We start from the raw sequence: 56,121 nt of genomic DNA on the forward strand, positions 1-56,121 counted from the left end.
ACACATGGCCACATTCATTATTTATTTATTTTTTTGGATGGGAGCCACATTCATTATTCAATCTATCGTATTCAGATGAAGAAATTTCTGACATAGTTGAAAAAAAAAAAAAAAAATCAATGCTCAAGTTGAACACTAGCAATTTTATTTTTGCTAAGTGGTACAATTGGTTTTTTTTTTTTCTGGGTTGTGAATACTGTCTAAGTTTGATTTCACTGCTTAGATGCCCAGCGAAAAGCACATATTTATAATAAGGTAGGAAGACCAAACTGTCTACAGGGACTTGAGGGATTATAGAAACATCTTCTTTTCTTTTCTTTTTCTTTTTTTTTTTCCTTAATAAGGGACATTTGACAATAAAACAAAAGGGAGGAAACTTCCCCTATGGAACTCATTCAATATTGGACAAATGTTTTTTTATTTTTTATTTTTATAGATTTATTGAAAGTGAATTATGATAAATTTACCATTAGATTGAATGTTCTTATTATATCCTCTATGTTTGCAAATTTTCAAGAAAATCGAATATCCATAGCTATGTCATAAAAAATAAAAAATAAAAATCTAAATTCATATTTTTGTAGTTTTAAACTATGCATAAAAAATAAGTTTATGGATCAAATAGTAAATAATATTAAATTTAAAAGAAATTTGACATACATTTTAAGAATATAAAAATTATTTAATTCAATTATTAGATTTTCAACTTGGGATTAGGGCGTAGTGTTAATCATTGTTTTTGAAAGAATTTATTACTAGTTTATCTTGGACAAATGTTTTATTCAAACTCTTCTTATATATCTTTTTAAATTGAATGTGAATTATGATAAATTTACCATTAAATTGAATTTTCTTATTATATCTTCTATACTTGTAAAATTTAAAGAAAATCAAGGATGATATCTATGTTATCAATCAAATATCCAAATTTCATGTTTTTGTAGTCTTAAATTATGTATAAAAAATAATTTTATAGATCAAATAGTAAATAATATCAAATTTAAACGAAATTTTACATGCGTTTTAAGAATATAAATAACATTTAATCTAATTGTTAGATTTTTAAAATATCTAGACTAGTTGGAAAAGAAACTTTGTCCATCATTATTTTCTAAAGCTTGTAACCCTACTCAATTTTAGAAGTCAAATGTACCAAATACTATGTTTGCACTCGATTTTCTTTTAGCAAGTTCACATTCAATTTTATAATTTGTTGGTGTGGGGGATTATAAATTATAGAAAAAAAGTGGCCATTCATATAAAAAGTGATGGATCACTTATATTAGATCATTTCATCATTTGCTAAAATTGTGTGAAATTGCAACTTGGGTGTCTTAAATTTAATGAAAAATATGGTTACGGAACGTATAATTTCTTTGGTTTTTATATGGAAAAAAGTTTTTTTCTTTTTTCTTTGCTGATTACAAGAAGGTGGAATATCGGGAACAATTAACATTATTTTTTCCATCTCTTTTCTTCCATTCTTTTCATTTTTACATTCAAACACATACATAAATAGTATTTTCTGTCCCTCTTCTTTCTTTCTCTTTTTCGTTTTTTTTTTTTTTCAAATACATCCAAACATTCTATTTTCTGTCCCTTTTCTTTCTTTTTCTTTTTTTGGTCATTTTTTCCTAATCATTTCCCTTATTCTTTTGCTTCTTTTTTTTTCCCTTCCATTATACATATGTAAATTTCAGATTGTAATTGAAATTTTTTTAACCCCTTTACAATATATGTCTTGTGTGGAACTAAACCTCACTTGGCTCCCATCACAGATTCAACGCACAAAATTGTGAGAGAGTAAATGAAATTTTCAGTGAAATTAAATTAATTATTTAGTTTTTTATTGAAAGTGTACTAAAGTATACTTGTGTAACTTGAAAAAATTTGAAAAAGCAAAAAAAAGTAAAAAAATATGAGGCTTTAAAAAACTGAACATAAAAGCTAATAATTTAGATGATAAAATTCAGACCATTAAATCATTAAAAAATTGTTTAGATTTCATAAAATCTATTTGATATAATACCCTAAAAAATTTAGAATGTCTGAATTTAAAAGTAAAAGCTTAGTTTATTTCAAACACATCCTATGTTAAGAATTTTTCTTCAAAGTTTCTAAAAAAAATTTTGAAAGGGAGAGAGAAGGAACAAGCACAACCTTCAAGGTTATTTTTTTTTTTTTCAAATACATTCAAACACTCTATTATTGTGTAGACTACTCTGCCTTTCATATGGGGTAGGCTCACTCATTGAGAAGAAGGGTTGGAAATTTCTTACATGGCGTAAACCTCCAAAGTGGTGCTTGTTCTTTCTTTCCCTCTTTTTCAAAAAAAAATTCTAGTAGACACTTCCTAAATTTCACCGAAAATTTCATATACATGCTCACACAATTTTGTGTTGTGAATCTGTGAAAGGAGCCAAGACGTTTAGTTCCAACGCAATACAAATATTGTGAGGAGGGAGTCAAATTTATAATTACTCACTAAAATTAACACTGTTTTTAAAGGAAGGGAAAAGAAGTGGAAACGATTAAAAAAATTGGAAAAATAAAGATGAAAAGGGAAAAATAATCTTTGTGTGTTGAATGAAAAATAAAAGGTAAATCACTTTTTTGTATTCTAAATTATATCTTATCATATACTTTGTGGTAATTAATCCCCTAATAAATGTATAATTCTATAACACAACCTCTATTGTTTGTTCTAGGCTAAAACTAACAGAGTTTAACATTAAAAAACTCATTTCTCTCTCCTTTTAAAACAAAACAATCAAGAGAGGGTAAATTGATATTTTAATACTACATTCAATTAGATTTAATTAAAAAAGTGGCGGAAGAAATGAAATGTTACACACGTTTTAAGGTTTAATTTTTTTTATATGAAAAGAATGTAAAGAAAAAGATGAAGAAAATAATGCTAAAAAAATTATTTTCTTCTGTTTTTTGTAAATTAGAAATGAATATTTCATTAGGAAGAATTAAAATTTAAAAGTAATTTTACAAAAATATTCAGAACTTTTTCATACTTTTACGAGGGTTTAAGAGTAATTTTCTTTTTTGGGAAACTGTGTAAGAATAATCATGTATGAAAGTTAATCATTTCTTCTTTTTTTTCTTTCAATTCGGACAGGACAAAAAAAAAAAAAGTGTGGAACCCACTCGACCACAGCTTTCATCCAATTTTCCATTTTCTATTTCCTCACGTCCAGTATAATCAGCTAACGGAACAATTATCAATCTACCAAGGATTTTTTTTTTTTTTTTTTGAGATTCTCAAAAAAATCTACCAAGGAAAATATGAGAGAGAGAGAGGAAATTTCCAAGAAAGCTCCATTATTTTGGCGTGGTGTTTATGTGCTCAGGGAATTTGCGTAGTGTTTTTTTTTTACTGAATGGGTAGAATTTATATTATAATAATGAGAAAAGTACAAGTGTAAAGAAATGGGTCCTGAGATGATTCAAGGCTACACAGACTAGCCTGACATCCAAGACAGAGACAGACGCAGGAAAACATCAAATCACCTATCCTCTCAAAGCCAAATTTTGCCCGTTGGTTTCCCACTAAGCCCTCTTGGCTCCCATCATAGATTCAAAGCAGAAAATTGTGAGAGAGTATGGAGGTGTTTAGTTAGGGTTTTTAAATAACAATTTTTAGTTTTTAAATAATATTTTATCTATTTTATATACTTTTTTATTCAAATATATTTTTATAAAAGTTTTTAAATAATAATTTTTAATTTTGAAACATATATATATATATATATATCAAACGAGTCTTTTATTTTTTAGGCATTTGGCTGAATATTGCTAAAATTTTTTATAGTTTATTTGCGTTATAGGTATTGTTCCAACTTATTTAGGAAAAAGAGGAAAGAGAATGAATTTCTATAATGGTGTTATCAAAATTTAACAAAAGTATGAGAGAGAAAGAGAAAAAGTGGGAGAGAGAAAATTTTGAATTTCGATAATGTGATTATCGAAATTCCTGTTGCCTGAACCAGCTGCCTGAGTGTGTGCTGTGTGTTCGAAGTGTGAAGTGCTCAAAAATGAAACCAATTGCCGAAATAGGGGAAGGAAAAAAAAATTGTCGCAATATCATTTCCGAAAATGAGAGGAAAAAAAAATAGTGGTTGCCGAAATTTGGGAAGTAATTAAAAAAAATATTATGTCTACGATATTTTTACAATATTTTCACAACAAATTACAGGTGATTAGTTATTATTAACTTAAATTTGAATTTAACACTGAGATTATTTTTTTAATCCATTAATAATCTGTCAGTTAAATTTTTTTTATAAAAATATTATAAAAATTATGTGAATATATCATTTCAAAAAAAAAAAAAAGTGAAATGGAATTGTGACGATGGTTACCGAACTGTGGCAATGACGTTTTTGGCACGTAGGTCGCGAAGTCGGGGCTAGGTACTTGTCTTGACTCTTGAGTCCTTAAACACTGTTTAATTCTACGGATTACTGACACCTAATAAAGGTCTGAAATGATGTGTTGTCAACTTTTAACTGAAAAACGAGTTGTCATGCACGACGTGCTTCTTCTCATCTGCACTTTGTATTTCTTGCTCACAAAAGGTATGAAAAATAAAAATTATCTCGAAAAATTATCACTTTCTTTGTTGAGTTTAAAATGTTTTTCTAACGTATACTTTTTCAATTGAAAATATTTTTAAACTTTCGGACTGTGACTTTAAAATAAGGGTGAGGTTTGTGTATTAAACTTATGCCGTGTCCTAAAAATTACGAGACAGAAGATGATGAACGGGTGAAAAAATATGTAAAAATATAATAATATTGCTTGAAATGCTCAAAAGTATGTTTGAATTTACCTAACTAACACCCCCTAACTCTAACCACCCATAAATAAAAGAGATATTGGTGCTTTTTTTTATGTGTTAATATATATACTATTTTTTATGTTTCATTTTATGTTTTAATAATCAAGTCTTGTTATGTATTTGTTTAACTCGCCTTATAAAATAATAGTTAAGGTCAAAGGATATTGATTAAAGAAATATTTTTAAAAAAAATTTAAGAAAGAAAAAATCATCTAATTTTTAAATAATTATTTATATTTTTTTAAAAGTGAAATTAAAATTTTTTTAAAATAATTTATTAAAAAAATGTCAAATGCCTTAAAAGTATCTCTTAACCAAACTCTATACTTTATTTCATCTTATTTGACTTAGGGCCGGATCAAACAATTTTAGAGAGCAAAAACTTTAAATAGTGTATTTTTTTTATATTTAAATATTAATTAATTAAATAATATTTATTTAATTTTTAATATTTTCTATCTATTTTATTTTTATTTTTATTTTTTGCCTTTTGAAATGAAAATTTATTAATTAAGTGTTTACTTTTTATATTCAAGAATCAAGTTCCACTTATATTTTATTTTATATTGATTAGTTTATATTCTCAACTTTACTAGGTGATGTGGTTAGTTTATATTCTAAACTTGCACAATTGAAATTTATTTATCTTTAACCAAACAAAAAATATATTTATCACATAATTCAATAAATTTGTACTAACAAAAAATAAATTATTCTAAATTCATATTTTTTATTATAATAATTTTTATTTGGATATTTAGATTTGGTTAAAATTATTATTATTAAATAAAGAGTAAATAATGAAAATATATCAGACTAATATAAAACAAATAAACTGGTTGAAATATAAAAAATTGAAAATCGGTACAAACCGAAGAGTCATACAACTATATAAAAAAAATTATAACTTTTTGGATAATAAAAATTATAACATAATAATAAAAGTAGAGGCTGATGTGATATCACATCAACCCACATGGTTGCAGGCTATATTGGAATAAAAAGAAGCTATGGACCCTATTATTGTTAACAACACAACAAAATAGGTACAGGCTGGGTAAACTGTAAAGTGTAAACGTTGAATACTATATTGGAATCAAAAAAAGATGTGGACCCTGTTGTTGATAACACGACAAAATAGGTACTGACTTTGTATTGTAAATTGTAAATGCATATCAGTGTGTGGACGGTGATGAAGTTTATTCATGATTTCAAAAGGAGGTGATATGAATATATGAAACTATCTTCGTGATAGAAATTTAAAAAATAATAATAATAAATTGTATGATAGGCAAATAGGTCGGATCGGATTTAAATCGATCAATAATAATAATAAATATAATATGTAAATAATGGAGTAAATTTATAAGCTTGTTATAGTTTTAATCATGTAAATTTATATTAAAATTATTTATTTTGTATTTAATTATTTATTTTATTTTACCTATCTCAAGGATGAAGTAAAAGAGTTGATGATAATTGTTTTTTTTTTTTTTACATGATGATGATTGTTGTGTCTGAAGAAAGATATATAATTAAAAAAATCAAAAAAAAATTAATATTTCAATAAAATGTTGTGTAAAATAAATAATGTGACATGAGTTGTTTTGAAAAATTGGATATTTTGACTTAGGCCGGATCAACAATTTTGGGGGGCAAAAACTTTAAAATACTGTATTTTCTTATATCTAAACATTAAATAATTAAATAATATTGATTTAATTTTTAATATTTTCTATCTATTTTATTTTTTATTTTTGCCTTTTGGAATAAAAATTTATTAATTAAGCTTTTGTATTCAAGTTTCATTAATATTTTATTTTTTATTGATTAAAAAAATGATTTATAATATAAAATTATAATTTGAGTAAAAAAAATTTTAAGTATAAAACAATCTCAACTTTACAAGATGTTGTGGTTAGTTTATATTCTAAACTTGCACCATCGAAATTTATTTTAACTCAATAAATTAGTATTAACACATAATAAATTATTCTAAATTCATATTTTTTTGTTATGATAATTTTTATATGGACATTTAGATTTGCTTAAAATTATTATTACTAAATAAATGATAATTAATGAAAATATATCAGACAAATATAATTTAAATAAACTGTTTCAAATATAAAAAATTGGAAATCGGTACAAATTGAAAAGTCATACAACAAATTAAAATATACAAAAAAAAGTTATAACATTTTTTGATAATAAAAATTATAACATAATGACAAAAGTGGGGATTGACGTGATATCACATCAACCCATGTGATGGTTGCAGACTACATTAGAATCCAAAAAAGCTATGGACCAATAACACAACAAAATAGGTTGTAAAATGTGCAGTGTAAACGCTGCAAACTGCATAGTGATATCACATCAATCCACGTGATAGTTGCAAACTATATTGGAATCAAAAAATGCTATGGGCCCTATTGTTGATAACACAACAAAATAGTTACAGGCTGGATAAACTGTAAAGTGTAATAAATGCATGTAAGTGTGTTGAAGGTGGAGAAGTTTATTCAAAATTTCGAAAGGAAATGATATGAATATATGGTACTATCTTCTCCATAGAAATTTAAAAATAAATAAATAAATGATGCGATATGCAAACAAGTCGGATCGGATTTAAGTCGGTCAATGACAGAAAGAGAGATATTATACCTGTAATATTTTTATAATATTTTTATAATAAATTACAGGAAGTTAATTGTTATTGGTTCAAATTTTACACTAATGCTAAAATTATTTTTTTGTCCTAATAATAACAACTAGTAATAACTTACCACTTAAAATTTGTTGTAAAAATATTGAAAAAATGTTATAGACATATCATTTCTCTAATAATAATAATAATAATAATAAACTTGTATGTTGTTATGGTTCCATTATACCATTTATTTTTGTTACTATTTATGAATTTCATTGTACTATTTTATTTAATTTTTACTTTTATTTATAGGACTTTTAGCAATTTTTTTTTTTTAAATTTTAGTAAAATAAAGGGATCTCAAACAGACAGATCTATGATTGTGTAAATTTACCAGTTTATTATAGCTTTAATCATGTAAATTTATATTGACACTATTTATTTTGTATTTTATTTTTTATTACTTCTTTTCATATTTGGAGAATGAAGGAAAAGATTAGACAATGATTGTTGTGTGTGAAGAAATATATACAATAAAAAAATAAAAAAAAGATACTTTAATGAAATATTTTGTAAAATAAATAATCTGAAATGAGATGTTTTGAAAATCGAGTATGTAAAATAGAAAATATAGTTCTTATGTTAAAATATATAAAAAAAATTTGCATGAGCTAATACAAATGCTATTAGAGATAGGGGTCAATCAAGTTAGGATTGAGTTGGGATTGACTCATATTTTTCCACGAAATTTTTTGTGTAGAAAATATGTATTTGTCCCTTGCTAAGAGCACTTATATCTCTTTTTTTTTTTTTTTGAAAAGAAGAGCACTTATATCTCAACGTATAATAACATAAATGGTAAATTTTGTATATTGAATTCCAAAAAACAACCATGTTAGTTCATGTAAATTTTAATTGTTGTTACAATAATCGTGTAAATATACATAATTATTATAATGCTATTTACATGTAAATATATTTTTTAATACTTCTTTACTCATACACAGAAAAATTAGTAAAACACGAATAATGATATAATATTTTAATAAAATGTATTGTAAAATAAATAATCTTATATATAAGTGTTTTTGAAAAGTGATAGTATAAAATAGGAAAAATATAGCAAATTACTTGAATTCATTATGTCAAGAAAAAATTGTGAGTGGGTAACAACATTTCTAAATTCCAAAAGCGCAATTGTAGTTAAAACCCTTTTTTTTTTTTTTTTTTAATTTCTTTTTATGAGAAGTTAAAGATCCATTTGATATAAGAGTTTAAGAAATATTATTTGAATTTTTTAAAATACATGTAAGGAAAAAAATATATAAAATATTATTTAAAAACCTAAAATAAGTTTTTTAACAACTCTTTTTAACAACTCTACCTGCGTGGATTGAGCTTATTGTTGCTGAAACTGAAAACTGAAAACTGAAAACTGAAAACACTGTAGCAAAATAATTTTTAAATGTGTAAATAGTATCGTGGGACCCATGAATAGTATACGAACAGTACGTAAACAGTGTGTGAATAGTATTTTTTGTCCCCTGCACAGTGTTTTTACTGTTCACGTGCAGAGAGAAAAAAAAAAAAAAAAAAAAGGTAGGAAAACGTAGAGCTGAAACGCAAGTTTCAGCTCTACCCAAACGGGCACTGGATATTTATAGATGGGTTTGTGGAGCAGTGAAAGTGACAAGAGATACAGCTAGCCTCAATAATTATGCCTAGAGGAAAAGTTGTTTTTTATTGGAAAACTTTAGACTGCTTTTTCACTTTTCCTCTTGCTGGGGTCGTTTTACAGTGTTAATAATTTACAAAGGGGGAGTGGAAACCGATGTATGTGATTAGTGTGAATGCAGTTAGCTGCTGTAGCAATGGGGTCCACTGGGGTTAAGATTTTTTTACAAATAATAATATAAGACGGGTACATGTCATGTCACATCTATATATATTTTTTGATAGTGTTACATCTATATATTTCATAGACTAGCTTTATTTTGGACCATTTTTTGTTTTTTTTTGAGAGGCAGCTTTATTTTGGACTTAATCGTCCCTTGCTCTATATAATTTATCGTCACTCTAGAACCGTGACTAACAGCCCAGTCTCTTAACTGAAAAAGGTCCAGCCCACTCTTCAGCAATGGGGGCCCACTGGGATTGGTGTTTTTCCTCCATATGTCGTTTTTTGTGGGCTTGGAAAGAGTGGTGATTTGATGAGAACAACTGCACTGATTTGCTGTAAACTTCATTGCCGTTTAAGTAAACAAGTGTTATTCTCTCTTTCTGTTCCTTTTTATTTGCAACTTTAGCATGCTAGGAATTTTTCTAAATAAATTTAAGAAGCTCTTTGAAATATTATATAATTTGTGTTATGAGTGATCTTCAACCAAAAAAAAAGTAATGATTTATAAGTCATCCGTCGGTTTTTATTTTATTTTATTTTATTTTTTTTTTCATTTTTTGTTGAGAAAACCCTAGGTTTTAATTAGCTCAACGATTTAAAGTCTATTATCATTGATAATTTGTTACCATTGAAGGAACTTCATAAATTTAAATCTATCATATCTAACCAAAAACAATTACAAGTGATAAATTTTGATTAAAATTTTATTTCATTTAAAAAAAAATAATCATGGGTAACATAAGGAATTAAATTTTATACTGCAGTCCATTTCGGTTCATAAGATCTATATATAAAAAGATGGGTTACACCAGAGTCAGGAGGGTATTCAGAATCAAGACACCCCACAGACCAGGGAAAATTTACTATTGGCGTTGACAATTTGCCGAAAATGGATTGTGTAGTGTGCAAGACAATGAGATAGACCTTCCCACCTTTTGACAATGTCATTCATCAAGGGGAGCATGGGCAGTTGGCCCAATAAGTATACAGAAGATGCCAAAATACCCAGAAATATTTTTTAATGGTGTTTGAAATCGAGGTTGGGAACTGCAGCCTAGAAGAGTTGGATAAGTTTGTTGTTCTTGCAAGGCAGCTTTGGTAGTTGATACCATTGAAACACACATACACATGGGGTTAGTGAAGTGCCAACATCTACCATTCTATAGGATTCAACCAGATTCTGTGAGAATTACAAAGCTCATTCCTCCAAGACAACCTAGATACATAGTGATTCTCAAGAAAATGGGTTCCAGTGCAACCTAACTGGTACAAGATTAATTTTGACAAAACTCTGTTCATTAGAAGGATCGTTACTCCAAATTTTGCTTTCTATTGTGTCAAATGTCCAATAATTTTATGGGATAAAAAACAATTAAGCAATTTTTCAAACATAATTTAGATAGATGGATTGCAAGGAACATCATTGGCAAGATGTTTCACTAGATGGAACAGGTAAGACTCATAGAATTTGAAAAACAAATACCAAAAACAGAATAAAAATGATTGTTTTGCTTAAATTTCTTAGACTTGTAGACATGTAGAATTTCTTTCCAATGTTTCCATCCCCACAAGAAAAAAAAAAATTCAAAACATTAATTGGCAATGGCATACAAGTACAAAGAGCACCCTAGTCTTATATATAAAAGTGCAAATGCGCAAAAACACTGTAGCTATAGTGCTTTGGTTTAGTGAGCCTTTTTTTTTTAATAAAAAATATTTATGTAAGCTGGTATATATATTGTTATACTTACATAACAAATTTCACAATATTTTCATAATTATTGACGTGGGCGAATGCGCTAAAGCACTATAGCTACAGTTCTTTGGTTTGACGAGCCAATTTTTTCCCAAGTTTTGAACAATAACTATAGTGCCAAGTTTGTTTTTTTTTTTTTTTTCCTTTAAATATTTATGTAAGTTGGTATATATATATATATATATTGTTATATTGACACAACAAATTTCACAATAATTGACGTGTCAATTTCTTACAAATCGAAATAAAATAGTAAAATATAAGACTGTGACCAATCACAACTAAAAATAAATGTTTTGAGAAAATGTTACAACATTTATTGTGCAGTGCTTTTGGTTTATTCAACTGGCACGGTAGCTACAATGCCTACATATATATATATATATATATTTTTTTTTTAGTAATCGGTTTTTTTTTTTTTTTTTTTTTTTTTTTTTTTTTTATATAAATATTCATGTAAGCTGGTATATATAGTATTATACTGACACAACAAATTTCACAATGATTGACATATCAATTTCTTACAAGTCGAAATAAAATAATAAAATATGAGACTTTGACCAATCATAACTAAAAATAAATGTTTTGAGAAAATATTACAATACTTATTGTTATCACAATATTTTCACAATTGTTGAGATCTCAGTTTTTTATAGATAAAATAAAAATGTTAAGTCCACAACATTTTCAATTTTAAATATTTATGTAAGCTGGCATATCTATTAACTATATAAAAAGAGCCAAAGGCTCATGAATAGTATTTTTTTGGTTTATTTAATTAGTGAGGTGCACTTTTTTTTTTTTTCCCCTTCAAGTATGCCAGTTGGTTTGAGCTTTGTTTTTGTTTTTGTTTTTTAATTTTTTGGTTTTTTAAAGATCTTTGTAGGTTTACTTTGTACTTACGATGCAAGTTTACATGGTAAATACACAAAAATGGTTAATATTATACACATTTGCACAAAAAATGGTAAATATTGTACAAATTTTGTAAATGTGTACAAAATTTGCCAATTTTTTTGTGTTTACAATATAAATTTACATTGCAATTAAGTACAATATATACATAGAAATATTATGAAAATGTTGTGATGCATGTGTCAATTCCTTATGGATCAAAATAAAATAAAAATATATTATACCGAGATCTAGCATAACTAAAAATATTGTGACATTTTGTTGTTATTACAATATATTGACAACTATTGAGGTGTAAGTTATAGGTCAAAATAAAATAATAAAATATTGGACTCGGATTTGTCATGGTTTTATACGAATGAGATTAACTTTTTATAACATAATTATCAAAATTCTTAAAATTAATGTCTCTTTTGATTAATGTAAATCTCTATGTATTTTAAAAATTAAATGATTTATATTTTTATTTTGTGGTACAAATAAAATCTAAAATTGATCCTAATCACTACTTTTTTTTCCCATGGCTAGCACGTGCCTTGCACGTGCTGCCCTGACTAGTCTCTACAAAATTATGTGGCATTGTCGATAATATGTAGCATTGTCATATTTATGTTGACAAAAGCCTCCTCGATTCTTGAAGGTTACCTTTTTTTTTTTTTTTTTTGAGAAATCTTGAAGGTTCAAACATGCATTACAATCATTTGCTTTCAATCCTCAATTAACCAAATTATATATATATATATATATATATATATATATATATATATATGTATATGTATATGTATGTATGTAAATAGCTTTTGACTAGCTATAAAACATAAAATTTCACATTACTTTTTTATTTGGATTTTCACATTACTCAAAATGATGGTTTAAATCCCCCTCTCCAACTATCAAATAAAAAAAAAAAAATCATTATCTTTTAAATGTTTCATTTTAGTCCTTATTCTTTCAAAATCACTTGTTTCGGTCAATGTAAAATGACATAAATGCAAAATTTTGGCCAATCACTCCAAAAATTACTCATATCATTTTGTCTAAAATTACATGGCTACTATTCATGTGTAAAAATGCATATTTTATTCATTTGTCAATTTACTTTTTAGTTGGTGTGTGTGCATGTGAGTGATGTGGGTTTTTTAAATAAGTGGTTATGTGAATTAATATTAAATATTCATTGAAATAAATTTTAGAATATATAATTTGACGTATGTGTTTTTGAAAAGTAATGCTGTAAAATAAGAAAAATAGATTATTATGCTAAAATAAATAAAAATCTTTACACGAGCTGATACAAATAGAATAGTATAGTTTGAAGTGAGTAATATATATATATATATATATTTTTTTTTTCCTTTTCACTTTAATTCCCCACCCCCCTCCTTAAATTAGACTTCTTGTTGTATTTTATTTTATTTTTTTTGAGAAAGACTTCTCGTTGTAAATAAGTCAAGTTATTTGAGTTTAAACTCGTTGATGAAAAAATTCAAGATTAAAGGTTATCATGGCATCATTTTTATTATAGACTAATTATATATGACATCTCAATCATTGTTAAAAAGTATTTAAAAAATTTATGCCACCTGACTTATTAAATTTCAAACAGTACTTATGATAATGGTCTAGTTATTAACAAGGTTGTCAATTAGATTTTAAAATTTCTCTCTCCTGTCTCTCTATTTCTCCCCCCCCCCCCCCCATATCGGACTTATTACATGTTGTAAATAAGTCACCTTGTGCATATTCAGTTCATGTTCAATTTGGAAAAAATTTTGCTTATACTTAGTTATTCAACAACCAAATTACATTTAATTTCAGACTCGATTATAAAAACTATGCAAAATTAAACTTAAGAGCTTTTTTGTTAACAAGCTTATAAATGTGGTCTCTATTTGAGACTTAGATTATCTAAGTTCAAATTATTATTTTTAACTTATTGAAAATATAATTGATCCATTTTGTAGTAAAAATGACATTTTTCTTTATATCCATTAAGAAAGGAACATAGAGTTTAAGATGGATATTATAATACCATTGCAATTTTTTTTAAAAATGCTTGCCATCTTTTTAGATTTATAAATCTAATTTTATAAGTTTATAATGAAAATAATCTCAATTATAATGTAATTATTAATTGTAGGTGCCCAATTTGTTACGATCCCAAGACAGTATTGGGCTCGTACGAAAAGAGGCCCTCACAATATCATTTGTAGAGAGTGGGCTTCAAAGGTATGATCTTGGGCATAGATGAGCTGTTTAGTAGTAGTTCCTATGGGAAATACTGCATGGGCGAGCTTGGTTTCCCTAGCTAAACCCCTTTTCTTTTTTAGCAAGAGTTGTGTGTCCCCCAAGAGCTTTATTTTCTTCTCCTTTTATACTAGTGTTCCATCCCCCTTTTTTGCGTCCACGTGTTGATTTTACTTTTGGGGTGCAGGCCTGTCCAGTCGACCCATACCTAGAGTGGTTGGGAGTTGCTGGAAAAGCGCATGGGTATGGGCATGGGCTTGTCAGACGCCGAATTCCGTATTACTGTGTTGGCTGCTTTTTCCTTGGCCCTGCCCCTACACTCAGTTTGCTCCTTTCTTTGGGCGTTTAGTGAAGTGCCGAGCAGGAGGTCGTCCTCGGCAATGGCTCTCCTCGGCTTGGGCCGCGGACCTTAAGATAAACTAGGCCTGGGCCTGGGCCGGGGCCACACTTTCTTTGGCCCCACATTAATAATTTGCATAATTAAGTCAAATGATATAATCTCAATTATAATTTAATTATATAGAATTTGCATAAATTTTTGAAGGGGTAAAAAATTGTATTCATGATATTTCTTTTATATGAGAAAAGAATGACAAATTTTTTTTCCAAACCAAAAGATTACCAAGTTCTTATAGTCACATGGCCTACTTAATACTCACATGCCTTGTTTAAATTATGGACAAATTTTAGCTACAAAATTGGTTGTAACTTAAGACTACAACCTTATTCAATATTATTTTATTGAAGGTGAATTTTGGCAAGTTCACCATTAGATTACATCTTCTTATTATATTCTCTATACTTGCAAATTTTTTAGAAAATTGAAAATCAATAGCTATGTTATCAATAAATTATTTAAATGACAAGTTTTTGTATTTTGAAATTATGCATAAAATATAAGCTTATAGATCATATAGTAAATAATATCCGATTGACACAAAATTTTATATGTATGTTAAGAGTGTAATGAACATGCAATTTAATAATTAGATTTTCAAAATATGTATAATTTTATTTTATTGAGTAAGATTGTAGCGTTAGACTACAACCAATTTTGTAACTAAATTTTATCTTTAAATTATTTAATAAATCACGTGATTTAATATATATTGATGGGTCTTATGAAATGGCACATAATAGTTTGGAGACTTGAAGTAGATTCCTAGCTCCAACCCATTTTGGAGTAGTAGTATCTGAACAGGTTCTAACTTGTCCGACCAAAAAAAAAAAAAAAATCAATCCTAAAAATGTTATCTAGCTTAATCAATAATCATGTGCTCATGTTCCATTAAAAAATATATAATTAAACAAATTAAATGATATTTATGGTGAAATCACCAATTCAAGAAATCTCCCGCAAAAGTTGGCATACATCTTGTTTTACTTGAGAAAGAGATTTGCTTGTCGAAAAGAATTGCTATTCTCGTAGTAGATTTTGTACTAATGAAAAATTGCACAGTTAATCAACCCGATGATCAATAGTCATTTTGAATTTAAAGCCATCCATATTCCATGGGATTTGAGGCATGTATGTTAACCAAACAGCCATAGCCACTTACCGTAGATTGTCTTTGTCTAATGGAAAAAATATTACACTACAGCAGTGATTTCCTTTGTCAATGTTGAGATAAATATCATGGTTGTAAGAAGTATTGTTTTGCATTATTTCACAATGCACATCTGCAACATGTTTGACCAGCATTCCAATACGTAATTTCCTACATGTTTTCCATTGTTGGGGGTGCTCATATTCTCGTGTTTAGAAGAAAAAAAACTTCCTATCATATTTTGATCATTCTGCAAAGCTTTATTTTTTTGGGACTTTCCACAGAACATTTAAACTAGCAACTATGTACTTTAGTTATAAATCCACCATAAATCAACCTTGGGTTTCATCTCTATGCATTGATACATGTAGATGAAGACAAAATATAAAACATCATGTAGACATATAGATGAAGACAAAATATAGAATATCATGGAATCAACCGTGCATAAGATATGCTAAGAGCCTTGTAATTTAGCGATATTACCTACTCTTATAAGAACCGAGGTTTGAATTTCTCCTCATTGTTATAACTATTGAATTATCAAAAAAATAGCTGATATAATATCTCAAAATAAACAGTAAATAACAAAAATTTTCCCTAAAAAAATATAAATAAATTATGAAGTGCAGATCAAATATCTTGCAAGTGTAGCAAATACATGGTGTGAACCAACACAATCTACACATTTTTTAGTTTCCCTCAAATAGGAATGATTTTTCAGTCGGGGCAGAAATAATCATACAGACCACTTCCAATTGAAGCTAATGAATCCCAGCAGTTGTTTGAGAGACTATCGTTTGAGAAAGTTTGACCACTGCAGAAAAGTCACTAGAAAGAAATCCATACTCAAGTAGACCAGCTATATAAAACAGGTGCCACCAGCAGCATCACAAGCTAAGCTATTCCATCCAATAAGATGACAAATCATCATCACAGTCTCATTAGATGATCCTTTTCTAAATTTTCAACTAGCACTCCAAAGTAATTTCCGAGTCATTGCTGGTGGGGCTAATCCTGGAATATCCCTGATGTCCTTGTTGTTTGGGTTCACAAGCTGAGACATAAAAATAAATATTTCACGAAAAAAAATTAAGCAAATTGAAAGGAATGGGCAATGCAGCGTTATACCGCCAGCTCTTTCACAAGCTAATGGCTTTTGACAGTCACATGAGACTGCAAAGACATGGAATGTTCTTAATGATTAAGACACCAACTCACTATGCAAGGTTTAAGACATGTTGTTGTTGATATGAATAATATAGAAGCTCTAGAAGGTTATCTCCCCCAAAAAATATAAACCTATCTTAAAGGCATTGAAATAGATACTTTCTGGACAATGCAGTTATGAAAACAACCAAGCGATTCATCCTTGAACTAAATATTATATGCAACTTAAGTAGTTAAGTTCCAAAAAATCTGTAAGTTCCAACTTCTTTTTTTATTTTCCCATAAATATGTATAAATTTTACTGGTTTTCAACTGAAGCCGATCTCCACCAATTTTATGATCAGTCTGTAGCATTCATCAAACTATATCCAACTGAAATAAGAAAATTCAAATTATTGTTTCCCTCTACAAATGTGGTGGACAAGAAATCAATTCAGAAGGAAAAGGAATTGAACTTCTCCTAAAGATGACATCAAGTTGCAATCTGTGTATTACCAACGAACATGAAAATCTGAAAACAATTAGATCAACTCTTCTACACCCACATGCACTGTGTTTGTCTTCTTCTTTTCTTTTTATTTAGTGGAGTTATTATGATTTTTAAATCAAAAGAATATACTGAATTAGATTCTTGTACTTTTTAATTGGGTAAGCAAAAAATGACTTTGATTCACTACGATTAACTACACCATTTGGCATTATAAAAGTCTCTTTCTGCAGCTTTTAAGCAAATAAGGGTTAACCAAACAAGGTCAACCTGAGATCAGCTTGCTTATAAAAGCCCCAATTGAAGCATAAAAATAGGTTAGGCAATACTATATATATAGTTAGACACATTTAAAAACAATAGGCAAGTGGGCCTCCACAGCCACAAAAAAGGTTGCGGCGGGGGGGGTGTTGGAAGGCCTAGTATTCACAATAGTGAAGCCAGATCTATATACTAAAGGGGCGTCATGGATTTGATTCCAATTTGTTATCAGATGGCAATAGCAGAATCAAATATTTAGAAAATGAAAGATAATAATATTACCTTAACAATAATGATGGCTATGACTCCAACGACAATAAGAAAGAGTAATGCCATAATACACTTACCAGTTGCAACCTAATGAAATAAACGAGGTAAGTAAAATACGTAACAACTAATAGTCAATATATGACAAGAACAGAAAGAAGGTACTTTTCGAGATTGACCTGCCTACCAAGTTCCTTCACAAGTGGAGAAGCTTTCTTGATCGGGAAATGGATAGAGTCCAGCTCAAAAAAAAAATGTAATATTTATTATTATTTCTTTGTCTCTTCATTTTCCTGTTCCCCAACCCCCAACACCCCCCCCCCCCCAAAGATCAGAATTACCACATCTAAATAGGTCGAGCAGTACATATGCAGGTAATGTTCAATTTGGACTTGACAGTTAAACAATTCAAAATTAAAACATAATAGTTTGTTTGTTAACAAGCTTATAAATATGATCTTGATTTAAGATTGGGGTTATCTAAGTTTGTTAATATATGTATAAGATATCAAAAAATTACTTTTAATTTATCGATAGTATAAACCATCCATATTGTAGTAAAAATGACATGTGATTAACAATACGCGGTTGATAAATATAATCTTTGTAAGTCATAATTAAAATCCATCTATTTAATTAACTAAAATAATATATTCTTAATTATAATTCAATTATTTATAATTTTCATAAATTAGTGAAGGGGGTAAGAAATTGTATTCATGCTATTTCTTTTATAGGAGAAAAGAATGGCATAGTTTTCCTCAAACCACAAAATTATCAAGAGTAATTGTAGTGATAATATTAATAGTCATGTGTCTTATTTAAATAATTTTATCAATCATGTGATTTAATATAGGTGAATGGTTTTATGAACCATAACAGATACCCTGAAAGAGACACCTCAAATCCATTTCGAAGGAAAACATTATCCATAAAATAATAAGTTAACCAACAAATTTTATAACAAGTTATTGCTCAACCAAAAAACAAAAATCAAACCTAAATATGTTATCTAATATCTAGTTTAATCAACTCTTGTTTGATATAAAGTTAAATTAACTAATCTTAAAATTTTAATAGGTTTAACTTTTGATGATATTCGTTTTGATGCGAGTTGTTATAATCAATTACGTTATTCTCATGTAAAGAGAGAAGGTAATAAGGTTACTCATTCATTAGTACAATATGCTATAGAAATTTCAGATTTTGTTGTGTGGATGAAAGATGTTCCATCGCATTTGTTTTCTGTTGTCAAAGCTGACATTGTTGGTTTTCATTAATGAAAATTTTCCATGTTTCGTCCCTCCAAAAAAAAAAAAAAAAAAAAACTTCTGCATACACTTATGTTGACAAGTTGAAAATTACTCTCCAGTATTGCATATTTGCATATGTTTATTCAAACATTATATTTGTAAAGAACCTAAGTTTTTAGCTTCAAGAAGTGGAAAACACAACGGCCCTATATTGTTACCGAGGAGATATTTATGGTGAAAATCACCAATCCAAGGAAATCGCCCACAAAAGTTGGGAATAGATTTGCTTGTCCAATAAATAATTGTTATTCTCATGAATACTACATACACAAAAATTTTTGTCAACTGTTGAGGTAACAAATTGTTCTTGGTAGGAAAAAAAACGAAGTTAATAATAAATTCAAATAAGATAGTAAAAACTTTATCTACTCAATTGTTATAAAATATAGTTGTGAAAATTGTTGTTTATAGCATTGCTCTTTTCTCGTAGAAGATTTTGTCCTTATGAAGAGTTTCACTATTAATTAACGGGATGACTACTTGTCATTTTGAATTTAAAGCCATCCATGGGATTTGATGCATGTTTGTTGACTACATAGCCGTAGTAACCGTAGGCTGTCTTTGTCTAATGGCAAAAGTATTACAGCAGTAATTTCCTTTGTAAAATTTTGGATGAATATCACAGGTGTATGCAGTATTAGTTTCATTATTTCACAATGAACATGTCCAACATGTTTGACTAGCAATTTCAAATGTAATTCCTGCATGTTTTCCAATGTTGGGTGTGATCATATTCAATTGTGTTAAGAGAGAGAGAGAGAGAGAGAGAGAGAGGGAGGGGGGGGGGGGGACTAATCATATGTTCATCTTTCAACAAAGCTTTTTTTTTTTTTTTTTTTTTAAATTATTATTATTTTTTTGGGACTTTCCACCAACCTTCAATTTCATCTCTATACATGGTGGATGCATATAGATGAAGAAGACAAAATATAGAACAGCAGGGAATCAATAGGACATAAGATACGCCTTGTAAATCAGCAACGTTGCCTACTCTCCTTTATGAAGAGAACAGGGATTTGAATTCCTCTCCCATTGTTATAACTTATAACTATCATTTTTTTTTTTTAATAGTACGTAAGATATCGCAAAATAAACAGTAAATAACAAAAATTTCCAAAAATATATTATGAAGTGCAGATCAAATATCTTATAAGTGTAGCAAATCATGGTGTGAAACAACACGATCTACACATTTTTCCAGTTTTCCTCAAATAGGAATGATATTTCAGTCGGGGAAGAAATAATCACACAGACCACTTCCAATTGGAGCTAATGAATCCCAGCAGTAGTTTGAGAGACTAATATTCGGGAAAGTATGATCACTCTGCAGAAAAATTACTAGAAAGAAATCCATACTCAACTAGAGTCTAGACCAGCTCTATAAAACAGGCGTTACCAGCAGCATCACGAACTAAGCTGATGTTCCATCCATGAGATGGAAAATCATCATTGCAATCTCATTCGATGATCCTTTTCTAAATTTATAACAAGCACTCCAAAGTAATTTCCAACCCATTGCTGGTGGGGCAAATCCTGGAATATCCCTGATGTCCTTGTTGTTTGGATTCACGAGCTGAAATAAAATAAAAAAATAAATAATTCACTAAAAAATTCATTTAACCAAATGGAAAGAAATGGGCAATGCACTCTTATAAAGCCAGCTGTTTCTCAAGTTATTAATGGCTTTTGGCAGTCACATGAGACTTGCAAAACATGGAATGTTCTTGGTGACTTAAGACACCCTCTCACTATACATGGTGTAAGACCTGTTGAAATGAATAACATAGAAGCAGTGAAAGGTTCTTAAATGATCTAAGAACCGTAAAACAAATTTTCTGGACAATGCAGTTATGAAAACAACCAAACGATTCATCCTCGAACTCAAACTTATATGCAACTTAAGTAGTTAAGTTCCAAAAGAATCCGTAAGTTCCAAGATGACCTCAAGTTGCAATCAGTGCATTACCAATGGACATGAACATGTGACAACTATTAGATTAACTCTTTTACCCACTCATGCACTTGTGTTTGTCTTCTTTTTTTCTTTTGTTTTTAGTAAAGTGATTATTATTTTTAAAAAAAGAGGATATACAGAATTAGATTCTTTTATTTTTTATTTGGTAAGCAAAAAATCACTAAGATTCACTACATTTAACTACAACATTTGGCATTATAAAAGTATCTTCCTGCAACTTTTAAGCAAGTAAGGGTTATACAAACAAGGTCAATCTGAGATCAACTTATTTATAAAAGGTCCACTTGAAGCATAAAACAAGGTAATGCAATACCATATACAGTTATATACATTTAAAAACAATAGTGTCAAGGATTTGGTTCCAATTTGTAATCAGATGGCAAAGGCAAAATCAACTATTTAGAAAATTAAATTTTGTTAATGGCAAAGAAAATGGATGATAAGCTATCTTACCTTTACAATAATGATGGCCATGACTCCAACGGCAATAATAAGGAAGAGTAATGCCATAATACACCTATCAGTTGCAACCTAAAGAAATAAACGAGGCAAGTAAAACATATAACTAATAGTCAATATATGACGAGAACAGGAAGAAGATACACTTTCGGAGATTGACCTGCCTACCAAATTCCTTCACAAGTTGAGAAGCATTCTTGATCAAGAAATGGATAGTCCAGCTCATTAACACTTAACAGCCCAACTCATTTGTTCAGTCTAAACATAAATATAATCGATTTCTTTAGTTTCCATGGCATTGAAATTTTTTGAAAGATTAAACGAAACAAGAGAGAAACTGTAGGGGAGAGACACACAGTTTTTAATTCGATATGAAATATTAAACTGCCGTGAAATCCATATTTTTTAAGCTGAAAAATTACACACCTGATCCTTGAGTGCTGCTGCAGTTTCTGTTCCAACATTGATGGTGTCTTGTACAGTCTACCACAAACAAGGAGATACCGAATTTATTTTTCTTTTGTGATGATTCCATACTTTTTTGAACAGTAAAACTACTTTTATGTTTTCTTGCTCTTTTTTTTTTTTTTTTGGGGGGGGGGGGGGTGGGGAGAGGGAGGGTGTGGGTGTGGGGGGAGATATGAGTTAGTTAAAGACATTCCATAATTTGTTCAGGTCATGATACAAACCAGTGCAAGTGATGCTCAAGGCAAAGCTAAAAAGACTAGTACGTTTTAGAAATACAAGATACAATTCCACCTATAACCTTCTACAAGGAAAGAGAGAAGAATGATCGGAAATAATGATCACACTTCAAAATAAATATTCCATAATTTGTTCAGGTCTTGATGCAAACTAGTGCAAGTGATGTTCAAGGCAGAGCAAAAAAGTTAGTACGTTTTAGAAATACAAGATACAATTCCACCTGTAACCTTCTATAAAGAAATAGAAAAGAATGAGAGGAAATAATGATCACATTTCCAAATAGCCTACGAAACTTATCCCTTTTCAACTCACCAAAATAAATAAAACTAATTTCCTCACAAAATGATCATCAGAGATAATCCAACCTTTTTTGACCTCCAATGGCTTGATCAGTCTCATCCATCATCCGGTTTCCACTATCCATTAGCTGTTGATTTGTCATGGCAGCATGCATATAGCCACTGCCTTAGCATTAAATATGCTTCATAACTGAGAAACATTTAACATATAAACTATAAAGTACTTGAAGCAACATATATTGATATGAAATATATCAAACATAGGGCATGATTCCAGATTAAACTTAAAGGTATGCATTGGTTACTTTAGAAGCAGCAATTTACAATTTCTGAACCATAAAAAAAGGTAGATGTTAACAAATATACTTTAGACACAATACTACTGTGACTCTGATTTCATGACGCCAATGAGAGTGGTTTTTTCATATTATCATTTCTATCTTAACTTATCATGTGTGTGTTTGTGCACTCACTAAATTGCATAAAAAGAATTCTCAATATATATATATAAAATCATCAAAATATCATTAAAGCCATCAATTGGCCAAGTGCTTAGGGTTTTAAAGAGTTACTTGCACCAGCAAATAGCAGCCATCCACGGTAACTTCATCTGTAATATACATTACATCAAACACAAACACTAAAGTAGCTACCCAAACCAACTTCACTGTGAGGCATATGAAGCTGGCATCTTTTCATCTGATACAGACTATTATAACTATTTCTATTAGACAAAATTCCAGGACAAATCCTCAACCAAATAGAAATGTCTTTATCAGGTATCCAAGAATTACAACAAAAATGCATGAGCCATAGGTTTGTATTACTATTTAAACCCATAAATAACTCTTATTTTAGCATGAAAGGCAGCCAAGAGTAGTAGACACATTAGTGACACCTAGCACATGGGTGAAAAAGATGTACACTTACACGATGCTAGTAAGACGTTATCTTCCCCATATCCTTCAGTGCCATGATCAAAGAGATCAATTCTCTTGTTTTTAAGATTTGACACATATCTGTATCCACAACAAATTGAAAATAAATCCTAAGAAAAGAATCAGAAGCATTCAAGTAATTATTCAGTGATAACTAGCACATTGGCGAAAAGATGTATACTTACACGATGCTAGCAAGGCATTATCTTCCCTATATCCTTCAGTGCCTTCATCAAAGAGAACGATTCTACCTTTTGTTTTCAAGATTTGACGCATATCTGTATCCACAACAAATTGAAAATAAATCCTAAGAAAAGAACTAGAAGCATTCAATTAATTATTCAGTGATGCAAAAGATTTGAAAACAAAAGAAATGATATCACAACTCACAAGAACCAATGAGTTTCGGATGGATGTCAAACAAAAATATGATTTTTTATTTTTTATTTTTTTTTAATAACTGCTAGATAAATATATGATCATTTTACAATTAATAACATTTTTTCGATTAGGCAACATTGACCAGAAGACAATCCAATATCTTGACTCATCCAATAAATACTCAACTCAACATAATTAAGCCAGGCATTGGTCCCAACCAATTGGGGCCAACTCCATTAACCCTTGATTGTAGAAGGTCGAAACGTTTTTTTTTTTTTTTTTTTTCTCCATCCCAACATATCAAATACAACTTCAAGCGCTCCAATCTATTTTTCATTTCCTGTTTCACTATTTGTACTGATGTTATTTTTGCCTCTCTCTAACCCTTTTGCTCCTTCAACATGATCAAACCACTCTTTCTACCAGTGAAATTATTACACCTTCATTGCACAAGGCCTATCCAATTGTGCTGCTTCCCTCATTTTGTTCACAGCAGCCATTAGGTGCCACCTTCACTTTAAACAGAAAAAATAATGTCTTTTCAACCAATGATTGGCAGTTGGCACCTTATATCATCTAATTGTAACTTTGAGGCTTTTGTCAACCAATAAACTGTGGAAAGGCTAGCTATGTTTATGGATTCCATTATGATTTATGCCTATAAAACCAATGTCCCCAATCATGTGTCACGTTTGAGAAAGCACAAAATTTAAAACAAAAGGGGCAGTTCACTGTAGCTAGTTGCCAATTTTTTTTTAGATATAGCATCTTTGATGGAGCATGTTTTTAGTGTTTGGAGCTATAAAAATAGCATTTCATTCATTTTACCATCATTGTTGTGAATGCTCTAAAGCATTAAAAAAACTAACAGTAAGAAAAGAACATGCTAAAAATAGAGTTTTTACATGTCAGATGCATTGTAGGTGTACAAAATTATCTCTGCTGTAAGAACCAAAATAATGGTAAATTGTGACTGATGTTAACTTACTGCTTATAAAGAGCAACCTATGATCTGCATAGAGTATGAACATCTTTCAGTACATTTGGAATACAAGATTTAATCAACTGACACAAAACTAAAATTTTGGAAAAAAAATCTATAATATCTAAGGCTAAATAGAAATAAAGATAACAACACACCATTGACTGCTTTTTCTTGTTCAGCATCTTGTTAGTGTCCGGATGATTTCTACTCTCCAAATCCTTGGCTGGTTTGTTGAACACTTTGATAAGCCTGAAAAAGCAAGACTAAATTATCTTTCTGACTGGGAAAGTAAAAATTAACAAAAAAGGAAAAGGATAAACACTTGTTTTATATGGGTAACTAGAACTCACACACCTGCTTGGGATTCAATCCAAGAGCTATCCTCCACCTCTTATTTAGATAGGGAGGAGACAGTATTTGATCCAAGGACCATTTGCAAAAGGAAAATGAAAACACACACAAAACATCAACTGCAGCAGCAGAAGCATTATATAAGACTATTTTCTAGCTTAGCAAAAAAAAAAAGGCTATTTTTTAATAAGTTTTTGCTAGGCCATTAATATTATCCCAAATACCCATCAATGTTTGAACCAGCGACCTCACCCAGCATCCCATACCTATGGGAGGTGGAAGTGCCATGAAGCCCAACAGCCATTGGATAATACAAGACTTATCTCAGATCACCAGCTTTGTTAAGTAGCACTTTCAAGCATCAATTAGTAAAGTAAAACCTTTTCTTTGGGCAGAAATTAAACACCTAAGGTTATAGGAAAATTTTAATTATATCTAGATCTTAACACTGCATAAGTCCTTAAGCATATTATTTACTGAGTTTTACAGGATGTTCAGTATTGGAATTGGAAATAGCTTAAATGGGGTGTAGATCCAGAATCTCAGTCCTACATTACAATATATAACATCTATGTATAAGACTCAATGTCTCACTATGAGTGACAGTGAATCTATAGTTGATACAACAAACATAATCGAAACGCAATAGCTCACCTTTTAACAAGGCCCATTAAGAGTTAAACCATATACTGCAAACATTTAAACTCTACTGAATTACAAGCCTCATGAGTCATGACATGTCATGACAGGTTAAGAAATATGACAACCAGTGAGACAGTTAATCTGTCTGCAGGGTAGTTCACATTATGGACGCTGGTTGTGGGGTTGCTAGTTTCTACATACCATCCCCTAGGATATACAAACACGTCCTTTGCACCAAAAGATGATATGATGAAAACCCAAAGGAAGTGTTGGTGTGCACCAATACAGCATATTCATTGTACAAATTATAACACAATTCCATTGAAAAATTGTAATATTTATTCACTTCTCATTCTTTGATTACCAAACTGAAAAAAGTTTTGCAAACTTCAATTCACTTTTTCATTACTTTTCTTTATCTAACTTCAATTACATGCAAGTGTGCAAAATTTTTTTTTTTTTTTGATAAGTACATGCAAGTGTGCAAATCATAGAGCAAAATCAACATCTAAGGAGCTGAGCTAGGTGCCTTTTTGTAAATCAATATGAATCATAGTCCCAAATGCCAGTAAGGAAAAAAGAAAACATTATTATATATGTCGGACTGTTGGAGAAAAAGAAAAACAAGAATTACAACAAACCGTTAACAGAGAAATAAGAAATCTCAATATGAATTTGTATAGTAGTAGAAGTTTAACAGAAAAAGACATGTTAGTATATGTCCAGGAAAAAAAAAAAAAAAAAAGAGAGGAAGGAAACAACTAGATTATATAATGGTAGGAAGAAAGATGATAACTCACAGGTAAAAGAAGAGGGAAAAAAAATCTCCTTGACTGGATTCCTCACAATCTATGTCTCTTTGATGTCTTGCTTGTTTAACAAACGGAACCCTACTGTCTCCACCTCCATGCTCCAGGTAGCTATTGTGCACTCACTACATTGCATACAAAGAATTCTCAAAAATAAAAATAAAAATTATAAAATCATCAATATAGCGTCCACAAAGATTAAAGCCATCAAATTGGCCAAGCTCAGAGGGTTTTGAATAGTTACTTGCACCAACAGACAGCAGCCATCCACGGTAACTTCATTTGTAATATGCATTACATCAAACTCAATCACTAAAGTAGCCACCCAAACCAACTTCACTGTGATGTATATGAATCTGGCATCTTTTCATTACATACAGAAACTACTAATATTTTCTATTAGACAAAATTCCTTGACAAATCCACAACCAAATAGACATGTGTTTATCAGGTATCCTTAATCATCCAAGCATTACAACAAAAATGCATGAGCCATAGGGTTGTATGAAAATTTAGACCCATAACTAACTCTGATTTTAGCATGAAAGGCTGACAAGAGTAGTAGACACATCAGTGAAAAAGATGTAGCTAGGCATTATTTATATTCTTTGGTGCCCCCCTTCAAAGAGATCGATTCTCTTGTTTTCAAAGAATTGATGCATTTTTGTATCCACAACAAATTGAAAGTAAATCCTAGGAAAAGAATAAGAAGCATTCAAGTAATTATTCAATGATGCAAAAGATTTGAAAACAAAAGAAACGATAATATGACACACAAGAACTCAATGAGTTTCAGATGAATGTCATACAAAAATACAATTTTTTTTTTATACTTCCAGATAAATATATGATCACTTCACAATTATCAACATTTTTCAGATTAGGCAACATTGACCAGAAGATAATCCAAGCATTGGTCCCAACCGATTGGGCCAACTCCATTAATCCCTCTTCTTTTTTTTTTGGTAGCCTTCCTATATAGTTTGAAGTTTTGATGCACATAAGTGTTAAACAGAGAAGGTGATTCAAATTGAATTTACTTAAGGAGATGAGGAGCAGGACAGGTAAAAAATGATGCTGTGGTTGACTACAATAAGAGAACAAAAAAAATGCACAACTTCACCATTAAAATTCAGCTGAACCAGGCGTCTGAGGGAAAGGGATTGTGTCTCTTATATTCTCTATTCCTGTAGCAAATTGCACAAGCCTTTCACAGCCCAATCCAAATCCCGCATGAGGAATTGGCAAACAAGAGATAAAAGTACACCATTACAACAAAGCATAGAAGTAATTTCTTGGTTATCACATAACTACCTTTTAAAAAGAAATAATATATATTATTCTTTAACCATTTTTTAACCCTATAAAATTTAAGTCTGTCAACACAGTAATGAATAAGAGCTGTAACTACAATATTATTCTCGCTCTTCAACTACACTAGTTAGTTGAGATTTCTTATGAAAAGAGCTCAGATTGTCTGCCCATGTGATCCAAATAAAAATGTACTTGCTTATTTGGACTACATTAGGTGTATGTCTTCAGCAAAGTGAGAAATATTATATAAAGCAGCCTACTCACGCTTCTCTTAATTTTCTATTGCAGCCAAAAAAATGCACCCACTTTCCTTTCTGCTCTCATTCCCAAATAATGAATCTTGTATTCATAGAAAGTCGGCACACGTATCTTTTTTCTCCATCCCACCAAATCAAATCTAACTTCAAGTGCTCTAATCTATTTATCATTTCCTTTTTTTGCTATTTGTACCGATGTTATTTTTGCCTCTCTAACCCTTTTTGCTCCTTCAACTTGATCAAATCACTCTTTCTTACCGGTGAAATTATTACATCTTCATTGCACAAGGCCTAGCCATTTTATGCTACTTCTGTCATCTTGTTCACAGTAGGTGCCACCCTCACTTGAAACAGCAAAAATAATGTGTTTTCAACCAATGATTGGTACGTTGTATCATCTAACTGTAACTTTGAGGCTTTTGTCAGCTAATGAACTGTGGAGAGGCCAGCAATGTGTATAGATTCCATTATGATTTATAACTATAAAACCAATGTCCCAAATTATGTTTCACATTTGAGAAAGCACAAAGTTAATTTAAGACACTTAATGCATTGACACATGATATATATATATATATATATATATAGTGGATTTAAAAATTACCTTTGTTGTAAAAAAATGTAACAAAAAATGTACGTCACCAATTTGAATTGGCTTCTCTTATGCATTTAGATTTATTTGACAGAAGGTAATACGGAAAACTGATCATTTTAATGCATAGTTTTCTACGATTTGGCACTCAATTTGGGACACAAAAAATAGTTCAGGACAAAGGGGGCAACATAAAGCATTAAAAAACTAATAGTAAGAAAATAAAAATACTAAAAATAGAGTTTATGACAAGTCAGATGCATTTCAGGTGGATAAAATTATCTCTGCTGCTTTAGAACTGAAAATAATGGTAAATTCTGACTGATGTTAACTTACTGCTTTTTAAGAGCAACATATGAATTCAACTCTTTGATCTGCATAGAGTAGGAACATCATTCATTACATTTGGGATGCAAGATTTAATCAACTGACACAGAACTAAAATTTTGGCAAAAATCTATAATATCTAAGGCTAACTAGAAATAAAGATAACAACACACCATTGACTTTTTTTTTTTTTATCATTCAGCATCTTGTTAGTGTCTGGATCATTTCTACCCTCCAAATCCTTGGCTTGTCTGTCGAACTCTTTGATAAGCCTAAAAAGGCAAGACAAAATTATCTTTCTGACTGGGAAAATAAAAACTAACATAAAAGGAAAAGGAAAACACTTGTTTTATATGGGTAAATAGAACTCAAACACCTGCATGGGATTCAACCCATAAGCTATCCTCCACCTCTTATTTAGGTAGGGAGCAGATGGAATTTGATCCAAGGATCATTTGCAAAAGGAAAATGAAAACACACACACAAAACACCAACAGCAAAAGCAGCAGCAGCAGCATTATATAAGACTATTTTCTAATGAGTTTTTGCTAAGCAATTAAACCACAAACCCATCGACATTTGAACCTGTGGTCTCACCCACCATCCCATTCTTGTAGGAGGTGGAAGTGACATTAAACCCAACAGCAATTGGCTAATACAAGACCTATTTCAGATCACCAATTTTGTTGAGTCACAACTTTCAAGCAACAATTAGTAAAGTAAAACCTGTTCTTTGGGCAGCAATAAAACATCCAAGGTTATAGGCAAATTTTAATTATATCTAGATCTTAACACTGCATAAGTCCTTAAGCATATTATTTACTACGGGAATTGGAAATAGCATAAAGGGGGCGTAGATTCAGAATCTATGGCCTATATTACAATAAATAACATCTATGTATAAGACTCAATGTCTCACTGTCAGTGACGGTGAATCTTTAGTTGATATAACAAACAAAAGCAATACGCAATAGTTCACCTTTTAACAAGGCCTATTAAGACTTAAAATCATATATTGCAAACATTCAAACTTTACTTAATTACAAGACTCATAAGTCATGACATGTGTTTGTATTTATTACTTTGAATTTTGTGTCAGGATCAATGGTTTTTGTTTTTAGTAACATAATTTAAACTTCACTTAATATTGTTGTAAATTCAGGTTGAGAAGAATGACTACCAGTGAGACAGTTGATCTACGTTCTACAGGGTAATTCATGTTTTGGGTGTTGGTTGTGGAGTTGCTAGTTTCTGCATACCATCCCCTGGCATATATATAAATATATAAATATATATATAAACATGTGTCCTTTGCACCAAAAAAAGGATACGGTGAAAATTCAAAGAAAGTGTTGGTGCATACTAAATTATAATATTTTGGGATAATATTAGCTTCTCACACGAGAATAGTATAAATATTGAATAGTTACCCATTTATTAACTTCTCATTCTTTGACTACCAAACAGGAAAAAAAATAAAATTTTTGCAAACTTCAATTCACTTTTTGATAACGTTTCTTTATCTAACTTCAATTGTACGTAGGTGTGCAAATCATAGAGCAAAATCAACATCTGAACCAGGCAAGGTGTCTTTTGTAAATTTCTTTAGCATGAACGACAGACCCAAATGCCGGTAAAGAAAAAAGAAAGCATTATTATATACGTCGGACAGTAACAAGAACTACAAAAATAAAAACCGTTACAGAGGGACAAGAAATCTCAATATGCATTTGAATATTAGTAGAAGTTTAACAGAGCATTACATATGCTTAGCCAAAACAAAAAGAAAAAGAAACAGAGCATTACATATGCAGCACACAAAAAAGAAAAGTGATTTATAATGGTAGGAAGAAAGTTGATAACTCACAGGTTAAAGAAGTGAAGGAAAAGAATTCCCCATCATCCTCATCATGGGCTTCGCTTATTTTGGTTGGGATCTTCAAACCCTAGATTTCATCACCAACTGAAGAAAGTGTCATCATACTCTATTTCACATCTCAATAGGGATCTTCAATGTCTTGCTTTTATACCACACGAAACCCAAATTTCTCCACCTCGAAGCCCCAGCTCTGTATTTCAAGCTCAACTTGATGGAATCCCTTCTTATCAATAGAGCGACCTGGAGTTTTCGGAAGGCGGAATTTGTTCTTGGACACACTGTGCAGCCAAAGGTGATGCGATTCAACTTTACCATATTCTGACCTCAAATAAAAGGAAGTATGGGATCCATTCACAAAAATGCGTCGGTATGCATAATGACGCTCGATGGGTAAGGGTAATAAAACAACGCACAAAACAATTCCCCTCCACTCATCACACCCTGACCCAGACCCAGGCAATTGTATCTTCACTTTTTTTTTTTCATAAGGCCCACGTCCATAACGAGGGCCAACTGAAGTATCACATATGTTCACTTTTTCAAACCATTTCGGAATTTCCCTTCCAGGAATAATATAATATTTCTCAAGTTGTTTACAACTTTGTCCCTGAAATATACAAACCATGATCTTGGGGGTAAATAAATAAAACCCAACACACACAGAGACAGAGACAGAGACAGAGATAGATACCTGAAGAATATTAGCGTAATTTCCCAAGTAGGTGATATTTAGAAAACACACGTAGAGATTAGAGAGAGAGATACCTGAAAAATGTTACTGAAGTTTTGAAAATTTTCAGCCAATTTGAAGCAGTTGAAACACTGGACAGTGAAATTATTTCGGACGGAATCATTTAGTGGTTCTGGGCCTTCTGGCAATCTCTCCAGTGAGGTACAATTGTCTACGCATATAAATTCAACTTGTGACGGAATCTGAATATTTGATAATGATCGAAGGCTTTTGCAACCATCCAAGTAAAGACGTATCAGTCCAGAGAATTGAGAGATGCTTTCAGGAAGGGAAACGAAATCATTTCCCCTTAGATATAAAACAAAACGCTCCGTCATAGGGATGCGGTCAATACCGCTTGGAATTGCCGAAAGGTTGCAGTCACTGAGATCTATATATTGACCTCTTGGCATAGATGTCAATGAAGATGATGACAATTGACATCCCTTGAAAGATAAACTAAGCATGACCTGTTTAAGGTTAATGGTGGAGGAAGGTAACTCTTTTATAGCAGTTCCACCCAAAAAAAGCTCCGCTAGGCTTTCCATATTCTCCAGGTTCTCTGGCAAGTTGGTAATTTTTGAGCATCCAGTAAGATCAAGACGATATACCCTCTTCAAATTACAAATGGTGCTTGGAAGACACACAAGATTTTTGCAATCTTCTAGGTTTAAATCCCAAAGGGCAGTCAAATGTCCAACAGATGATGGCAATACTTCTATTGCTGTTCCTCCAAAATAAAGACTACTCAGATGTTTGAGATTCCCGAGGTTCTCTGGCAAGTTGACAAATTTTGGGCATCTAGAAAGATACATTGCCTTTAGTGACTTCAAACTACAAACGGTACTTGGAAGAAGCACAAACTTTTTGCAATCTTCTAGAGCCAATGCTTCAAGGCCATTCAAAAATTCAATTGATGAAGGCAGCTCCTTTATGGCTGTCCCACTCAAATAAAGGTTCTTTAGACTTGTGATATTCCCCAAGTCCTGTGGCAATTTGTCAAATTTTGAGCATCCAGAAAGGTTAAGATTGTTAAGCGATGTCAAGCTACAAATGATGTTAGGAAGATGCACTAAATTTTTGCAATTCTTCAAGATCAAAGTATTAAGGCCAGTCAAACATTCAACTGATGAAGGTAATTCTATGATAGCAACGCCTTCCAAAAGAAGTTCCTCTAAGTGCTTCATGTTTCCCACATATTCTGGAATTTTCTTGACTTTGGAACAACCAGTAAGATTAAGAGTCACAAGAGATTTCCATTCAAACTTGTTTGGAAGACTAGTTAGTTCTTGGCACTTCTTTAGATTAAGAAGTTTAAGGTTTTCCAATTTTCCAATGGATGGGTCAAGCGTGCGTAACTTTGAACACCCTTCAAGAACTAATTCCTCAAGCTTTGGAACTCCATTAAAGTTGGGGGCTTTAATCAAGTTCGAGGAGCCAGCCATATTGATGGACTTCAACTTGTCAAAATTCGATTAAAAGAAAAGAGAAAGTTTAGAATAATTAACTTTCTAGTGTCTATTTATTGAAATGTAAAAGGATAATTACTAACACTCTTACCTTTATTCCTTCCCAAAGAAATTCAATTTTGCTATGCGGCAAATGAAGTTGAACAAGCTCATTTGGCTGAAAACATGGTAACGATTTTGCAGGATAACCACTCCATTCAAGATATCTTAAAGAATTAGGAAGATGGTTTGGGACATGCTGAGGAAAAACATTACGAACTCTTAGAAATTTAAGCTTGGACATCTTCAAAAAGGCATTAGGGTTCCAAAGTGGCCGTTTTTGTTTTCCTGAAAATGTGAAACCTCGCCAACATGCCTCTGCTCCCCTGATATCCATGGCTTGAACTTTCATTGTTCCCTAATAATAAAAAAGGAGTTCATGAAGTGAAAAATATATTATTAGTATAACTATTCATATTTCAACTTTGCTGATTAAGAAGATATGGTATGAGCTCAAATAAATAACCTCTTACCGTATTGTTTTTTAACACAGGATCAATGTCCTCATAAAGCCACAGTCTACTACGCTTCCCAGGCTCATTACGAGATTCTTGACGAACAATATCCCTACCCATATCTCTTAGTAAATCGTGCATCCACAATTCATTATTGGAAATTTTCAAGAGAGATTTCTCAATGAGAATGCTTAATCCAATACGGGGATGACGACCAAGAATTTCTAGTTTTTGTTTCACAGAATCTTTCACCTCGTGATTAAAGAGGCATGCAATATCTAAGAATATTTCCTTCTCTGACGCTTGGAGTCCATCAAAACTTATTTTTAGTGTTTGATTAACTTTTTCAATAGGCTCTTCTTTGAGCCTCTCTATCGCACTTTCCCAATCATCCATACTTCTTCCAAACAAAAAAGATCCCAAAATGTCAAGAGCTAAAGGAACACCATTAACATATTCTAAAATGCCTTGGGACAGTCTTAAATATTCATCAGGGGCATGTTTTTCAAAAGCTTTTGAAAAGAAAAGACAACGAGCATCATCATAATTCAAAGCTTTAACTTCAAAAATTTCATTTATTGAGAATTCCTTCAACAACTTCATATCTCTTGTTGTTATGATAATTCTACTGCCCAAACCAAACCAATCTCTCTTGACTAACTTTTTTAACTTGTCTGATTCATCTACATCATCAAGAACAAGAAGAACTTTTTTACGCGATAACATTTTCTTGATCATGTGTTCTGCATCAAGTTTATTTTGTATATTCAAATTTATTTCTTTCAATATTTGAGAAATAAGATTTTTTTGTAGTGAAAATAAATCTTCTTCCCTACCATAATCGATAAAACAACAAGCTTCAAATTCTTTAGAAATCATCTTATAGACAACCCCAGCTAGGGTTGATTTGCCCATTCCCCCCATTGCCCAAATCCCTATAAAGCGAACATCATCCTTTAACCATAAAGCTAAACATGACTCCAATCCGACCAGTTGAGAGTCAATTCCAAACAAGCCCTCAGTAATTTCAGAGAATTCAAAACTCAATTTATGTGATATCAATCTCACAATGCTTTCGACAACTTTTGAGAGAGGGCTGCAATAAAGAGAGAACAAGAATTGATAATCAATGAGTAGGTCCCATGAAAAATATGGTAGATATTAGGTATTTGATTATGCGGCCCGAAATAAAAATATGTAAATTGATTGGCCATGAGTCTATGACAAAATTAAATGAGGTCTGATAAAGGTTTAATGTTTATTTATAAAAAAAAATAAATAAATAAAAAAAATTTAAAAAAAAAAAAAAAAAAAAAAGATCTGCTAAAGGTTTAAATGGAGTTACATATATAAAAGTGGGCCGGCTGAATATATATCAAATATAAATTACCTATTCTCTACATGATATCCGACAATACCAGCCACATGATTCAAAGCATCTCTCCATGTGCCCACCTTCTCCTTAAATTGTTTTTCATGTTTATCAAAGGCATTTGCAAAAGTTTCTGTTTGTTTTCGCACATCAGATGGATTCACGTTGTAAAAAATAGGTAGAACTGTCATTCCCTTTTCTTTTTTGCAGTCAATAATCTTCACAAGTTCTTCTAAGCACCAAGTTGAAGATGCATAATTTTCTGAGAGAATGACCACGGCAAATCTGGATTCTTCTATCGCTTTCAAAAGCTCTGGTTTAATAGTTTTTCCTTTCTCAAGTTTTTCATCGTCCTTGAAAGTGTAAATGTCCCTCCGTTCTAGAGCATAATTTAGAAAGTCCACAGCAGTGTTGCGGGTGTCCTCCCCTCTGAAACTCAGGAAGACATCATATTTCCATTGGTTGGTAGAAGAGATAGAAAAAGAACTTGGGAAAGAAGACGAGCTTAAAGCCATTGAATCACAATATGGATCTGCAAGGAGAAAAAAAGAATTGAAAAGAACATAAATTATGAGAGAAAGAAAGAAAAAAAAATAAAAAACTATGTTGATGTAATCCCTTCATCAGATGAGTCAAACAATACCTCTTTTTTATTTGCTCTTTATGAGAATTGAGAAACCGCAATTGATGTCACACAGTTGAGAGCTTAGGGGGAGTGTTGGGTATCTTAATCTTAAGACTAAATGGTCTGGGGATAAGTTGTCAGGTTTATCTCTTGCTAGCGTGCGTTTAAAGTCTTTTGCTAATGTGGCGCCAGGAGTCCGGCAAGGATTACCGTGCACCCATGTGGGGAGTGGGGTCTATGGTGTGAAAGGAACCAGGTATTTAGAGAAATTTACAATCTGTTTGGAAAGGCAGGAGGAAAGAGGAAGAGAAGATAAATGAGAAGATACGTAGTCCTTTCCTAAAGTAATAAAAAGGAAAAAACCATTTCTCTTGAGTTCACATATATGCAATCTGTCTAAATTGGATGGAATTGAAGGGAGAGAATGGTTTTTAAATAATAGAACTCATATACATAACATAATATAACATGAAGTTAGATATTTGTTCATAATTTTTATGTATCTTTTATATTTATATGGGTATAAAAGTAAAAAGAAACATATATTTTCTTTTCATTCTCTTTCTCATTGCAATCCAAACAAAGGAAAAAGAAATACTTTATTCTCTTTTCTTTTCTCCTTCTCTCCCTCTTTCCAAACATACACAAGACAATTGATTTCTTTTCTTTTCTTTCTCATTTTCTTGCTATTATTCATTTCTTTTGTCTTCCCTCTTTTCTCTTTAGTATTTTGAAAAAATTTTCTATTCCTAACTCTAGTTAACGCTAACAATACATCTTTTTCCACACCTAAATATAATATATTTATGTGTCAATTATTGATTGAATTTTAACACCTTTACGTGAGTGATAGGTTAACTACAATTTTTTTAAAAAGCTAAAATCTCTTATTGATGGAAAAATTATTGTGCACCATACGAAAGAGACTTAATTTTGAAGTAGGACCCAAGTATCAGTGATACAAGGGTCTCATACTTAAGCAGCGTTTGGATACTGCGTTTCATGCGTTTTCAATGCCTGCATTTTCTTTTTTTTGTGAAAAGTGCGTTTCAATTCTTTTAGTGGATTTCGTGCATTTTTTACAGGATCTACAAACCTTATCAAAACTTTCATTAAAAATAAATCTCACAGTACTATTTACATATTTTAAAATTATTTTACTATAATATTTTTAATTTTTAATAAAATAAGTTGAATTTAAATAATATTGTAATTTAGTAGTATTGTCTGCTTATTTTTATGAGAGCTATGGTTCGAATAATCCCTTTTTTTTAATTTTTTTGGCAACTATCAAATTTTTAACCATAAAAAAGATGTTGAGTGTGTGGCAAACATGAGTTCCAGCCCACACTTGATGGAATAGCTCAATTAATGAGCTTGTCTCTAAGGTGTCCAAGCCAACCATCTGTAACCATGTCTCTGAATCAGACTTTAGCGTGTGAGACACGCTGAAGGAAGAAGAAAATTAGCTGAAGAAGAAGAAGTAGGCTGAACAAAAGTCAAAGTTTGTGTGCTTGCATTTACTGTGACTTGATATGAAGAGTGTGGAAGGAAGAAAATAAGAAAAAGGTGAAGAAATAAAGGAAAAGGCCATTCGGCCATTTGCTGCAGAAGAGAGAAGGGTGAAGAGGGTAATACCGGTGCAATTCACCTCATTTGTCTCAAATTTTTTTTTTATTACTTTTTTTAATTTTTACGTTTTACTGATAAATTTTTTCTTAACTTTTTTTAGTTAATTGTTAAAATTGAAAGTTGTTTTTTTGCAACTATCAATCTCAGCCATTAAAAATAATTGCATCAGGTGCAATATCTTAAGTATGGCACTTGACCTCAATCCGAGTGAAGAGAAGTCCCAAGTAAGTGAGACTGAGGACATTGTAGTCTTGTAGAATTGCATGAGTGAGAGCAAGCAAAAGAGAGAAAAAAGTTATAGAGAGCAAGATAAAATTGTGAGAGATACACAGTGAGAAAGAGAGCAACGTGTGAAAAGAAAAAAATGGTTTTTTTTTTTTTTCTCAAGTTGAATATTTAAGTTTTGTAATCTTTATTTAATATAGTGAAATTATTTGAAATTTTGTTTCGTGGTTTTTCCCCTAGGGTTTTTCCTGTAAATTTTTGTATTCTAGTGTGGTTGTGCTTCCGTTATACTTGCTGAAATTTATTCACAAATGGAATTTTTTCCCAACAAAAGAGAGAAAGAATGAAAAACTAGTAAATTAACCACATTATGAATTGAAATAAAATATTAGCAAAACTCGAATAGAAAAAATTAAATACCAATTATGTATTTCAAAAAGCCAAAAGATTTGGTGTTAAATAAAAAAAATTTCTAACATGTATATATTAGAAATTTGTTGCTCACATAGTCACATCTAGTTCTAATTCTACAAGACATGCATGACGGTTAATGGGTCTCTAGTCTCTACATGACCACATTCGTTTTTTTCTAAATTTCCATTGCCAACTATATTCCAATCCATCGTATTCCTATGAAGAAATTTTTAACATAACAGGAAAAGATAATAATTAATGCTTCAATTGATTATTATTAGCAAGGACAATTTTTTTTTTTTTTTTTAGATTAATAAATTTGTAATCTTCACCCAAAAGACCAAAACCCACGTTATTGTTTAAGAATATTGGTGTTGATAAGGTTTTAATTTTCATTGGTGGAATGATGTTTGATGGATGTACGAAATGAGAGAGAAACAATTAAAAAAATTTAAATTTAAAAAAAATAAAAAAAAATTATTATGTGAATGTTTTCGAAAAATGGCCGAAAAAGAAATCAATGTTTATATTAAAATAAACGAAATTTTTGCATGAGATATATTTATTGAGTAATGCTACAGTTACAAACTTTTTTACAATTGTGGGGCCAGGGAGTTTACGATCCCGGCCCACTTTACATTAGGGCCCAAGGCCCGAGCCGAGGAGAGATATTGCCGAGGACGTGCAACGAAAATCCAAATGGCCTAGAGGTGTAGCTGAGGACGATCCTGTTCTCGGCATCCCAAAATTTAGAATGAAAGACTGGCACGCCATCCAAGGCAGCCCTCAGAGCGCTCCCAGAAGAAAGGGCGAGTACAGTGTAAGAGCGGTTCAAGGAAAAGGCTGCCAATATTGCATAAGTACTCTGTGCCTGACAGGGCCATGCTTTTCAGTTTTTACAACCACCCCCAACCACTTTGGGTATGGGCTGACAAGACAAGTATCAGCCCTAAAAAGTGAAACCTACATGTGGGCGTACGAGAGAGGGGAAAAGCTAGTATAAAAGGAGGAGGAAGCAACAAAAAAAAGTGGGGGATAGATCGTCTCTTGGGCCATGGAACCCTAAAAAAGGGAGAATAATAAGAACATGAAGCTTCTCAGACGAGATCTGAGGACCGGAGCCACTCAGGCCGTGCCCGGAAAAAGTCTTATTAAATACGTTAGATTCACCCTTGTGCGATTACCATGAACACCATGACCAACCAACATTCGGTGACCAAGGTCTAGTCTTTTAACCCACGCTCTACAAAATTTATTGTTTGGTCCTTTAACGTTCGAACCCAACACACCAATTTGGGTCGTTACAAATTAAGTCCTTACAATAATATTTCTACAAAATGTTAACGTGACCAATTTCTTATTGGTATTTACCTAAACATACTATTAATATCACTTTTTTCTTTATTAATAATTATTCACTACATTAGTGTAGGGCCGGGAAGCTTATGATCCGGCCCATGCTCTATCCGAGCTCAGGGCCCGTGCCGAGGAGGTAGTGTGCCGAGGACGAGTGATCAAAGGCCGAGGGGTTAAGGGGAACAGTAGAGGACGACCCTATCCTCGGCACTCCAAGGCTTTGATGAGAAGAGCAACGTCATAGTAAAGGCCATCCCCAAATAGTCCCCCGAAGGAGATATGAGTGGAATAGAACCCACATGGAGGTACGGTGCAAAGTAGATTCAAGGAAAACACGTCCCCTCCGCATTAAATGCACCGGCCAACGTCCTGATCATGATTAATGAGAAAAGACGCTTGGAGGGTGTAAGTTCGATCCTCGCGACTAAACAGAAAAGTAAGAGGGGACAGCTGATGGGACAGGTACAAAAGTAAGCACCTGCCTGACCAACAATTGGAGGGTTAGGATCAACCAAGAAGGATTATATAACGTAAAAGTTAGTACGCACTAAAGGGGCTAGGAAAAATGGCCAAAAACCAGAGCCTCCCAGCCCGCCTCCAGGAGAAAGACTCCAAGGGCGAAGACGACTTAACCATGTATGGAGATCACGAAAAACCCACCGCCTAGTGACCAAGGCCTAGCCTTTCAAACCCATACTTTACAAATGATATTGTTTGGGCCTTTTTACGAGCGAGCCCAACACCGTTACGGTTTGTTACGAATCGTGTCCTTACAATTGGCGCCGTCTGTGGGGAAGGCTTGTGTGTTGGCATAGGCGGTAGGTCGAGAGAGTTCCTTTGTCATTTCTAACAGCTTGTTATAGAGTTCTAGTGTAAAGTTCCGTTAGGGGCTATGATTCTTGACTAGGGGCTACGCTTGATAGCGTCAATCACGTGGATGGTTCTAGGAGCTTGGCCGAGGAGCTAATTCCCCTAAAGCCAAGGTCCCATGCCAAAAAAAGAAAACTGAGTTTTGGACAGAACCAAGGTATTGTATGGTCCTCGGACTCAAACCTATGGGAAAACCAACTACTTGGATAAGAAAACTAAGTTTTGGACAAAACCAAGGTATTTTATGGTCCTCGGACTCAAACCTATGGGGAAACCAACTACTTGGATGAGAAAACTGAGTTTTGGACAGAACCAAGGTATTTTATGGTCCTCGGACTCAAACCTATGGGGAAACCAACTACTTGAAAAACTGAGTTTTGGACAGACCCAAGGTATTGTATGGTCCTCGGACTCAAGCCCTATGGGGAAACCAACTACTTGGATGAGAAAACTGAGTTTTGGACAGACCCAAGGTATTGTATGGTATGTATACTTGGATGAGAAAACTCGGACCTATGGGGAAACCAACTACTTGGATGAGAAAACTGAGTTTTGGACAGAACCAACTGTATTATGGGGATACTTGGAGAAAAACTGAGTATTGTATGGGACTCAAACCTATGGGGAAACCAACTACTTGGACGAGAAAACTGAGTTTTGGACAGAACCAAGGTATTGTATGGTCCTCGGACTCAAACCTATGGGGAAACCAACTACTTGGATGAGAAAACTGAGTTTTGGACAGACCCAAGGTATTGTATGGTCCTCGGACTCAAACCTATGGGGAAACCAACTACTTGGATGAGAAAACTGAGTTTTGGACAGACCCAAGGTATTGTATGATCCTCGAACTCAAACCTATGGGGAAACCAACTATCTGGGCTCTAAGCAGGACTTAGCTACTATGCATGACATCGAAAATGGTGCCTATATCTTCGTTGAGTAAGGGTTAGAAATGAATCTGAGGCTCTGCGGGTGCAGGTAAGCTAGGGTTTTGAAACATGATGTTAAAATGTATCGCATGCGCAAATATTCAAACATGTTAAGATAAATTAGTTCAGAATTCATAAACAATAGCAAGTATTGATAAGGGCAACTAAAAAAAAAAAAAAAAATTTCAAATATATACATATTCAACAGGTTCAAACGACCAGTAGATTACAAAGTTTTCAAAATGAAAAAGAAATAAGTTAATTGTTACACTGAAAATAAATACGGAACCTAGCCAGGGTTTCTATTTCTTTATTTTTGCGTCGGTCATGTCCTGGGAAGGCGGAATGGAATCAGCTTTGGCGCCCTGGAGGATAGCCACTTCTGGGGAAGGCTGAACAGGGTCAGTATTGGTACTCTTAGGGACCGCAGCAAGGGGAATTGCCAGTGGGGGCTGGACAAGGGTGGTTGGCTCCTCGGCACTAGACATCTAAGAGCCAACCACGGGCTCAGTAGTCTCTTTAGGTGCCTCAGGATTCGTATGCTGAGATATTTCTATCACATCCTGAGATTCTCCCTCTTTGAGCATTTTGCCAGGAGAGCTGCTAACCTGTAAGTCTTCCGACTGAGTGACCCCTTCCTCAGGTTGGTCACCCGTAGCCACGGAGCTAGAGGAAGTGGCCTCGCGGATAGCTGTAGGGTAGAATATGTTCTCCGCCTTCCACAGATCAGATGAAGCATCCACCCCAGCTCGCTTCAATGCCTCTTCCCAAACCTGGGAGCAATAAAACCTGCATACTCCAGGAATCTGGGCCTTAAGGGTGGCTTGGGTTTCAGCCACACCCGTATTATAACCATCATCCTCGGCCGTTTCCTTGGCAACCTCTGCCTCGTTTCTGGCAAACTCGGCCTCCCGCTTGGCCCTTAGGGCTTCATCACGGGCATATTCCGCCACCCCTTTGTCATGCTTGGCCGCAACCAGCTTCTTATTTAAACCCTCGATCAGATCTTTGACTATTTGCAATTGATCCTCGGCTTCAAGGAGACGCTTTGTTTGGTCCTCGGCCTATTTTTGAGCGCTAGCTAGGCCCGCCGAGACGCTATCCCTTTCGCGAATAGCAGCTGTTAGGTCAGCCTTGACCTTGGTGAGTTCATCCTCAGAGGCTTGAAGAGTCTTCGAGGTCATTATGCGCTTGGTGCGTTCATTCTCGGCCGCTTTACTCTTATTGTTTACCTCTTCCTCCATCCTATAGGTGGCCTGGAGAGCCTGGCAAGGGAAATAAACACATAGTTAATAACGAACCAGGAGTGAGAATTAACAAAGTCTTATATTTCAAGAAACCTTACCATGCCTAAGTACCTCTTAGTACTGAGGAGGACCTCCTGCATCCTCATTTTTCTCAGACCATCCATGTCCGTAGGGAGTAGCATGGTTCTCCCTAGGGCATCTGCCACGTAGCCACCCTCGCCATCTCCAGGGTCCCTCATGGATGCAGTTTCCAATAGCAGACCCCCATGAAGCATTGGGGCAGGAAGCCAGGCACTCGGTAAGGACTGGGCCTCAATCCCCTTTCCTTTGCCTTGAGAGGATTGGACTTCAGTTTCTTTACCCTTGCTCTGGTGTCCAATCTTCAGTTGTTTAGTGCGCGGAGCCTCCTCCTTCTCCTTAGAAGATTGAGATTTTCCCCCGTCCATGATTTCTTTGCCCTTGGGGCTCCTCTTTCTCTTTGAATCAGTGCCTTCAGGTCGAGGAGGCCTAGCTGGTTGGGAGGAAGCAGGAGGTTCGGGGCGGGGGGATTGTGGCTGTGGCTGGGTGGAAGATGACCTGGTCTGGACAATCTGAGGACGAGGTGGCGGGGAAGGAGCATTGGGTTGTGGCGTTCCCTGCGTATCCTTCCCAGGTTGGCCCTCGAGGAGTTGGAGGAGGGGGGTCAGGGGCTTTCTCTTGAGTCCCATTTCGGCTTGAGAAGAGGTGCCTACTGACGACAATTCCGCCTCGGACAAGGCTGGGTCACCTATGTCACCAGAAGGATCCTTGGATTGGAGGGCTAGGTCAAATACTCCAAAACCTTCCTCGGGCCAATCTAGCTCGCCTTCGTCCTCTGCTACTTGATGAGACGAGGAGGGGCCCGCCTGTGGGATGTTCCCGGGGACAGACGGTTCCTGGGAGATCAAAAATCCTGTCTCAACCACGGTAATTTTTGGAAGCCAAGGACGGCTGGCGCTGATCACGTGTCTTGCGTCCCCAAATGACTTCTGAACAGGAGGATACCCTAGTATTTTGTGGGCTGCTCGGACTTGACCATCTCTGTCATTTACGAAAACTACCGCTTGTAAGACGGTCTCCAAGTCCGCTCGGTTGACTAAGTGAAAATGCCGTTGGTAGGCGTTTGGATCTATAAAAAGAAAAACACGCATGCATGGTTAGTTACTAAACAACATCAGATTAGAGTGGCGTTAAGACTCATCGCCCTTCCATTCCCAGTACCCCACCTGGTTCTCCTTCTGCTATGGGGTACGGATTGCCATCGTGTCATTCACCAGAGACGATAAGGAAATCCTTGTTTAATCCCTTGTTGGAGTCAGGGAGGCATTGGATTAATCGAACCCTTTCGTCCCTGGACTTCATGTAAAAGGTTTTCCCCTTCAACTTTTGGAGATTATAGCACCAGTTCACATCATGGTGGGTCAGTCTTAACCCCATCTTCTCGTTTAAAGCGTCCACGCAACCCAGAATCCTAAAAACGTTGCCGGCGCACTGGGTGGGGGCTAATCGGAAGTGCCTGAGGTAACCCCTCGTTACCGGCCCCATAGGGATTCTCATGCCTCCCTCTACAAAGGCGAGGACGGGAATTACTACCGCACCCGTTTCCCTCTTATAATACCACTCCCCCATCTTACAATGCTTCAAACTTACGTTGGGAGGAATCCTATAATCGACGATGAACTTATTCATCGCCTCTTCAGAATCTACTAATTTCCTCAGTCTCAATTTAGTCATCTCTATGATTTACCAAACAAAGCCAACACCGTGACGGGAGAAAAAAGGGAATCAATGCAAAACAAACCCAGAAAAGAGAAAGCACGAGTTAATGGAGGTAGGGAACTTACATGAAAGAGGAAAAGCGCTTCGGATAGGCTTTTTGTGCTGAAGATAGACTTGAATTTGGACGGAAATTCGGATGAACCCAGAATATACGCTCTAGAACTCTTAAGTGCAAAACTGAAGAGACAGATCCGTTCCAAAAAATCTCTTATACTTTCTAGGGCAACTGCACAAATTTTCCCGCCCATAAAGACCAAGGGATCACGACCGTTTGATCTTCATCATACCGTTGAACGTGGGAAACACAAAGCCGCTCGTATTTAATGAGGCCACGTTTCGCCTTCCAATGGCTATGGGAACGTATCTAGGGCAGATAAAAAGTCTCGGGAACCGATAGGTGACAAGGATGGACAGGCATTGACAGATATGTGATGTCATCAAAACCCTCCTATCCGTCCGGGGAGTCAGATAGCAGGATTTTGAGGGGTTATTGTAGGGCCGGGAAGTTTATGATCCGGCCCACGCTCTATCCGAGCTTAGGGCCCGTGCTGAGGAGGTAGTGTGCCGAGGACGAGTGATCAAAGGCCGAGGGGTTAAGGGGAACAGCAGAGGACGACCCTATCCTCGGCACTCCAAGACTTTGATGAGAAGAGCAACGTCATAGTAAAGGCCATCCCCAAATAGTCTCCCGAAGGGGATATGAGTGGAATAGGGCCCACATGAAGGTACGGTGCAAAGTAGATTCAAGGAAAACACGTCCCCTCCGCATTAAATGCACCGGCCAACATCCTGATCATGATTAATGAGAAAAGACGCTTGGACAATGTAACTTCGATCCTCGTGACTAAACAAAAAAGTAAGAGGGGACAGCTGATGGGACAGGTATAGAAGTAAGCACCTGCCTGACCAACAAATGGAGGGTTAGGATTAACCAAGAAGGACTATATAACGTAAAAGTTAGTACGCGCCAAAGGGGCTGGGAAAAATGGCCAAAAACCAGAGCCTCCCAGCCCGCCTCCAAGAGAAAGGCTCCAGGGGCGAAGACGACTTAACCATGTATGGAGATCACAAAAAACCCACCGCTTGGTGACCAAGGCCTAGCCTTTCAAACCCATGCTCTACAAATGATATTGTTTGGGCCTTTTTAAGAGCGAGCCCAACACCGTTGCGGTTCGTTACGAATCGTGTCCTTACAATTAGCAATTTGTAAAATTTTTTATAAAAAAATTTATATCTCTAACATTATTCATATTTATTTGATTTTTATGTTTAAGATAGATATTAAGTGAATTAAAAGATTGCTAGACTTCGAAACCAAGGTCCACACTCCACATGCAAGTGACCCTTGTCACTATCATGACCCTGCCAATACAATTACTTGGAAAAGCGTAATGAAGAGTGTCTCAGACAGTCATCAATTGGTTTTTTTCTACATGGCCACATTCAATGTTCCTTTGTGACGTGCTTGACGGATTGACAGGTCTTGCAAGTCACACATGACCACATTCATTATTCAATCCATTGTATTCCTATGAAGAAATTTCTAACATAGTTGGGAAAAAAAAAAAAAAAATCAATGCTCAAGTTGAATATTAGCAATTTTTGTTTTTGCTAAGTGGTACAATTGGTTTCTTTTTCTTTTTTTTTTTGGTTGTGAATACAGACTAAGTTTGATTTCACTGCTTAGGTGCCCAGCGAAAAGCACATACTTATAATAAGGTAGGGAAGAACAAACTGCCTATAGGGACTTGAGGGATTATAGAAATATCTTCTTCATTTTTCTTTCCTATTTTCTTTTTTTCCCCTCCCTTTAATAAGGGACATTTGACAATAAAACAAAAGGGAGGAAACTTCCCCTATCGACCTCATTCAATATTGGACAAATGTTTTTTTTTTTTTTTTTTTTTTTTTTTTTTTTTTTTTTTTTTTTTTTTTTTTTCAGACTCTTCCTTATTTTATTTATTTTTTTTTAAATTGAAATTGAATTATGATAAATTTACCATTATATTGAATTTTCTTATTACATCCTCTATATTTGCAAATTTTCAAGAAAATCGAATATCGATAGCTATGCCATAAAAAAAAAAAAAAAAAATCTAAATTCATGTTTTTGTAATTTTAAACTATGCATAAAAAATAAGTTTATGGATCAAATAGTAAATAATATTAAATTTAAAAGAAGTTTGACATGTATTTTAACAACATAAAGAATATTTAATCCAATTATTAGATTTTCAGCTTGGGATTAGGGCATAGTGTTAATCAACCTGCCTAAGCACATGAAATATTCCACAAGGGTAGTCATTGTTTTTGAAAGAATTTATTACTAGTTTATCATGGACAAATGTTGGACAAATGTTTACTTCAAACTCTTCTTATGTATATTTTTTTAATTGAATGTGAATTATGATAAATTTACCATTAGATTGAATTTTCTTATTATATCCTCCATAGTTGTAAAATTTAAAGAAAATCAAAGATAATAGCTATGTTATCAATCAAATATCCAAATTTCATGTTTTTGTAGTTTTAAATTATACATAAAAAATAAGTTCATGGATCAAATAATAAATAATATACAATTTGAACGAAATTTGATATGCGTTTTAAGAACATAAATAACATTTAATCTAATTGTTAGATTTTCAAAATATCTAAACTAGTTTGAAAAAAAACTTTGCCCATCATTATTTTCTAAAGCTTGTAACCCTATTCAAATTTAGAAGTCAAATGTACCAAATACTATGTTCACACTCGATTTTCTTTTAGCAAGTTCACATTCAATTTTATAATTTGTTGAAGTGGGGGATTATAAATTATAGAAAAAAAGTGGTCATTCATATAAAAAGTGATGGATCACTTATATTAGATGATTTCATCATGTGGTAAAATTGTGTGAACTTGCAACTTGGGTGTCTTAAATTTAATGAAAAATATAGATATGGGACATATAATTTCTTTGGTTTTTATATGTAAGAAATTTTTTTTTTTTTTCTTTGCTGATTACAAGAAGGTGGAATATCGGGAACAATTCACTTTTCATTGTGACTGAGTTAAAGTTTTGCTCTTCATAACCTTGTCAATCCCTGTGCTAATGCTTTCTACACGACTCGAACCCAAATGCTAAGATACGACGGATGAAGTGCTTGACCACTTAACTCTCATCTATCCAATAAATAAATAAAAGTGAAATCATGGAAGCAAGTAAGTTTCCGTGTAAAAAAGTTATGGTTGAATTGCAAGATTGATGAACTTCTGACCAACCCTTGTCAGATTACATGGGTCACCTACAAGAATGAATAAAGGCAATTCGTTGCTCACATAGTCACATCTAGTTCTAATTCATTTTTTCTAAATTTCCATTGCTAATGATATTCCAATTTATTGTATTCCTCTGAAGAAATTTCTAACATAGCAGGAAAAAAAAAAAATCAATGCTTTGATTGATTATTATTAGCAGACACAAATTTTTTTTTTTTTTTTGAGATTAATAAATTCTTGGTCTTCATCTAAAACCCATGTCGTTGTTTAACAATATTGGCATTGATAAGGTTTTAATTTTGAATTGTCGAATGCTGTTTGATGGATGTATGAGATGAGATAGAAACAACTAATTTTTTTTTTAAATTAATAATTTAATAAAATAAAAATATAATAGATATTATTATGTGAATGATTTTGAAAAATGGCCTAAAAAGAAATAAATTTTTATATTAAAATAAACGAACATTTTGTGTGGGACATATTTATTCGACTTTTATGTCTGAATTAAAAGTTTGCTGGACTTCGTAATCAAGGTCCAGACTCCACATGCAACTGGCCCTCGTCACTGTTAAGAACAGCCCACTACAATTACTTGGAAAAACATAATGAGTATGTATGAGAATATGTGGGTCCTACTTAATATATATATGTATATATATATATATTAACCATATATAAATTCTACTTTAACTTAATCTAAGTGTATATGTGTTTTTTTTTAATTAAATGCATATGTGTTTAAAACTCATTTCTGGAGACTTGAACTCTTACCTTTGCCTCCCACTGTCTATAAATACTTATACTTGTGAAGTAACCATCACGGTGAGAGTGCGCAGTGATTTACTTCAAAATTGAGTCTCATTCATTCAATGCATAATAATTTTTCCACCAATAAGAGATTTTAGCTTTTTAAAAATTTTGTAGTCGATCCATCACTCACGTAAAGGTGTTAAAATTCAACAGTAATTGACACATAAACATACTAGATTTAGTTGTGGGAAAAGGTGTTTTGTTAGCGTTAACTAGAGTTAGGAATAAATTTTTTTTCCAAAATAATAAAGAACAGTTTTTCTTTGTCGCTTACATAGTCACAAATCTAAATATCTAATTAAAAATGGTCTTGCAGTCAAGGGGTTTTGCTCTACATGGCCACATTCAATGTTCCTTTGTGACGTGCTTGACGGAATGAAGGGTCTCGTAAGTCACACATGGCCACATTCATTATTCAATCCATCGTATTCCTATGAAGAAATTTCTAACATAGTTGGAAAAAAAAAAAATCAACGCTCAAATTGAATATCAACAATTTTTGTTTTTGCTAAGTGATACAATAGGGTTTTTTTTTTTTTTTTTTTGGGTGAAGATAGACTGAGTTTGATTTCACTGCTTAGGCACTCAGGAAAAAGCACATATTTATAATAAGGTAGGCAAGAACAAACTGGCTACAAGGACTTGAGGGATTATAGAAATATCTTTTCTTTTCTTTCCTATTTTCTTTTTTTCCCCTCCACTTAATAAGGGACATTTGACAAAAAAACAAAAGGGAGGAAACTTCCCCAATCGACCTCATTCAATATTGGACATATTTTTTTTTTTTTTTTAGACTCTTCCTCTTCTTCTTTATTTATTTATTTATTTATTTATTTATTTTTTTAATATTGAAAGTGAACTATGATAAATTTTCCATTAGATTGAATTTTCTTATTGTATCCTCTATGTTTGCAATTTTTTAAGAAAATCAAATATCGATAGTTATTTCATCTAGAAAATATCTAAATTCATGTTTTTGTAGTTTTAAACTATGCATAAGAAATAGGCTTATGGATCAAATAGTAAATAATATTAAATTTAAAAAAAATTTGACATGCATGTTAAGAATATAAAGAACATTTAATTCAATTGTTAGATTTTCAAATATGCAGTCATGTTAATTTTTTAGTGAGAGTTTAAAGCATTTTTCTTTAAACTAGTTTAGAAAGAAACTTTGTCCATCAATATTTTCCAAAGCTTCTAACCCTACTCAATTTTAGAATTTAGAAGTCAAATGCACGAAATACCATGTTCCACTAAATTTTCTTTTGGCAAGTAATTTTATAATTTGTTGAAGTGGGAGATTAAAAATTATAGAAAAAACGTGGTCATTCATCTAAAATGTTATAAAAAGTTATGGATCACTTATAGTAGATAATTTCATCATGTGGTAAAATTGTGTGAGATTGCAAATTGGGTGGGTCTTAAATTTATTGAAAAATATAGTTATTGTACATATGATTTATTATTTGGTTTTTATGTGTAAGAGAGTTTTTTATTTTATTTATTTTTCCTTTGCTTATTAAGAAAAGGTGGAATAGTGGGAATGGTGGTGTATTTGGAAGGAACGCAATCGGCGGACGTTTGAGGATTTGGATAGATCTGAGGACCAAATGCTTGCTCTCTTTTCTAGTTCCCTGTTTAACTGGACTAGGGTTTGGGGACTCACATCTAGTGACTCTTCCTCCTTTCCTTAGCTCTCTTTCTTTGTAATTATTGTTTTTTGTTGGATTTTTATTTTTATTTTTCTTGCATCTCTGCTTTAGGTTATTAATTTTTTTGTATTTTTAAGAACTCTACTTTGAGTTGATGCTGTTAGGTTCTAAGGAATTATGAACTAATGTATTAGAACTTTAATGTGTAATATTGGACCATGATCAAAACATTTAGTCTAAATTTAGGTTGCTAAGTGTGTTTTTGTGTAAAGTTAGAATTGAGTGTACTGCAGAATTAATTTACAAAAAAAACACCTCAGTAGCTCAGCCACCATATATAACTAGCAACAAAGTTGTCCCCTAACTATAAGTCCTAGCTTCGTCCCTGGGCATACATTAATCAAACTCATATATATATATATGATTGGGTTTAAGGTACACCTAGTGTATCTCTAAGTAATGTTACACCATTTAATATTTTTTAATTGGATGTGAATTTTAACAAATCTATTGTTAAATTAAATTATCTTCATATATTCTCCATGTTTGTAAATTTTCATAGTGATCAAAGATTAATAGCAATATCATCCCTCAATTGTTTAAATTCAAATTTTTGTAGTTTAAAATAATGCATAAAAGATGAGTTTATAGATCGAGTAGTAAATAACATCCAATTAACATGAAAATTGGCAAGAATGTTAAAAACATATAAAACATGAAATTCAATGATGGGATTTTCAAAATGTGAATTTTATAACAAGTTATTAAGTAGTGTAACATTGCTTAGATATATATATATATATATATATATGACCAACTAAAAAAAATTTCACATCACTTTTTTTTTTTAAATTTTTATTTCACATTACATTTCATTTTAATTTCAATTTTAGACTACTTATTAAGAAAATGAAGATTCAAATCCCCCTCCCAACTATCATATTATCAATAAAATGATCATTATATTTTAAATATTTTATTTTAGTCCTTAATCTTTTAAGTGCACTTGCATTAGTCAATGCAAAATAGCATAAATACATATCTTTTTCACAGCTATGTACTTGTATAAATTTACATGACTACTATTAATGTGTAAAGACATATTTTATTTGTTTTCTCAATCCACTTTTTTTGGTTGGTGTGTGTGTGAGTGTTGTGGGTGTGTTTAAAAAGTGTTTAAATAAATGAATAATGAATATTATATCAAAATAACTTATAGAATAGATAATCTGATATATATTGGTGTTTTTAAAAAATGATTGCATAAAATAAAAAGTAGATTCTTACATAAAAATGGACATAAATTTTTTAATGAGATAATGCAAGTGCTCTAAGTTTGTTATGAGTAATGACAAATCTTTTCCTTTAGCTTAAAAAAAAAGAAAAGAAAAGCTCTTCTACACCCACAGGTACTTGTTTTATCTTTTTTTTTTTTTTTTTGTTAACTGTTTTTTTAAAAGAAAAGAATATACTGAATTAGTTTGTTCTTGCTTTTTATTTGCATAAGCAAAAAATGACTTTTAAATTCACTACGTTTAACTACACCATTTGGCATTATAAAAGTATTTGCAGTTTTTAAGCAGATAAAGGTTAACCAAACAAGGTCACCCTAGAATCAACTTGCTTATAAAAGGCCCAATTGAAACATAAAAATGAAATATTTAGAAAATTAAATTTTGTTAACGGAAAAGAAAATGGAAGAAAAGTATTACCTTAACAATAATGATGGCTAGGACTCCAACGACAATGAGGAAGAGCAATGCCACAATGAGGAAATAGATAAGAGTGAGAGGAAACCATGATCACACTTCAAAATAGCCTACGAAACTTTTCCCTTTCCAACTCACCAAAATAAACAAACTTATTTCATAACAAAATCATCATCAGAGATAATCCAACCTTTTTTGACCTCTCAATATGGCTTGATCAGTCTCGTCCATCATCTGGTTTCCAGTATCTACTAGCTCTTGATTTGTCATGGCTGCAAACATATAGCCACTGCCTCAGCTTCAAACATACTTCACAATTGAGAAACATTCAACATATAAAGTACTTGTAGTAACATAAATTGGTATGAAGTATATGAACATCAAACAAGGCATGATTCCAGATAAAACTTAAAAAGTGTGAATTGGTTACTTTAGAAACAGCAATTTACAATTTCGGAACCATCAAAAAGTAGTTGACACGTAATATTACTGTAACACTGATTTAACGATGCAAATGAGAGAGTGAAATTTTCATATTAGACAAGTATTTAAGGGTTTAAAGAGTTACTTGCACCAACATATAGCAGCCATCCACGGAAACTTCATCTGTGATGCATATTACATTGAATTCAATCACTAAAGTAGCTACCCAAACCAACATCACCATGAGGTATGCGAATTTGGCATCTTTTCAATTGATATAGAAAGTATTATAAATATTTCTGTTTGGAAAAGTTCCGAAACAAATCCACAAAAAATTAGAAATGTGTTTATCAGGTATCCCTAATCATCCAAGCATTACATCAAGAAGTTTAAGCCCATAATTAATTCTTATTTTAGCATGAAAGGCTGTCAAGAGTAGAGACATATCATTGAAAATTTGCACGTTGGCGAAAAACTTGTAAACTTACATGATGCTAGCAAGACATTATCTTCCCCATATATCCTTCAGTGCCCCCATCAAAGAGATCAATTCACTTGTTTTCAAGATTGGACACATCTGTGTCCACAACAAATTGAAAACAAATCCTGAGAAAAGAATCAGAAGCATTCAAGTAATTAGTCAGTGATGCAAAAGAAATGATGTCAATTCACACATGAGCCAATGAGTTTCAAATGAATGTCATACAAAAATATGATTTTTTTGCTTAGTGCCAGACAAAATATGATCACTTTAAAATTATCAAAATTTTCAGATTAAGAAGCAATATTGACTGGAAGACAATCCAATATCTAGACTCATCCAATAAGTACCCAACTCAACATAACTAAGCCAAACATTGGTCCCAATTGAGTGGGGCCAACTCCATCAATCCTTCATTGTACAAGGTCGGCACATGTATCTTTTTTCTCCATCCTACCATATCTAACTCAGGTTTTAAATGAACCAAGCTAATTATGAGTAGCTCGAGTGGAAAAAAAAAAAGGCGAAAAACACATTTTGGTCCCTACATTTTCAGTCGATTTCCGTTTTAGTCCCTAAGTTTTTTTTTTACCGCTTTTAGTCCCTCTCCTGAAAAACGCTTCCATTTTAGTCTCTGCCGTTACATCAGAAACGGATATTGCAGACGTGGCAAACGGCAAAGTCAAAAAATAATAAACTAATGTCCACGTGGCCTAAATTAATAATAAAAAATATTTTTTAATGCCACGTCAGCATCTAAATTAAAAAAATTAAAAACTCTCATAAAAAAAAATCCTTAAATAAAAAAATTAATTTATTAATTCTAACTAAATAAAAAAAATTAAAAACTCTCATCAAAAAAAAAAAAATCAAAAACAAATTTAAAACTAAACCCAGCAAGAACAACAAAACCTAGAAAGAACTAAACCTAGCAAAGAAAACCATGGTGGACACTTGAAGTCACCTTTGTAAATCTTATTATACATGGCCACAAGATTATTGTCCTAAAATGGCAAAAACCCAGCTAGAAGAACAAACAGGATAACTCCACAGGACCAAAGATCAGCTGTAGCACCATCGTAGCCTTTCTTTCCAATCACCTCTGGCGCCACATAAGCCGGTGTGCCACATGTTGTGTGTAGCAACCCATCTTGCTTCAAATGATCAGTGAAAGCGCTGAGACCAAAATCAGTGACTTTCAAATTACCTTCTTCGTCTAAGATCAAGTTCTCAGGCTTGAGGTCTCGGTGGTAGACACCGCGGCTGTGACAGAAATCGATGGCGGAGATGAGCTGTTGGAAATAGACTCTCGCCACGTCTTCTTTAAGCCGACCCTTAGCGATTTTCGAGAACAGCTCGCCTCCACGGACGAGTTCCATGGCGAAGTAGATCTTGGATTTGCCCGCCAAAACTTCGTGGAGCTCGACTATGTTTGGATGCCGTACCATCTTCATCACCGAGATTTCTCTCTTGATGTGCTCCATCATACCCACTTGGATCACTTTCTCTTTGCTCACAACCTTCAAAGGATATTGCTGGGTTTATGTTCTTGCTGGGTTTTGTTGTTCTTGCTGGGTTTAGTTTTAAATTTGTTTTTGATTTTTTTTTTTTGATGAGAGTTTTTAATTTTTTTTATTTAGTTAGAATTAATAAATTAATTTTTTTATTTAAGGATTTTTTTTATGAGAGTTTTTAATTTTTTTAATTTAGATGCTGATGTGGCATTAAAAAATATTTTTTATTATTAATTTAGGCCACGTGGACATTAGTTTATTATTTTTTGACTTTGCCGTTTGCCACGTCTGTAATATCCGTTTCTGATGTAACGACAGGGACTAAAATGGAAGCACTTTTCAGGAGAGGGACTAAAAGCGGTAAAAAAAAAACTTAGGGACTAAAACAGAAATCGGCTAAAAATGTAGGGACCAAAATGTATTTTTCGCCAAAAAAAATTATGTACATTTATTTTGCAAATGAGCCAAACTCAAACCTTATTTAAACTCGACTATTAAACAAATTGAGCTCGAACATACTAACGTTCTCGTGAACAAACTTGTGAGTGTGAGACATGATTTAAGTATATATAATATTATATGTTTACATATAAAAATATACTTATATAACGTTAAGATTGGATTGTGAATGTTTGTAAACAAGCTCATATGACAAGTTATTATTGAAATTTATTAATAGTATAAATAGTCCATTTTATATTAAAAACTACATATAATTTATAACATTAGAAGATTGGTGAATCTAGTTTTTATAAGTATAAACAAAAATCATTCTATCACTTAAATATATTGTGAACAAGCTTGAGCTCATTTGATAAGAAAATTGACCAAGCTTGAAAATATAATTTAGTTTGGTAATAAGTTAGAGCTCAGCTTGTGTTCAAAATAAAATAAATGAACAATCTTGAACTTGAATACTTCACTTGCCTTAGCTCGTTTACAACCTACATATCAAACATCAAGCTCTGAGCACTCCATTCTATTTATCATTTCCTACTTTGCTAATTGTACTGATGTTATTTTTTGCCTCTCTCTAACTCTTTTTGCTCCTTCAAAGTGATTAAATCACTTGTTCTTCCAGGGGTATTTATTATGTCTTCATTGCACAAGGCCTAGCCACGCTATGCTACTTCCCCTCATCTTGTTCACAATAGGTGCCAACCTCACTTTAAGTTTAAGCAGCAAAAATAATGTTTTTTTCCAACCAATGATTGGCACCTAATATAGTCTAATTGTAACTTTGAGGCCTTTGTCAACTAATGAAATGTGGAAATCCTAGCAATGTGCATAAATTCCATTACAACTATAAAACAAACGTCCCAAATTATGTGTCATGTTTGAGAAAGCACAAAATTTTAAGAACTTAATGCATTCACACATGATGTGTTTATGGTGGACTTCAAAAATTACATTTGTTGTAAAATAATATAAGAAAATGCATGTCACCAATTTGAATTAACTTCTCTTATGCATTTAAATTTATTTGACAGAGGATAACACATAAAAGTGATAATGTTAATACTTGGTTTTCTAAGATTTGGCACTTAATTTGGGACACACAAAAAACAGTCTATGACAAAGGGAGCAACATAAAGTATTAAACACCTAATAGTAAGAAAATGAAAATGCAAAAAATAGAGTTTATAACATGTCATATGCATTGTAGGTGCATAAAAATTTTTCTGCTGCTTTAAGAACTGAAATAATGGTAAATTCTGACTGAAGTTAACTTACTTCTTTTTAAGAGCAACATTTGAATCCAACTCTTTGATCTGCATAAAGTATGGACATCATTCAGTGCACTTGGAAAGCAAGATATAA

The 56,121-nt window shown here is 32.5% G+C and overlaps 2 protein-coding genes and 1 pseudogene across 13 annotated transcripts; all 3 read right to left on the reverse strand.

The window, feature by feature from the left end:
- Positions 1-20,469: 20,469 nt before the first annotated feature.
- LOC115972186 (disease resistance-like protein DSC1) lies at positions 20,470-33,478 on the reverse strand. Of its 12 annotated transcripts, none has more exons than XM_031092373.1 (15): positions 32,047-33,478; positions 31,270-31,888; positions 29,576-29,674; positions 29,412-29,449; positions 26,904-27,037; positions 25,465-25,580; positions 25,266-25,359; positions 25,114-25,137; positions 23,930-24,022; positions 23,737-23,825; positions 22,873-22,996; positions 22,229-22,285; positions 21,971-22,060; positions 21,797-21,874; positions 20,491-20,941 (listed from the first exon to the last, which is right to left on the reverse strand). In XM_031092373.1, the coding sequence occupies exons 1-2, from the start codon at positions 33,454-33,456 to the stop codon at positions 31,427-31,429; spliced, it is 1,872 nt and encodes a 623-aa protein (XP_030948233.1). In that variant the 5' UTR covers positions 33,457-33,478; the 3' UTR covers positions 20,491-20,941; positions 21,797-21,874; positions 21,971-22,060; positions 22,229-22,285; positions 22,873-22,996; positions 23,737-23,825; positions 23,930-24,022; positions 25,114-25,137; positions 25,266-25,359; positions 25,465-25,580; positions 26,904-27,037; positions 29,412-29,449; positions 29,576-29,674; positions 31,270-31,426. The 12 variants fall into 12 exon arrangements, with proteins under 12 accessions (XP_030948241.1, XP_030948242.1, XP_030948243.1 ...); XM_031092371.1 differs by having other exon boundaries at positions 21,963-22,060; XM_031092381.1 differs by lacking the exon at positions 29,576-29,674 and having other exon boundaries at positions 20,470-20,941; positions 21,963-22,060.
- Positions 33,479-33,529: 51 nt separating this feature from the next.
- Positions 33,530-54,064, reverse strand: LOC115970172 (TMV resistance protein N-like). The gene is made up of 6 exons (XM_031089835.1): positions 53,994-54,064; positions 52,794-52,911; positions 51,886-52,154; positions 35,365-35,878; positions 33,993-35,070; positions 33,530-33,877 (listed from the first exon to the last, which is right to left on the reverse strand). Exons 4-6 carry the CDS (start codon positions 35,859-35,861, stop codon positions 33,530-33,532), a joined length of 1,923 nt encoding a protein of 640 aa, XP_030945695.1. The 5' UTR covers positions 35,862-35,878; positions 51,886-52,154; positions 52,794-52,911; positions 53,994-54,064.
- Positions 53,653-54,306, reverse strand: LOC115972191 (annotated as a pseudogene).
- Positions 54,307-56,121: the final 1,815 nt, after the last annotated feature.

The sequence above is a fragment of the Quercus lobata genome, chromosome 12, assembly GCF_001633185.2.
Source record: "Quercus lobata isolate SW786 chromosome 12, ValleyOak3.0 Primary Assembly, whole genome shotgun sequence".
In the NCBI taxonomy this organism is placed as follows: Eukaryota; Viridiplantae; Streptophyta; class Magnoliopsida; order Fagales; family Fagaceae; genus Quercus; species Quercus lobata.

Excerpts from the sequence above, each read along its gene's own strand:
- LOC115970172 (XM_031089835.1), bottom strand. The coding sequence starts at position 35,861 with ATGGCTTTAAGCTCGTCTTCTTTCCCAAGTTCTTTTTCTATCTCTTCT. Across the intron at positions 35,071-35,364 it reads GGATATCATGTAGAGAATAG|CCCTCTCTCAAAAGTTGTCG; the intron begins GTAATTTATATT and ends TCTTTATTGCAG. Across the intron at positions 33,878-33,992 it reads CTGTGTTAAAAAACAATACG|GGAACAATGAAAGTTCAAGC; the intron begins GTAAGAGGTTAT and ends TTTTATTATTAG.
- LOC115972186 (XM_031092382.1), bottom strand. The coding sequence starts at position 33,456 with ATGGCTGGCTCCTCGAACTTGATTAAAGCCCCCAACTTTAATGGAGTT. Across the intron at positions 31,889-32,046 it reads ACTTCAGTAACATTTTTCAG|GGACAAAGTTGTAAACAACT; the intron begins GTATCTCTCTCT and ends TGTATATTTCAG.